Source organism: Lissotriton vulgaris, chromosome 4_1 (assembly GCF_964263255.1).
Source record: "Lissotriton vulgaris chromosome 4_1, aLisVul1.2, whole genome shotgun sequence".
Taxonomy (NCBI): Eukaryota; Metazoa; Chordata; class Amphibia; order Caudata; family Salamandridae; genus Lissotriton; species Lissotriton vulgaris.
Window position 1 is genome coordinate 454,310,160 of NC_141691.1, and position 72,089 is coordinate 454,382,248.

Sequence of the window (72,089 nt, forward strand, 5' to 3'; positions counted from 1 at the left end):
GGCCTTTTCAGGACTTTCAGACAGTTGGGGTTTAACTGTATAATTCTACTAATCCTTGTATATTAATAAGTCATTGTTCATCCGATATTGATTCAATGTCTGGATCAGGTCTGTAGTTGGCTAAAGCTAGCCATGTTGCTCCTGGTCTACCTAGTGGACCAAGCCTGGTAATGTGATTTATATTTTTTAGGGCACCTTTAAACCAGAGCGCATGCTCCTGGTAAGTTAGTGGAATTTCAATATATTTGAAAGGAATGTATTCCACTGGTGGTTCATCCTCTTTGTAGAAGTGAAACACATGTGTTCTTGGATCTGCTTCAGGGAAGACTATCCACAAATGGAATACCTCTGTCTGGTGATATCCATGTGCCTCTATCACAATAACTGCCCTACCACCTCTTGCTGATAGGCCATATGTTGGAATTGGCCCTTTTGGCAGGTTCACCTTGAAACTTTTTGCATTTGCCTAGCCTGTTTCTGTAACCTGGTGTTGGTGATTTTAGGCCTCTGCGCACTTTTTCACTGTGGTCCAATGTAAAGTGCGTATGCTCTCATTGTATGTGTGGTGAGAGTGCCTGCCCTTCCATAGGAATGCATAGGGAATATGTGTGACCATGGTAGTTCCTGATGTGTGGGGAGTGCAGGGCCGAGTTTGGTATGTACAAATATGTGTGATTAAATGCGCGCGATGATGTGCGCAGACTTATTGTGTCTAGTGTGGAAGTGCCACTTCTAGAAGTTGATATGTCTGTGCAGTGAATGTGAATTGAGTCTCTGGCTTGTGATTGGCTGGGGTTGGCTGGTGTGCCTGGCTCCAGGAGTCAGGATGGATCTGCCCTGGTGGTGAGTGGAGAGATCTGTTTGTTGATAGGAGGGAGGAGTGCACCTGGGACCTGAATAGGGCTAGGCCTACCCTCCACAATGCTGGCTCTACCCCCTGTGGTGTGTCTGATGTCCCTGGCCTGTCCTTTGAATAGGGAGAGGAGCTGAGCTAAACAAAGTGCTCAAGAACCAGTTGCATCTGGTTCGCCCATTGCCTACACCTTTGGAAACAAAGGATTTCCCTGTATAAAAGAGGGGCTGTGACCCCATGAAAATATTCTTGTTTCCTGACTTCAATCTACCAGGGGCGTGCTGCTGCTGGGGCCCAGGGGAAGGCTTGCCTCCCTGGGCCTTGCCCAGCCCCTGGATTGCTGGAGGACTTCTTTCTAGGACCCTCCTGCCCTCTTCACCTGTGAGGACTTGATTGCTGGGTCCTTTCTTGCTGTAGGGGTCCTTATCTGGGGCCTCTGGTGGTTTCTGTGCCCCCCAGTGCCTCGTGAGCGCTTTATCTTGATTTATGGGCAGAGTGCTGTTGTTTTCCCTTGGGGGAAGCATTTCTGCCCTTTTGCTGCCAGCGCGGATGCCACCCCGCTTATTTAGGTATTTTCTTTTCGGGTGCCCACCCCGTTCATGCCGCGGATTCAATTATTTTTATTGCAGGTGCCCACCCCGCTTATTAGTGTCCTTAGCGAGTGCACACCCCCCATGCCAGCGGTATATTTCTTTTTGAGGGACCCCACCCCTTATTTTCCGCAAGGACAAACTCACCGCCGCCGGCCTGGGACCCTCGAAGACTCCCCCGTGACATCAGGCAGCGCCGCGCTGTGATTGGCGCTGGCGCCGCTCCTCAATTGGAGGGAGTCCCCGGCCGCCGAGAAGAGCTGCCTCGCGCCTCACTGGTCTCCCGAGCACCCACAAATGCGGAAAGAAGGCGAAGGGGGTTTGAGGTACACTGCCGGTGCCTGCCCCCGTCGCGTAGGCCACAGATCTTCCCCCGCCGCCGGTAAAGGAGAGAGCAGCCAGTAAGTGCAAAGGGCTAGGAGGAGCTCCGGGCATGTTGTGGAGTCTTATGAAGCCCCGTGCAGTGTCCCAGCCTATTTTCCCGAGCGGCCCGCCTGATAGAGGGTCACTCAAACGAAGGGGGCCCCAGTTGATTTCCAAGCTCGTGGGGGCTAGAGGGCTCTGTAGTGCCGGGTCCCAATCTCCCTCCTCAGCTGCCCCCCTGGCTAGAGAGCAGCTGCCACATTGTTGGGGCATAATCATTTAAGGAGCCACGGAGCTTCCACGAGGGCCTAATAGTTTAGGGCAAGTTCTCTCCATTCATGGTGCATCTTTGTTTAGAGCGCTAGTGCGCTCCCCAGTGCTAGGGGTCATATTTAATTTCTAGGGCCCGTGACTCTAACATTTAGCCCCTTTTGTCCTGGGGGCCATGGAGGCCCATGCCTGTTGAGGGTGGCATAATTACTTGTTTCCAGAGCCAAGAGGGCTCCAACCTTTGGCGCAGTTTATTCCTGAGGGCCAGTGAGAGCCCATGCCACAGTTTTGATTCTACAGCTGCCCAGCAAGTAGTGGGCAGCTGCACCATTTAGGTTTTCCTTTCAGGGGACTTGTTCTTTGCGAATCAGGAGTGAGACGCACTCCTTTGCCCTACCTTGGCCTTCCCCAGCTGCGCAGTACTTAGTGCCAGCTGCAGCGTTTTGGCCTCCTAGTTCTTGCTCTCAGCTGCCCAGCAAGTAGTGGGCAGCTGCAACGTTTAGGTTTGTGCAGGTGGTGCACCCCTGACTGGTGCTGCATTGGCAGCGCGCCCTGACATTCTGGACACAGGGCATTTTAGCCCCTTCTTGATGGCCAGTTGGCCAGGGGGGTTGGGTTATGGATAGGGCTCAAGGCCCTAAATGTGATTTATGTGCTCTAAATTTGGCGCAAAATGATTGCCTACTGTATTTATACTGGTTAGGCCTAATGTGATTTATGCGTAATGTGCAATGCAGTTATGCCTGTGATACCCCTAGATGTGCTTTCATGCTTAGCAGGTCGTTTTGCCTAATATAGTTTATACTTGTGAGGTTATGTGTCCCTGCGTGATCTATGCCTATGATGATTATTATTGCATAGTGGGTACCTACCTTTTACCAGTGGTTACTGGTTGTGTTCTATAATTGTTATTTAGTGCTACAGTTACTCTAAGTGCTGATCCTGACAGTGTCCCACGTGGCCCTGTCCAGTGTAAATAATCCCTTGTGAATATTGCCTGTGTCAATTGGCACAATGTATATTGTGTGATTACTATCTGATGTGTTTTAAGAATACAAAAGTTATTTTTATATAACCTTGTGTGGAGTTCCTTTTGTGATGTGCCTGGGATATTGTTGCTGTGTGCGTGCGCAAATGCTTTACACATTGCCTCCAGGATAAGCCTGTCTGCTCGTGCCAAGCTACCAAGGGGGTGAGCAGGGATTATCTTTGGCGTTTAACTCCTTTGCCCTGACTAGACTGGTGGTTTTTGCATGGCTTTGGCGCAAACCTTAGCCAACCAGAAATCCCATTTCTAACACCATGTTTTATAGTGATGACTTTCCTTAAATTTAGAGTTATGCTTATAGCATCATCGTCGGTTTCTTTTAAACCTGAAATGTTAAGTGCTGCTGGATCAGCCGCAGCTCCACCGACTTCGGTGTTGTTGTCACTATCCTGGATTTTGTGGACTGAAATTTGCATAGAAAGTTTCAAGGAAACAAAGATGCGGAGCACAATATTTTGGAACACTGTATCCTTCAACGTGGAACAAACCAAAAAGCTAATACATAGGATTTTTCGTCCTACTCAGCTATGGCGGATATTATCCTTTTACCCATTCCAGACGTCTATTGGAGTATTAAGGAAAAAGGGTCTCTGAGAAAAGCACAACTGAGTTACTTTAGTAACTAGCGTTAAATTAGTGCCTTACCAAATATTGGGCGCCATGTAGTGTAGTTCCTATATTCCCAATAGGCTCAGCGCATTGGAATACTATATCCTATGGATATGACGTAGGACTTAGGTCAGTAGGTCTCAATCAAATACTAAACTTAATTGTGAGTGCCAGCTAGCTCAAAGGTTATTAGAAACTTTCTCCAATTCACAAGAAGGGATTAGTTTCTGGCAACCGTATAAACATGACAACTTTGTTTCCATTGGACTGGAAAATATCTTCAGAGTCGTGGAAACAATAGATAAGTATTTCACTCAGTCAATCGTGCATGCTTCGTTTCTACAGAGGGTGTACCGAAATAGAGAGATGGGTGTTTCAATAAAAGGTTTATTGAACAGTGTTCTTTCTCATGCAAGAGAGGTGAACTGCTACAATCATTAGACAGAATGCAAAGTATAATGCATTCAGCGAGAATAGTATTATAAAATAATACTGTAATAGCATTGTATGGTTTCTAAGCCATATGAAAATACATACATAAATAACACAGGCTAAAATACTCAACTGGTGCTTCTAAAATACGCCTACCCAATGTACCTAACCTAGCTATAGTACGAGGGAAGAAGTAAGAATTGTTTGGCATAAGTTTTAGTTCTGCCAAGAGTTGCCAAAGGTTTCTCTAAGTTCTAATTAGCTCCATATCTTAGAATGAAGGAGGTCTGGTATCTTTGTCTCAGGACTCGAATTTCCAACACCATGCAAGGGGAGCCAGAAACACTGGAGCTGGATTTCTCGGCAGAGGAGGGCAGTTTCCTGATCAGTGCGTCAGCTTGGAGAGTCGGCTTCCTTCACCATTTGCTGTAGCGAGCTGCGTTGGGCAAGTAGGTCATCAAACTGCACTGAAACACCGTACTTTGCTATAGCAAGTGAAGGTATATTATACCTTGAAGGTGTTTAGGAATGCCAGGTTTGACGTAAAGTCGGGCATATGACTGTCATGAATAAACCCCTAGGGAATAGTTGTTCATTGTAAAGTAACTCAGTCAATATTCAAGCAAGGGGAAGTCCCTAACGGCTTAAGCTGGTTTTCCAAGAAATCGTTGTGACGTTTGGTGAACGGATGGAAGTAGCCATGCCTGTATTTGGGTAGCATGGGCTATGCCTAAATAAGGGCTTGATTTCTATGCCTATATAAAGGCAACACAAATTGTACCTATAAAAGGGCATGAATCGGGAAAATTAATTCGGAATGTAAAACGCCAAACAACAAACTGAGTGTCAGACCAAAGTATTTAGGTGCATCTAGATTTCTCAATATACATTTCAGTTCTTCATGACAGCGATACCAATACTCATTGGTGCCAGGTTGACATCCATCCAATTAATCACTTTGTTCTTCACCCTTCCCATTTATTTTGTCAATCAATTCATTGCAGACAGATTTTGAGGATTAACTCCTATCTTCAGTATGTGGTCAACAGCATATGAAAGTTCAAACAAGTCACTCTCACACAGAATATGGAACATGTAGAGAATACGCTGTTGAAATCTTGGATCTTCTAAGTATAATCTGGTTGACCAGTTTTCAGCTGCTGTACATATCAGCCATCAAGGGGGTCATCATCTTCAGTGGAAAACAGCAAGAATACCTGTGTTGTGTTCCTCTACACCTCCACATACCAATTCCTAGCTTTCCCAAGACTCCTGTTCAGAACCAAAGAAAGTAAATTAAACATCTTCACACACTTTTTTTTACCTCTGCTACTGTACTATGAAAATAGCTCTATTCATTTCTCCTAAAAATAGGGCAGGGATTTTCACATAGTAAAGTTTCCAACAGCTAACATTCTGAAGTGGTGAAATCTGCTTTGGCACACTTTCTTTGGCAGACATGCCAGTGAATGTGCCTGTAAATGTGTATACTTCCTTTTCTTCTCATAGAAGTAAGCCTTGCAAAATGCCAATTTCCTGTTTCAGCCTTTTGCATGGAAAGATAATTAGGAAATTTCTCAATATATAAATTCATTCTTGCCAAACACTGCAAATAATGCCACAGTTTAATTTGTACACAGTAAGCCTTCTACACCTTTCTTGTACCTCCTCAACTATTACTTCTTCTACATTCCTTGAATAATCTCCTGTTTTGGAATGGGTACCACCCTTGAACTCATAACATCGACAAGTTGTTTCAACTGCATGCACAAATGTGCTCTCTTGAAAGTAGCTTTCTTCATAAAAGAAAGGCTCAGTACTGGAAGTATGCTTCCATTTACCACTGAATATTTTACACAAAGGTCTTCTAGTAACCAGTCATTTTTCTGGCTTTTCCTCTTCATAGAGAACACTGTTTTCTACAGTGTTATCATTCTATTTACTAGTAAATTAAATTGGGCAACCTGTATCAGTCTTGGGAATACCAGTTACCTAATTACAATATTTTTATGTATGGTGATTAGGTAATCCCTGTTCCTAATGTCTGAAACTCCAACAGTTTCATTTAGCGATTCCTAGGGAAGTCACAAATCCACCTACCTCATTAATATTAATGAGATAGGTCTCAATTTGCAACCTTCTAGGAATCACTAAAATCACAGGGATGGTAAACTGGTAGCTTCAGCAGACCAACATGTCCATGATTGCTTTTCAATAAAGCAATGTTTTTTTTTCAATTCTTCCTGTAGAACCACTGCCTACTCTTAAAAAAAAATGTATGCCTCCATTCCCAAAGCGTAAAAGGTCCCTTGGGAACCCCTTCCAATTTGTGAATGGGTTACCACCAACTTCAAGTTGGTAGTAAAATGCAAACAATTTGCGACCACATTCATGGTCACAAAACATTCCTACATACCGCTGCGATTCAGTATTTGGAAGGGCCTCCTAAACACTCACCTTCCAAATACTGAATTGCAAACCCCCTTTCCCATTTGTGAATGGGTTACCACCAACTTCGAGTTGGTAGTAAAATACAAATGATTTGCAAACACATTCATGGTCACAAAACATTCATATATACCACTGCGATTCGGAATTTGGAAGGGCCCGCTAAACACTCCTCTTACAAATACTGAATCTCAAACCCATTTTGCAAATTGATAACTGGTTACTGAATCGCAAATTAGTGTTTGATACTTAGGAAAAGCTGCTGTATATTTCTTCCCAAATTTTGTTTTACCCTACTTCTAATCATTCTTCTATTTATGTCTGTATTGTTTCTGACTTATTGTCAGATGTGCTTTAGAATTTGTTTCACTTTTTATTTCTGAGATATTGTTAAAACTTCATTTATATTCAGATCAGTTTTCACAATTTTCATTCTCTTTAACACTGTTTTAATAAACTCCTGAGTTCTCTTACAAACTGAACCCATGCATTCAGTAAGACACATTTAATCACTCACTTACACAGTCAGTCACGCACCTACTAAATCATCCATTCAGGCACTTATACACCCACTCATTCTTCAATACACCTTGGCTTATATATATATAAAACATATTTAAACTTTACAGAAATACACAGTCACTGGATGATGTCATCAGTGATGTCATTTGAGATGTCATCAGTGAAATGTCCAACTAACTATAATGTCCATGAAACCTGTGTTTTTTTCAGTGTATCTCTAAGGTTTTTTAAATGCAAATTTTTAACTATAACGTCCCTGAAACCTATGGTTTTTTAAGTGAATTTAAAATGTTTTTTAAATGCTAATTTCTAATTATAACGTCCCTTGAACCTGTGTTTTTTTCAGTGCATTTCAAAAGTTTTTTTAAATGCTAATTTCTAACTATGCCTACAGAGGAAGGACATGTGAAGAAAGAGGAAGAAAGGTGCAGAAAGAAGCAAGAGAAATGCAAACAGAGGCAACAGAAATCCAGAAAGGCGAAGAAAGGTAAAGAAAGAGGTAAGATACGTGCATAAAGAACCAACAGAGGAACAGAAAGAGGAATTGTTGCAAAGTCATCCTGTGCCAGGCCCAGAACCATTGCTATGCTGAAAGACACTTAAATACAATGAAAACACCTACATATACTAGGGTACACTATGGATTGGGATAGCCCTATGATTGGCATGACCTCCCCTGTATGGCCCTAGTACATAATAGGAAAGGGGGATTAAAACTACCTGTAACTAAGAGGTGCAGAAGGAGGCAAGAGAAGTGCAGAAAAGGCAATAGAGGTGCCGAAAAAGGCAAGAAAGGTGCAGAAAAAAGCAAGTGAAGTGATGAAAGAGGTAAGTGAGGTACATAAAGAGACAATCAATCAATCAATCAATCAAATAGTTTGTAAAGCGCACTACATACCTGCAACAGTTTCAAGGCACTGCAAGGAGGGGAGGAGGGGGTGCTGTTGCTATTGGTCGAACAGCCAGGTCTTGAGTTGTCTCCTGAAGGTTAGAAGGTCTTCGGTTTGTCGTAGGGTGAGGGGGAGGGTGTTCCAGGTCTTGGCGGCACAGTGGGAGAAGGATTTGCCTCCGGCTGTGGTTTTACGGATGCGTGGGACGGTAGCCAGGGAGAGGTCTGCGGAGCGGAGTTTTTTGTTGGGTACGTAGAAGAAGAGTCGGCTGTTGAGATAGGCTGGGCTGGTCTTGTGGACTGCCTTGTGTGCGTGGATCAGGAGCTTGAAGGAGATTCTTTTGTCGACAGGGAGCTAGTTCAGGTTCCTCTGGGGGGGGTTGATGTGGTTGTGGCGTGGGACGTCGGAGATCAGGCGTGCAGAGGCATTCTGGATTCTTTGCCGTCTGTTGATGAGCTTGGTTGGGGCTTCGGTGTAGAGGGCGTTTCCGTAGTTGAGTCTGCTGCTGACTAGGGCCTGGGTGACTGTTTTCCTTGTGTCTGTCGGGATCCACCTGTAGATCTTGCAGAAAATACGGAGGGTGTTCAAACAAGTGGAGGAGACAGTGTTGACTTGTTTCGTCATGGTGAGTTTCGAGTTGAGGATAACACCCAACATTGCATGCGTGGGTGGTGGGTGCGGGGGATGTCCCCAGTGACGCGGGCCATTAGGAGTCATCCCATGCTGAGGGGTTGGGCCTGAGGATGAGGATCTCCGCTTTGTCTGGGTTCAGTTTGAGGCGGCTATGCTCCATCCATTCGGTGACGGTCTTCATTCCCTGGTGGAAGTTGGATTTGGTGGTGAGGGAGTCCTTGGTGAGGGAGAGGTTTAGTTGCACGTCGTCGGCGTATGAGATTATGTTGAGGTCTTGCTGTCGGGCGATGCGTGCGAGAGGCACCATTTAGATGTTGAAAAGTGTCGGGCGGGACGCCACAGATGATTTCGGAGGCTTCGGATCGGAACAGGGGGAGGTGGACTCTCTGGCTTCTGCCGGAGAGGAAGGAGGAGGTCCAGTCCAGAGCCTTGTCTCAGATCCCTGCGTCGTGGAGTTGTGTGGGTAGTGTGCTCTGGCAGACGGTGTTGAAGGCAGCGGAAAGGTCCAGAAGGATGAGGGCCGCCTTTGTCCAACAGGATCCTGATGTCGTCTGTGTTGGCGATGAGGGCGGTCTCAGTGCTGTGGTTGCTGTGGAAACCTGACTGGGAGGGGTCCAGGATGCTGTTGTCTTCGAGGTAGTGGGTGAGCTCGATGTTGACTATCTTCTCTTTGACCATAGCTGGGAACGGGAGCAGGGAGATGGGCTGGAAGTTTTTTAGTTCGCTCGGGTCAACCTTGGGTTTATTCAGTAGGGCGTTGATCTCAGCGTGTTGTTGCGATGATGTTGCGTAGGTGAGGGGCGATGGAGCTGCCAGCTTTCTTGAAGATGTGGTGTGGAAAAGGGTCAGTTGGCGAGCCGGAGTGGATTGTGCCCATGGTCTTGATTGTGTCTTCGATGCTCATGTTGGCCCGGGTTGTCAGGGGGTTGTATTCGGTGGTTTGTGGTGGTTCCTGCATGTTGTGGCCTGTAGGGGTCGTCCGGGGGTTGAAGCTGTGTGAATGTCCGCGATCTTGTGGTGGAAGAAGGTGGCGAGGGAGTCGCACAGGGCTTGCGACAGCGGGATGTCGTTGGTGTTGGAGCTGGAGCTGGGGTTGGAGAGTTCCGTCACAACGTTGAAGAGGTCCTTGCTTTTGTGTGCATTGTTGTTGAGGTGGCCTTTGAAGGTGGTCCTCTTGGAGGTCCTGATGAGTTGGTGGTGGTTGTGGATGGCGTCTTTGTGGTCTGTGCGGCTGCTGAGCAACTTCTTGCTGTGCCATATGTTCTCCAGTTTCCGGCAGGTACGCTTAGAGGCTAGGAGTTCTGGGGTGAACCAGTTTGCTCTCTTGCTGGTTTCTTTGTTTTTTCAGTGGGGCTAAGGTGTTGGCGCAGTCGTCCATCCATCGTCTGAGGGTGCGCGTGCCATCGTCGGGGTTGGTCGGTGGATTCAGTGCGAGGTTTGTCTGTAGTTCTACGGTGATTTTGCTCCAGCAGCGACAGGGGATCTGTAGAGTGGGGTGATGTGCGACTGGTTTCTGGAAGGTGAAGTGGATGCAGTGGGGTTCGGTCCAGGTGGGTTTGGAGATGTGGCTGAAGGAGACGTGTGGGCTTGAGGAGAAGATGGCGTCGAGTGTGTGTCCGGCAATGTGGGTCGGCGTCGTGACGAGCTGTTCCAGTCTGAGGTTGGCGAGGTTGTCTATCAGGGTGGAGGAGTTGCTTTCGTTGTTGTTCAGGTCTCCAAGGAGGATGTAGTTGGTGGAGATCAGTGCGTGCGTGCTGAGGAAGTCAGCGATGGTGTCACAGAATTGTGGTCGGGGTCCGGGTGGTCTGTAGACATGAGTGCCTCTTAGGGTGGTCTTGGGGTCCGTGTGGATCTGGAAGTGCATGTGTTTGGCGGTGCTGAGAGTGTCATCGATGTTCGTTGAGACCCTGATGGTCTTCTTGTGGACGATGGCGATTCCTCCTCCGACTCTGTTGGTGGGGTCTCTGTGGGTGATCTTGTATCCGTCGGGGATGGCTATTAAGATGTCTGGGGAGGAGGCTTTGTTCATACAGGTCTCGGTCAGGAAGGCGACGTCTGGAGATGGGGTGTCGAGTAGGTCCCAGAGCTCGACGGCGTGTTTGCATGCGGAGCGGGTGTTAATCAGGATGCAACGGAGCCAGTTGTGTTTTGTCATGGCGGGTGTCATGCTTCTTTGATGCAGGAGAAGCTGCAGTTCTGGCAGGCAAAGGGACCGTGGTTGTGCTTCGTGATGGCCCTGCAGCAGGTGGGGGTTCGTCTTGGATTGAGAGCGATGAGGCTGCTGGCATTGTCTCGGAGGTGGTCATCATGGCTGGTGCAGGGGCCAGGGGTTCTGGCACTGGGAGCAGTCCAGGCACAGACGGGCGCAGACGGGCTTGCCTTAGGCACGCCTTTGGTGCGCCAGCGGTGTGGCTGCGCAGCGGCTGCCATTTTATGGGGAGGTGGGAGGGAGGAGCAGCTGGGAGGCGGGAGACGGGTGGCAGGGGTGAGTGAATGGGTGCGGGGGTGGGGCCGAAGGGGCAGCAGCAGCGGGAACTGCGGCGGGAGCGAGGAACAGGGGGAAAATGGGCACCAAGGAGAAAGCTGAGGTAACTGGGCACAGGTGCACTCAAGCGCTGGCGGAGCTACAACGGCGGAGCGACCTACCTGGCAAGATCAAGGGTCGCTTTCCTCACCGCGCCGCTGCCGTCATTTTATTGGGAGGTGGGAAGGAGCAGCAGCTGGGAGGTGGGTGGCAGGGGCGAGTGAATGGGCGCGAGGGGCCTCAGGGGCAGCAGCAGCGGGAACTGTGGCGGCGAGCGAGGAACAGGAGGAAAATGGGCACCAAGGAGTAAGCTGAGGCAACCAGGCACATGGGCACTCAAGCGCTGGTGGAGCTGCAACAGGGATGCAGAAAGAAGCAAGGCAGGTGCCGAAAGAAGTATGGGAAGTACAACATGAAGCAATGGGGGTGTAGAAAGAGGCATAAGAACTGCAGAAAAAGGCAAGAAAAGTGCAGAAAGAGGCAAAAGAGGTACATGAAGAGACAACAGGGGTGCAGAAAGAAGCCAGGCAGGTGCAGAAAGAAGCATGGAAAATGCAGAATGAAGCACCAGGGGTGCAGAAAGAGGCAAGACGAGTGTAGAAAGGATCAAGTGAGGTAAAGAAAGAGCCAACAGAGGTGCAAATAGAGGCAAGAGAGGTGCGGAAACAGGCAAGAGAAGTGCACAAAGAGGCAAGAGAATTGCTGAAAGAAGCAACACAGGTATAGAAAAAAGCAAGAAAAGTGCAAACAGAAGCAAGTGAGATGCAAAAAACAGACAGGAAAGGTACAGAAAGTACAGAAGAGACAACAGGGGTTCATAAAAGAAACAAATCAGGCGCAGAAAGAGGCAACAGATGGGCAGAAAAAGGGGGGAAGAGAGGTGCAGAAAAAGGCAAGAAAAGTGCAGGAGGAGACAAAAGAGGTACATAAAGAGACAACAGGGTTGCAGAAAGAATCAAGACAGGTGAAGAAAGAAGCATGGGCAGTGCAGAATAAAGCAACAGGGGTGCAGAAAGAGGCAAGAGAAGTGTAGAAAGGAGTAAGTGAGGAGCAGAAAGAGCCAACAGAGGTGCAAAAAGAGGTAAGAGAGTGGCAGAAACAGGCAAGAGAAGTGCCCAAAGAGGCAATAGAATTGCTGAAAGAAGCAACAGAGGCATAGAAATAAGCAAGAAAAGTGCAGAAAGTGGCAAGTGAGATGCAAAAACAGGCAGGAAAGGTTCAGAAAGAGGGAAGACGAGTGCAGAAAGAGACAACAGGGTTGCAGAAAGAAGCAAATAAGGATGTGCAGAAAGAGGCAACAGACATGCAGGAAGAGTGAAGAGAGGTGCAGAAAAAGGCAAGAAAAATGCAGAAAGAGGCAAAAGAGGTAGATAATGAGACTACAGGGGTGCAGAAAGAATCAAGACTAGTAGTCGCGTTGGCAAAATGGTGGAGAAAGGGGGGCATGCCCCACGAAGACGTTTAAGCAATCCCACTGTGCGGGACTTACTGGAGGTAACAAGAGGGGTAGTTGGCTTTCAAGGACATCCTTGGGGCCAACTACCCCTCCTATTACCTCCAGTAAGTCCCACACAGCAGCATTGCTGAGTTCGAAGAGCAGGACACGCCCCTTTTGACCACCACTCTACAAACATGCTCCCTGGCGTGCTCTTGGATGGGGATTAAAATCCCCTTCGCTGCTGGGGGTCCTTTAGGGGCCAACTAGCCTACCTCTTTCCTCCAGTAAGCCCCGCACAGTGGGATTGCTGAGAGGTGAACAAAGGCCACACCCCCTTTCTCCACCACTCTCCAAATGCACTCCCTGGCACATTCTAAATTGGGTGATTATCCTCCTGAATACTGAGGGTCCCAGGGGGCCAAAAAGCCCACCAGGTACCTCCAGTAAGTGTCACACAGCTGGATTGCCGAGAGGTGATCGAGGCCAAGCTCCTTTTTACACTACTCTGCAAACACTGCTTCTGGCGCACTGCTGCTTGGGGGATGAAGTCCACTTGTGTCCTGAGGTCCTCAGGACAGAAATGGACTTCATCCTCCGATCAGCAGCGTGCCACCAGCTGTGTTTGCAGAGTGGTATAAAAACGGGTATGGCCTCGGACCACCTGTCTGCAACACAGCTCTGTGGCGCATTCTGGAGATACCTGGTGGGTTAGTTGGTCCCCAGGGACCCTCACGATTGAAGGGGACTTAATCCCCAATTTACAACCCAGCAGGGTGTGTTTGCACACTTGTTATATCAGGCACCACCGCCTCCCTGCACCACTGTGTAAACGCGCCCCCTGGCACATTGTATGTTGGGGGATTAAGTCAACTTGAATCCTGAGGGTTCCTGGGGGCCAACTAGCCAACCAGGTACCTTCAGTAAGTGCCACAAAGCTGAGTTGCAGAGAGGTGTAAAGAGGGGCGTGGCCTCGGACCACCTCTCCTCACCGCAGCTCTGTGGCCCATACTGGGGGCTCCTGGTAGGCTAGTCGGCCCCCAGTGACCCTCAGTATTCATTGGGACTTAATTTACCAACTTACAACGCGCACGAAGCAGCCAAACAGGGGGCGTGCCTCGTTGCACTTTAAGAAGAGGGAGTGATCGGAGTGTGCTTACTTTCACCACATCCCATGAAGAAGAGTATTGAACTCAAAACGTGTCGGCAGAAGTGGTGCAAGATGTGGAAGCAGCAGGCTGACGTATTCCATGCCGTTTAATAAAGAGCTTTTGCTTGGAGATCTTTGGTGATGTGCGAGTGCTTTTCAAGACTGACAACACCGATCCTGAGCAAGATTTAAAGGCGGCGGTTGTGCCGCCGAAAAACACCACCCAGAGAACCTGGCGCCCCTGAAGTCAGTATTTGCCGGCTTCTCCATTGGGAACACCATCATAGGAATTGAGGACTGCGCCCGTCTGCCGAGGCTCATTTGGGGGCCTTGTAATCAGCAGGACATTGCACCTTTATTCAAACCAGCACTGCAATTCCCAGAATGCCAGCTTATCATGCACGGAGCAGACAAACACGGGGCGAAGCCTCGTTCCGCTTTAAGAAGAGGGAGTGATCGGAGTGTGCTTACTTTCACTACATACCATTAAGAAGAGTATTGAACTCAAAACACGTCGGCAGAAGTGGTGTAAGCTGTGGAAGCAGCAGGCTGACGTATTCCTTGCCGTTTAATAAAGAGCTTTTGCTTGGAGCTCTATGTATGAGTGACTATATAGAACTATTGATGAATGAGTGGATGTGTATATAGATGGTGATAATACTGAATTGGTTGTAACTGGTATGGATATCTCTTTTTTTCTGAAAATTTTAGTTTCTTTTTTGATTATGTGTTTCAAGGGTTACATTACACTGAAAGGAGGTCTGTTACTCTGTCACAAGGATTGTGTCATCAGTGATGTCATGAGTGATGTCACTGACCATGTCATGAATGATGTAATATGTGATGTCATCAGCAGTGCATTACACGCGCAAGTTATAGTGAGTCCAACTAACTATAATGTGAGAATTTCAATGGTTTTATGACAGTAAAATTTGCAGCTAACTATAACTGGTGTGAAACCTATGGTTTTTTCAGTGAATTTAATAGGTTTATTTAATGCTAATTCCTAACTATAACTGGTGTGAAACCTATGGTTTTTTCAGTGAATTTCAAAGGTTTTTTAAATGCTAATTCCTAACTATAACTGGTGTGAAACCTATGTTTTTTTCAGTGAATTTCAAAGGTTTTTTAATAGCAAATGTCTATAGCTAAGAATGGTATTTTTTTCTAAAAATGAATCCTATATTGTATATTAATCTAATATTTTTTTGAAAAAATATTTTCATTTTTTTTTTACCTTTCACCCTGGAGCGCTCCCGGTGCACATACCGGGGTGCGTCCCGTTAGCGCACCAAAAAAAAGAATGTGAGCATGAGAAAAGGGGACAGAGAGAGTGGTGGAAAGAGAAAGAGAGCTAGAGGGAGGTACACAGAGGGACTGTGTAATATATAGTAAAAGAGAGAAAAGGTATAAGAGGAAGTAACTGAGAAAAGGAAAATGAATAAGGGATCAAATGAAGAGAAGAAAGAGGAAGAAGACTAAAGCAGAGGTTCTGGGAGAATGTGAATGGGTGATGAAAGTAAAAGGAAGGAGAGTAAAGGATGGGGAATGACGGGTAGTGACAGAACCAGAGAAAAGGAACAGCGGTGACGGAGGGAAAGAAAATAGCAGTGAGTGTAAGAAAAGAGGAGTGAAAGAGGGTGGATAAAAGTGAATAAGAGTATGACATGGGGAGTGATAGAGAGAAAGAACAGAGAGAGTAAAGGAAGGAGTGTCAGAAAGGGACTAAGTGAACCAGAAAAAATAGGTAAGTGAGGGAGTATGGATGAGCAGGGACACTGAAAGAAGTTGAATGTGGTAGGAAAGTAAGGAAAAGAGAAGTAAACATGGAGGATAAGAATAAGTGAGGGAAGCACAGTAAGGAAACAGGGGTGAGGTAGGGTGAGAGAAAAGTAGTGAGGTTAAAGCAAAGGGTGATGACAAACTACTTTTTTAAATCACACTTACCATATAAATATTGAAATCTTCAGTGCATGTTAAAACTACACTTTCTATCTGTGAAAGACAAAAGAAAAAAAAAGGTATAATTAGTAAAACATATATTTTAAAATAGAAGAAACAGGTCAAGAGGAAAAAAATCAAAAAAAAAGTACTAAGAAATAAAGCAAGAGTGAAGGATACAGAAACAGAAATAAAGTAATGTAGAAAGACAAAAAAGAGGAAAAAAGAAATAGAAGGAGAACAAATTAGTGAAGATAAGTAAGATACTAAAAGAATGTGAGATACCAAAACGAAATCAGGAAAGAGAAGCAAGTAAAAGGAAAATGAGGGAAAGGGAAAGGAGTCTAAAGGATGATCCATTAATAAGAAACAGGAATGGAAGATGACTGAGAGAGAGTGAAGGGGAGTCACAGAGTGAAGGGATGAAAGGAATGAGGTTAATATAGAATGATAGAGGAAAAAGAAGTGAGAAAGTAAGTACACAGAAAGACAAAGGGAAAGACTAAGTGAACTGCAGTACAATGAGTGAAGATTGGAAAAAGAGTAAAAGAGCAAAAGAAGGAAGTAAAGGGGAAGAGAACTAAAGTAGTGGTACTGAGAGAATGTGAGAAAGCTGAAAAGTGGTGCAAGGGAGAGAGGAAATGCAGACAGTTGAAATTGGATTGAGGAGTTGTGAAAGAAGTGGAGTAAAGGAACAGCGATCAAACAAAGTGAAAAAAAGAAAGTGTAAGTGAGTAAAGAGAGCTGAATAAGGGTGCAAAAAGGAAAATGAGTGTGAGACAATGGGAATACAATATAAATTACACAATGCAAACATTGTTTTTTTTGCTGTTCTCAGAATATATTGAATTTCACTTAAAACAGTGAGTTCAAACTCTTCATCATATAACAGCAGGGAAAAAAACACAATCTAAAAGATTGTGTTTAAAAAAACATCTAAATTTACAAATCATATATGTACACTAATCTTTGATTCACTTACTTTTCCTTGAGGCCAAATAGTTGATAGTGAAGGTCCTTTTGGTAGGAAAAAAGTCTGCTGTTCTCTAAAACTTCCATTTCATCGACTTCCTCTGAAAAAAGATCTAAGAACATGTGAAATAATTCTCAACGTTTTTATTTTCCTCCTTGTGTTATGTTCTGATTTATTACTCATACCTTGACCTTTCCTTACGGCCAAATAGTGTCAAATATATGAGTATATTTTGAATTTTCTCCAATTAAACTCTGAAATTACTGCTTACCCGAAGTTTTCAAAGAAAAGCTCATATGACATTTTCCCAAAGTTTAAAAATTAATTTTCCCTTTTTTGATCACTCATGCTCATTATTTCTAATAAAACTGATATCACTTATTAAGAGATCTGCTTACAGTACCTGTTTGAAATTAATAATTTTAAACATTAGACTAACTAACTAACTAACTTTTATTAACAACTCCCGTCTTCAAAGGCCAATTACCTTTACTAAAACTTTGGTTTTAAAAACACTAGGTAAGAATTTTTAGAGTCATAAGGCAAACGTTGTTTATAAGTCAAATTAGTATCATTGCAGTAACTCCAACCTTTTTCACATTTTAAATAGCATGTATAATGTCCTGATGTTGTCGAAGGACCATCATGATAAATAATAGCTACAGTTGAAAAGGTTCTTCCTGAAATTGATAACTGAGAAGCCACAACATTTTTGATACAAGTTGACAATTTAGTTCCATCAGGTCTACATCGTTGGAAAACTAAAATGATATACTGACCATAACTTTGTATAAATAATGTGGACAGCATTGGACACTTACATTGGGTACACACCATATTATGATCTGCTGCTTTAACTAGATTATTAAATGACACTGATTTACAGTCTGGTAAAGTCAAATATATAAATCTTTCAGTGTCTATTCTAGTTGTACTTAATAAACTACAGTTGTGGCAGTCATGCTGCCATTGATAAAAAAGGTTAAGATTCTCTACATCTACACCTTCATCTTCCAAAACACCAAACATATACATTAAAAATTCCTGACAATCCTGCTGAATGTTCTGTGAAAATTTATCTTGACCAGAACACATGTCTAAAATATTTCGAATTTCTGTTACACTTTCTATTTTTGCTCGATCACTGCTACATTTCTCAAACACAGAATTCAATAAACCACACAATCTTTGATCCCGATTTTCAACAATCTGTTCTTGTAAAGTTTGAAGAAAAAAAACAACATTAACCACTACATTAGCATAGCAGTTGACACCAGAACTGTTTTCAAACTGAAATCCAACAACATCTTCAACAGAATCCTTTTTCTTTCTGCTTACAATTACAGTTTCATCTACTTTTTGTCTTTTTGCTACTACCTCACTGCAATTATTCTCATTTCTTTTTTTTCGGCCTACCAAACGTTTTTCAAACAGAGGATATTGAGGCAAATGTGGAGCATACTCCCTTCATATCCTATTGTATTCTTTAACACAATCTAGATCTGCACAAATCTTTGTCTCATCACACTCAATCAAGTACAAACCTGATAAAGTTCTCACTCGTGATAATGCCACATATGCCATACCCTCTTTAAACACAGATCTTCCAATGTTCACCAAAGCACAATCTACACTTAAACCTTGAGATTTATGAATTGTCACTGCATATGCCAAACAAACAGGAAACTGTTTTTGGAGAACATATAAGTCTTTTACCAGCAAAAATCTAGCAGAACAATGACTGATTTGTTGTACTTGCTCAATGCCATCAAATTTTATTTTTAAAAATTCAATTCCATCTCTATTTCTATAATTCACAAAATCAGCAACATAACCCATTGCTCCATTTACCAGACCTCTTTCAACATTTAAATTCCTTCTCAAAATGATACGACAATTTAAACACACATTCAGAGTCTTTTCAAAACCAGCTGTTTTAGAAATACTTTTCTCTAATGAATCCAATTTTGTTTTCAAATTTTCTGACAAAACAATTGTTGCACCCATATGCTCTATTTTATCTATTGCTTCCAGTTTCAGAATTTCTTCATTTTCTAAGTTCAACATTTTGTTGTTGAAGATAGAACATTCTTGCAGAGTTGGCATCAAACATATCCCAGATTTCTTCTCAGTCATTTTTTAAAAAATATTCTCTGGAAGAATGTTTTCATTTGGATACAAATTTGAAATTAACCCCTTCCATGCTGATGACGAACCCCAGCCGTCATGCGCTACGGTGCTCGTGTGCTGATGACGGCTGGGGTTCGTCACGGCCCGCCGCTGTTCGTGTTGTTTACAGCACACCAGGGGAATCGCGGCCGCATGGAAGGGGTTAATCGACCATGTAAAGCTTCTTTCCCAAGCTCACTTACTTTTCTGATTCTTATATCTTGTAGAATATTTTTATAATCTTCATCCTTAGCCTGTTGCATATTTTGAAGCAGTTCAGCATATTTAAAATTTAACCATATATTAACGTTTCCAATGCTTCCAAGGGACTTCCAGGTATCTTCATGTGTAAGCATTTTAAACACTGGTTGTCCTTTTACTGGAGTCAACTGCAGTAGATCTCCAAAAACAATAATGTGTTTTCCTCCAAATAACACATCATACTCAGTTCTAAGAATTTCTTGCATTCTCAAATGCACAAAAGCAAGCATTAGATTTGAGACCATGCTTACTTCATCAATGATAAGAAGTTTCATTTTCTTCAAAACTCTGTAAACTTCAGAACACGCATCTCCAGATAACTTGTTGTAATGCAATTTATTATCATGCTCCACTGGCAGCATCAGTAAACGATGTAGAGTAATCCCTTTAATGTTATGTGCTGCCAGTCCAGTTGGAGCTGTTACAACACAAGACAGCGGTGATTCAATCCTTTTCAGCAAATAAGTTGCAATGGCTTTAATCAGAAAACTTTTTCCTGTTCCCGCTTCTCCACTTACATACAGTTGAACAGGCTTAAATGATGTACATGAGCACACTTTTTTCTCATGTCTGAATCCATGTTCAATCTGATCTGTGACTTCGTCATATATCTTTTTCTGCTCAATGTTTAGTTGCTCCACCAAATCTTCTAAGTTAACTACATTCTCTTGAGCTTGTTTGGTCCTCCTAGTGGATCCTGACTCAATGAAGTAGAACTCTGACTGTCTTGAGAACTGTCTATAGCAATCTCTTCAGCAATTATGGTTTCTTGCTCTATTTCTTCGTTCAACATTTGCAGATAATTTTGAAAAACAGGACATTCTATGGTATCCTTGGTTGCATTAAAAGAGTCTTCATAACAGAGAAAATCTCCAAGTAGTTCCTCTTCTGTACGCCATGGCTTAAACAGTTGCAAAAGAGCTAAATAGTAAAATTCTCTTTTGTCTGGAGCTTTGCAACTCAATTTTCGGTGATTAATCAAATGGCCTTTTCTCTGCTTCACTAGACATCCTTCATTCCCAATGACAGCATATTTTCCATTATTGATATCTTCTGTAATGTTCCTCCTATAACTGTAGTTTTGCAGAACTTCATACAAACAAGTGTTCTCAAGGTGAGAACTTCTATTTGGATAGTATGTATCCAACATGTTTGTCTTCAAAATATCTTTACTATTTGGTTCTTTCTCTGCCAAATATTCAATTTCTTGTACAGATTTCAAAACTTGGTTTCGTGTTGCAGCAAGACCTAGACTCACCCAAATGATTGTTCTTGATTTGGCATAAAGACTTGCTGATGATAACCGATCAGAACATTCATATGCTCCAATTTCTCGATGCGACAACATCTTCAGACTGAAACTGTATAATTTCTTGCTTAGACTCTTTTCATGTGAAATGTCCTCCCACATTTCCTTTAGTTCTGTGTTTTCTTTTTTTGTGATGTAAGATGTCACACATCGAGCCACAGCAATAGAGTTGTCAGCAACGAACTGAATATCCATGTTAGCATTCCACATGGACAAAATCACTGGGTTGTAGTCGTTGATGTACTTGGACTCTTCGTTTCTTTTTAAATTGTATGTATTTTTTGGTGATTTTCTCGTCACAGTATGTCGTAAAGATGACATCAAATTATTTACTCTTCCCTTAGAAATCACTGGTCGTGGAAACGCAAAACGACATTTCGTGTAGAATTTCTCCTTGTTTTTAAATTTTCGATGACAGTACTTTCCACAACGATGAGATTGAAAACGTAAAACTTGTTGCTTTAAACTGTTTTCTTCAGTAGTTTTCGGAACAGCACATGTTGAATATTCTTAAATGAAACTCATCACTGTGTCATCCGAGTCAGTTCCAAATTTGGGTGCATCTTTAATCCATAACAACATATGTATATGAGGAGCACCTCTTGCTTGATATTCCTTCCTGCAAAAGAAATCCAAAACCTCTCCAAGGGGAGGATTTTTTTTGTTGGTAATAAAAGACATCATAGCTTCAAATCTATGATTAAAATATCTGCAAACATTCACTGGATCCAAAGAACACAGTTCTCCAGGTGTTTTCAATTCTATATTTTGTATGTTTCCATTTGCCTCTCGTAGAAATTGAAGTAAGTCGTCCCATGCATACTCAGCACAGCTAAGAGTAAGGAACCATGTAGGAGTTCCTACGTTTCTTAGCATACATTTCAATTCCCCATGACAACGGAACCAATACTCATTTGTTCCATGCTGACATGCCATGAGATTGATTAGCTGAGATTCCAAAATGCTGTCTTGCAGATTGACTTTCTCCATAAAGTCCCTTGCCGAAACATTTTGCAGATGAGCTCCTTTTTTCAGTATATGATTAACTGCATAAGAAAGCCCAGACAAATCACTTTCAGACAGTAGATGAAACAAATACGGAATGCATTGACAAAACCTTGGATCTTCAGCATATAATCTTAAAGACCGGTATTCAGCTGCAGGAATTTGAACTGGTCGATCGTCATATCGTCCACCTCGACCTGTTGGAAATACCTGTGGAAAACAACGAGCTTCCAAACTTTCTTCCCATACACTAATAGGACTTCCTTTTGCTGCTTTCATTTGAAACAAGTCAATTGCATTCCCCACTACTTCTTTGGAATGCAAAGGATGGACAGTATAATGCTCATATATTTCTCCACTTCTAGACACATCAACTTTTTCAATTTGGCCAACTGAAGAATCACTGTCTTCTTCTGTAGCTATTTCCTCTGCTCCAACACTTATATCTTTATAGTACTCATTATTTTTGACCAAATACAACGTTGCCTTTTTGACTTTCCTAACATCCACTAAATCTTGCCAGATTTTCTTACTCTTTGTTGGAACCCCATTAACTAGAATAACCAGAGGATCCTCTTCTACTCTTTCTACACCAATTTTATCAATATTTTTCTTGGCATCTAGAGGCAAATAAACAACTCTTCCCTTTAATCCTCTTTGCAAATCTGTAGGAGGCAATTTCCCTATCTTAGGCTCCATGCGAACAATAGCTTGAAAAGGATGGACACATTGAATCAAAATTGTTTCATAAGTATTTAAATCCATCAATTCAGAAGGAATATCTATCAACTGAAGATTATTATGAACAGCTCTAGCAGGCATTTTATTTTCCTTTAATTTTTTCAAACAATAATTACAAATACACTGATCAAAATTCAAATCAAAAAAATTCTCCACCATCAAATAACTTACAAAATCCTTCCGTTCACTATTATTTTCCAATTCACATTTTGCATATAAATCAACTAACCTAGTCTGAATCTTATAATGAGTCCGTCGACAACACACACAAGTTAAATTAGGCCTTTCACTTGATTTCACCTTAAACTTGGTAATTTCCTCATCAAATGTTTCTGTACTTGAAATCTGTACATTGTCTTCTACATTACCATCCATTACTATATCCATTTCTACACTGTCCTCTTTATTTCCAAAACAACAAAACTCAATTTCTTCACAAATAGTGTTCACATCTACTTCAGATCCATGCAAAAGAACACTGTTTAACTGTTTAAGCTTAAGTGCTGGACTTTTTGCATAATACAACCTTCTCACTAATTTCCTCACCTTATTATGATGCACTGCTAACATCCTAAATTGATGAAAAACACTCTGACATACTTTTCTAGAAAGACAAGCCAGTGAATGCCCATGCAAACCTTTGTTTTCTCTCACTCTGCAAGGATCTAACTCTTGCAAGATCTTCACTTTCTGTTTTACACTTTTCTTACTAAATGTACGTAAGAAATTTCGAAGCAAATCAATTGAATCCTGTCGCACACTACAAATACTACTGCACTTCCATGTGTACACTGGACCCTTAGTACGTCTCCCTAAAACTTCATCAGCTAACACCTCTTCTGCATCTCTAGACACAAGTTTCTCTTTTTCCATCAGACAACGATCTTTCACCTCATATGCTCGTCCACTGGTGTCAACTGCATGAACCAAATCATTTTCCTGCAAGTAACTCTCCTCATTAAAAAATGGCTCAGAACTTGAACTATGCATCCATTCTCCAGAAAATACTTCACAAAAATTGGTCCGATTAATAATTCTTTTCCATCTACTGTTCAATTTGAAAACATCAATTGCCTTATTAAGTATCCTAATTCTATTGATTACTAAAATAAATAATTTTTTCTTAACTTCAAAAGTCTGATCAACAATCTTCTCTACACTTTTCTTTTTCTTATAAAAAGCAGTTCTCTGTTTACCTTTCTTTTCATTTTTTAGCAAATTTAAAACTACCCTATTACGAAACATTCGTCTACGAATGTCCCTAAATTGATTTAACCTTCTATTGCTATCCATACTCTTCTCTCCTGCTCCAATCGAGACATTTTTTGAGGGCCTCTCCTTCCTTTTTAGATTTGCTCTCTCCTTCTGGATCTTCACATTACCATTAACATTTCTTTTTGTACGACATATGTTGCGAAGAAAAGACTTAATTGTCTTACCAGGAGCTTTTCAGGTGTTTTTGAAGTACTGGTTGTAGAGGATTCCATAAATTCCGTTGCTGATGTTCTCCTTTTACGAATGGTATTTTTTCTACTCCTTTGCCTTGACGGCATTTTTGCTTGCTTTTAAAATAATGATTTCAATCTGTGGTAAAGAAAAAAATAACACATTATAGACCACTATTAGCAAACAACAAAGTAATGACAAAAAGCAAACGATATAAACACTAAATTGCAACATATTAAAGTTTATACAACAGCAACTCAGGGCCTTATTTATGAAGGCCTAGCGCCACCAGTGCATCCCATGTTAAAAGAGACGCACCGGTGCCACAAGGCAATCATAAATAAGGGCCAAATGTTAATACCATTGATTTTCCCCAAAAATCGTTTTTTGAATAACATTTAAAAAACACAGCGCAGAACCTATGCACAAGCACTCAATTTCACTTTGAAACCTCACTGTTTCCCAAAAAACAAATCCTCTATCTTGCAAATGTTGATATCAAGCATTATCAAAAAGCAAAACACAAACCAACAGCAAAGAAACTCAAGGCCTTATTTATGAAGGCCTTGCGCCACCAGTGCGTCACTTTCTTCCCATGTTAAAAGTGACATACCGGCGCCACAAGAAAATCATAAATAAGAGCCAAATGTAAATACCATTGATTTGCCCCCAAAATCGTTTTTTGTATAACATTTAAAAAACACAGCGCAGAACCTATGTACAAGCACTCAATTTCACTTTTGAAACCTCACTGTTTTCCAAAATACAAATCCTCGATCTTGCAAATGTTGATATCAAGCATTATCAAAAAGCAAAACACAAACCAACAGCAAAGAAACTCAAGGCCTTATTTATGAAGGCCTTGCGCCACCAGTGCGTCACTTTCTTCCCATGTTAAAAGTGACATACCGGCGCCACAAGACAATCATAAATAAGAGCCAAATGTGAATACCATTGATTTGCCCCAAAAATCGTTTTTTGAAAAACATTTAAAAAACACAGCGCAGAACCTATGTACAAGCACTCAATTTTACTTTTGAAACCTCACTGTTTCCCAAAACACAAATCCTCTATCTTGCAAATGTTGATATCAAGCATTATCAAAAAGCAAAACACAAACCAACAGCAAAGAAACTCAAGGCTTTATTTATGAAGGCCTTGCGCCACCAGTGCGCCACTTTCTTCCCACGTTAAAAGTGACATACCGGCGCCACAAGACAATCATAAATAAGAACCAAATGTAAATACCATTGATTTGCACCAAAAATCGTTTTTTGAATAACATTTAAAAAACACAGCGCAGAACCTATGTACAAGCACTCAATTTTACTTTTGAAACCTCACTGTTTCCCAAAATACAAATCCTCTATCTTGCAAATGTTGATATCAAGCATTATCAAAAAGCAAAACACAAACCAACAGCAAAGAAACTCAAGGCCTTATTTATGAAGGCCGTGCGCCACCAGTGCGTCACTTTTTTCCCATGTTTAAAATAATGCACCGACAGCACAAGGCAATCATAAATAAGGGTCAAATGTAAATACAATTGGTTTGCCCCCAAAATCGTGTTTTGAATAACATTTTAGAAACACAGAGCAGATCCTATGTACAAGCATTCAATTTCACTACTCAAACCCATTGATTTTCCCTAAAATCGTTTTTTAATTAACATTTTAGGAACAGAGCACAGATTCTATGTACAAGCATTCCATTTGACTACTCAAACCCATTGTTTTACCCTCAAATCGTTTTTTAATTAACATTTTATTAACAGAGCACAGGTCCTATGTACAAGCATTAATTTTCACTACTCAAACCCATTGCATTTTCAAAAAGCATCACACAAACCAAAAGCAAAGAAAAGCAATGTGCTTCTTAATCTGTACTCTCTATCTATATCAAATGAATCATAACTCACCTTTACAAATGCTTTGAGAGATTGAGAACAGTGTCAGATACACACACCAATATTTCTTTAGCAGAGCAAAAGGTATGTTCTCCAGGCACTGCAACCATTAATGGAACTGAAAACCTCTAATTCTATCCACATATGCCTCTTTTCAACCAATCAAAACTCTTCCCTCACTATTTTCAAACCAACACCCTTCCCCCTCTCAGACCTTTCTATCTGTTACCATAGCAACTCACTCCTAACTGAACTCTCAGGTTCAAAAGTTTATTCTACTATGTTGCAAATTAAGTCAGCAAGGATGTTTGACCTCTCAATACACCAGCTTATCCAGGGCATTATTGCTTGTAGTGACTTTTTCTTACCCATTCAAATTGCTTCTTACACACAACACAACCATGCACCCTGACTTTCTGTTTTCAACTAAATGAATCCACCAATCATTGCTTGTAAATCAACAGCAGGGGAACTCCACAATTATTTTTTTATAAACTCCTACTGTTCCAACTGCCATTTCATTCCCACACTTCATCTGACTGCACCAGAACCTTCTCTCATCATGTATTCTGTATGGATTATTGGACATAGATACATCCACTGGGCTCAAAGGTATGCAGCTATTAGAAATTTTCACAACCTTGATTTACCAAATGTGGAAATAAAGTGGATTGGCCACAGAGGATTGAGATGTCACCAATTGATACCATTGGTGAAAACCTTTTTGCATCTGCCAAACCCTGACCTCTTAATAGTGCACTGTGGTGGAAATTACTTGGGCACTATGACTGGGGTTGGTCTGGAAATGCTTTTAAAGGACACAGTTGATCAATTGATGACACTTTTTCCACAAACTGCCTTGGTATATTCCAATATATGCCAAAGACAGAAATGGAACTGGTCCAACCAATTTTGTCCACAATTTGAGAAAGCACGGAAACATGTGAATAAATCAGTTTCTGCTTACATGAGAGACTGTGGAATGGGTTCAATATACAACTTGCGTTACAACATGCAAGACATCTACAGAGGAGATGGTGTGCACTTCTCAGATGAGGGGAATAGAATATTCCTCCTGAATTTAAGACTGTGCATTGGAACCTACTTGTAGGTACTTTAATCAGCCACAGAACTCAAAAGCTCTTTTCAGAGCTACCCTACCTCTGATCACTCATATTGATTATCTTTTTCTAACTTTTTTCACCAAAGTACGTTCCCCGGTATGCTTCCCGGTGCGCGTACCGGGTGCTCCCCCGAGAAAATTTAAAAATATATTTTTTTTTTAACCTATATAGGCCTCCTAAGACCCCCTCAGGAAACGTAGGGGGTCAGGGGGTGTCTACCATGCCCCCTTATACCCATTCCCAACGTTGTTTGTCCACCCTTTTCGGTCTCAAATCTACCGAAACACAAAATGGAGGACTCCCGGTGCGCGTACCGGTGCGCGCACCGGTAAGCGCTCACAAAAAAAGGTGGGAAAGTAATTTACAGAAAAACCACTGGAGACACTTTCATCAAATATAGAATAGGCCCTACTACATAGCAGTCCCTACCATTTACCCAAATTTGATGGAATTCCATTGAGACATTTATGCTGTAGTCCTGTCTAAATATCCTGAGGTAAATTACATGACAAAAACACATATGAAGTGTTAGAATTGACAACCAATTGAAATGTTACTTTCATTTTCCACTATTATTTCATGACATTTGATTGGTTATGTACCTGAATATATATATAAAGAAAGAGAGAGAAACACAGCCATTTTGACTACTACTTCCTGAAGTACATTTCAAGAGCATTTTCACTGACAACTTAAACTTATTTTTGAAAGGTAAGATGTTATTTTGAAAACTGAAGTATGTTGTGCACTTTAAGTTAATTTGGAAAACATTTTCTGATAGTTATATGCTATCCCTCTGTAATAGTTATAGAATGAGATAGACTTCTCTGTTATAGTTATGGATGGAGTTAGGCTTGTCTTGTATAATTATGCATTTACTTAGGCTTTATCACATACACTTTTTTATATTTCTACTTCCAGTCTGATACCATACACTGCCCAAAGATAAAATCACTGTTAAAAAATCCAAAGTACCTGTCTGAACTTAAACCCAACAGTGCCCCATCTCTACTGATATATTTTTTTTAAATGCAAATTACAGCACAAAAATGGAAGGAGAGCAAAAAATGTCCTTCGAAATTGTTCTGGAGAGCAACAATTAAAAAGTTATTGAACCCAATGATAACTCAGAATTCATGGATGAATCACGGGACTATGAACTACTTCAATGTGTACAATCAGTAGATTTCCTGATTCAAAATGAGGACATTTCCGACAATCAAATATTAGAAGTTCTGTTAAATTTGGAAAAAGAGTCTGAAAAATAAATTTATATTTAATAATTCCAAAATTGTTTGAGACATTATTCATTTTTATATGTATTTCTTAAACTAGTACCAAATTGATTATAATGTAAAGTCAGACTTATAGTTTACTGTGCAACTTTTTTGTGTTACATAGTAAGTTTGCTCATAGTTACTTCTTTTCTCCCACTATATTATCTCCAATGTGTATTTAACATCTCTTTATCATCTTCTGCCTCCATGTTGTTTCTGCTTTCCTGACAGACTATGGTATGAATTCCATATACCACAATAACTTCTGTAACAACATACAAGATATCTACAAAGGAGACGGTGTATATTACATTTTAGACTCTGCATTGGTACCTACATGTTGGTACTTAAATAAAAAAAAACAAGCATTGGAAATGCAATAGGTCTCGCACCATTAGAGTTAGTGCTTTTAGAATTGTTTATGGTTTTTTTTTGTAAATGTTTAGCATTTTTGTTTCCTGTAGCCTATGCTAAAGAATTACAAAAAAAAAGCCATAAACTTTTCTAAAAGCTCTAACTGAAATGGTCTGAGACCTATTGCACTGTGTGAGGGTGAGGGGTTGAGGGTGAGTGAGGGTGAGGGTGAGGGTGGGTGAGGGTGAGTGAGGGTGAGGGGTTGAGGGTGAGTGAGGGTGAGGGGTTGAGGGTGAGTGAGAGTGAGGGTGGGTGAGGGTGAGTGTGGGTGAGTGAGGGTGAGGGTGAGTGAGGGTGAGGGGTTGAGGTTGAGGGTGAGGTGTTGAGGGTGAGGGTGAGTGTGAGTGAGGGTGAGTGAGGGGTTGAGGGTGAGTGAGGGTGAGGGTGAGTTAGGGTGAGGCGTTCAGGGTGAGTGAGGGTGAGGTGTTGAGGGTGAGTGAGGATGAGTGAGGGTGAGGGTGAGTGAGGGGTTGAGGTTGAGTGAGGGTGAGTGAGGGTTGAGGGTGAGTGAGGTGTTGAGGGTGAGTGAGGGTGAGTGAGGTGTTGAGGTTGAGTGAGGGTGAGGGTGAGTTAGGGTGAGGGGTTGAGGGTGAGTGAGGGTGAGGGTGAGTGAGGTGTTGAGGTTGAGTGAGGGTGAGTGAGGGTGAGGGTGAGTGAGGGTGAGGGTGAGTGAGGGTGAGGGGTTGAGGGTGGTGAGGGTGAGGGTGAGTGAGGGTGAGGTGTTGAGGGTGAGTGAGGGTGAGGAGTTGAGGGTGAGTGAGGGTGAGTGAGGGGTTGAGTGAGGGTGAGGGTGAGTTAGGGTGAGGTGTTGAGCGTGAGTGAGTGTGAGGGTGAGGGGTTGAGGGTGAGTGAGGATGAGTGAGAGTGAGGGTGAGTGAGGGTGAGTGGTTGAGGGTGAGTGAGGGTGAGTGTGGGTGAGGGTGAGGGTGAGGGTAAGTGAGGGTGAGGGGTTGAGGGTGGGTGAGGGTGAGTGAGTGTGAGGGGTTAAGGGTGAGTGAGGGTGAGGGTGAGTGAGGGTGAGACCTAAAAACGACTTGAAAAAACAAGATCACACAGAAAACCAGCTTCTACTTCAAGTTATTTGTTGGAGCCCTCACACCTCTCAGAAAGTAGGCACTCTGAACTTTTTTTAAATGTATTTTCTTTTCTTTAATGGTACACATTCGCAACTCAAAAGTGTAAAGGAGTTGATAAACCAAAGGAACAGTGAATTATATTTAATTTCGATAATTTTATGGAGATTTCATCGACCTCTGCAGCAACAGCATGTCTGTCTGCATGCGTTTGTGTCTGGGAGAGAAATAAAACGTGTCTTGCAAATCACCTGTGTACCAGGTATGCTGGAGTCTCCGAAATACGATTTATTATTAATGTTAATACATGACAACATACACAAGAAGCACCTTCTCTACATGCTACCACGCGAGAATGAGCATGTTAAACTCTGCAGAGCACACTTTGGCATGAAGCACCCGGCTGCGGTGCGGTGTACAGTCTGTCTGCAAATAACTCGGCGCTGGCGGGCAATTAGTGTGCATGAACAAGTGAAGTTTTTATCGCACCGACCACGCGCGCTGAGCTCTGAGGAACATTCCCTAAATGTGCTGATATTTTGTGAAACGGGCACATGCCAAATGCGTGATGTGTGGCGCTGCTCAGTGAGACAACACCACAACTTAAAAACAGTGTTCACAACAAGTTCTCACTTCCACTCTCTTGACAAACAACAGGCATGTCTAATTCGATATCAGCACGTTGTTATTGTTCACGTGCTCCTGAAAAGTAAAGTTATTTTCACATGCTGTGTTAGCTTTTCATGTAGCGCGGTACTTGTTAAAGCATATAGCACACCTTTGTTTGCGGAACTTGAATTTCAACACACAGCATTTACTGTTCGTAATACATGCAGTTCTGATTATGTAAACATCATAAAAATGCTGTGTTGCACCTTTCAGTTATCTGAAAGAAAACGCATCGAGAAATCATTTAAATACAAAGTACCCTAAATGTTTTTCGACTGGGTTAATTACTTGGTTTGATTTGAATTCACCTGCGCCTAGCACCGCAATGCCATCCAAACAGCTACATTAGAACAACTACTTCACTTTACAGACACTTCTGTGCGAAAGTTTAAGTTTGAGACCAACAAGAAGTAACCATACCGAACATGAAAAGAGTATGGGGCTATACAAATAAAAATAAACACGCAATTCCTTTCCCGCATTAAAACACCGCCCAGCCGAGAAGAAAGTCACAAACACCCAACTCCAATGACATTCCAACTTCAAAGGAGCCAACAGAAACACAGGAAACGAAAGAAAACTGCTGCAGAGAAGCTCTTCCAACTGCACAAAAGCCAGACACCTACCTAGGAGCGAGGAAACTCTGCATCCACCGGCGTCAAGGCGAAGGAAAAGTTAATCACTAGTGAAAAAAAAAAGCGAAAGAGAAAGCAGGGTAATCTGACCCAGGAGGGGGGAGGAGGGAGGAGAAATGCGTCTCGGCCGGAGCAGGGGGCGGAGCAGGGAGAGCGGGCTTTGAAATGCACTTCACACGGCCGGCCGGTCGTGAAACTGAAAGCATGGCCGGCCGGCCGTGAAAGCCTTTGATGCCGCAGGGGGTGGAGCGGCACCAGCTGGGAGAGTAGGCAAGGCAGGCGGCTGGGGGCATGTGCACGCGCTTTTAAGCTCAATGCGCATGCGCATTGAGCTTTAAAGTCACGGGCACTGCAAGGAATCGCCACGATTCCTTGCAAGTTGGACAAAGAGTGGATAAGCCCCCATAGTCTCGCTTGCTCGATGCGCATGCGCATCGACAGGCGAGAACTAAAAAATTAAAAAAAGAACAATTAATAAACATACAATTTTTGAAAAGTCTGTCATTCTTTTTTCCCCTTGGTACGCTCCCCGGTGCGCGTACCGGGCGCTCCCCCCGCAAAAATCGAATTTTTTAAAAAAAAATGTTTACCCCGCGGGGCCCTTTTATAGCCCCACACATCAAACCTAGGGGTTCAGGGGGGGTCTACTCTGCCCCCTTATAGTCATTTCCCCTTTTGTTTTTGCCACCTCTTGTGTCTCGATCCTACCGAGACACAAGATGGCGGCCGCTCCGGACTGTTTAGAATGTTTACAGACACCTGTGAGCCAATCAGCTTTCCGCGCGCAAGTCGCGTGTCGCGCCCGATGAGCTCCCCCGGTGCGGGTACCGGGGCGCGCTTACAGATATATATATTTTTTTTAACCTAAATTACTCAAAATCCACTGGAGCACATATATTGAGACATAGCAAAGGCACATCGGGCTACCAGTCCCTACAATTTTTCCAAGTTTGGTGGAAATCCATTCAGCCGTATGAGCTAAAAGTGAGGTCGACCGCCCTATGGAAATTAACATGGGGAAAACACGTTTTGGGACCCCCCTTTTATCTCGGCCCCCGCTTGACGAATCCCCCCCAAACTTTCAAGGAAGGACCGGAGCGCCACAAGACCATTTTGAGGACATTTTCAGGCAGATTTGTCAACCGGCGCCAAAGTTATTCCAAATAGAATTTTGAGATTTAACATTGAAAAAAATCCTAACTATAACTACCTACTGGCGACCGCCAGTAGGTAATATATATTCCACAGCAAACTGCTCCTGCTGACAACCCCTCGTCTTTTCCTGGGGTGGCTCGATCCGGCGGAGCAACCGGCAACAATATCCTTATACCAACGGCGTTTCTTAACGAGTACTCGGGCGTCATTTGTACAAAACCACAATCCACGTACAGGTCCAACAAAGTTGAATTTATTGCTCAATAAATCAACGTGACGCTTTTCGCACTCCACAGAGCGCATGATCACACAAGTTGCTGTTGCCATTACAAACATTTTTATGTTTACATGTTTGTCGGAATAGAAAGCAGACTGCATGTACGGGTGTGGCCCTGTTGAAATGTATGGGTGCCGCCATGTTGGAAGGGGCTCAACATCAGAAGAGAAAATATTCATGGATGACATACAGGTAAATAAAACTATAATTAACCTGTCGGAGAGACCAATAAGTCAGAAAGACAAAAGAACCCTATGTTTAGGCTGATCATTTTGCCCCACGGTACCCATGAACTAAGTAGAAGAAAAGATTGACATTTTTAAATTCTGTAGAAAATTAAAATTGAAAAAATGGCACAAATTGAAACCCAATAAGAACAAAAGATAATGGAATAAAGAATCAACTACAGAGAATGACAATATGATTATAGGAGACATTGACAATTTGGTTGCTATTGATGAATTAAACAATGAACAAGAAGAACTTAACCTCAGCAGTGATGCTATAAGGATTCTGGATGCGTTAGAAATCCAACATGATCAAGCGGCTGGTACAGCCTTTAAACCAAAATCGACTTTTACTCCCAAAATGAACCATGACAGCATAGATACCTTCTGGTTGTTCTGTTCATATATATATATATATATATATATATATATATATATATATATATATATATATATATATATATATATATATATACATACGTAAACAGAACATCCAGCTCCCACAAAGACGAACTCCATGGAAGAAGGCACAGGCACAAAGTGGTTTCAGGATTTGGCATCAATTTAATCAATCATGTCGCCAACCAATCCCAGGTACAAGAGACGCGTTTCGGCCTGCACAGAGGCCTTTGTCAATCTAGTTTGGCGCCATACAACAAACACATTTAAAAGCCCTTCCCCCTGGACCTCATCATAGACATAGAAGACACATTCATGTGTAACCATTCGATATATAGCTCTAATAATGCATGTGTGTGTATGAAAAGTACAGCCTAAAGTCTCCAATAAAGCAGGTCAAACATAACGTAAAAATTAATTTCACGAATTATGTAAAATCAACTGATGGGGAAACCCATTAAAGCAGACAGAGTAAATCACACACATGCCATGAATTACGTTACAGTGGGAATTCTATAGGCAAATAAAATCTGCAGCCAAACTTGTAGTCGTGTAACGTCTGTTTTAAATAATAAAATTAAAGTGTACTTAAAAATCCATGCTGCCGAACATAACTGTTATTTCACAAGGTCAGGCACCTTAGTCCCAGAAAGTTCCCTCAAGCCGATATTGTTTCTGTTCATCGCGTCCTTTGCCCTCAGCTGCACAAATTAAAGCTTGTTGAACAGATTGCCTGTCATGCTGCCAATATAGTTAGTGACGAGATCGGATGATAAAGATCTCACCTCGGGGTCACATTACCAACATCGAATGTATTTAAAACTCAATGTCAATGTTTAAGCCAGTGCAATACACCCCTCGGGACTACCGGTCCCATAATGCCCCAGAGATGGGCGGTTACTGGGAACAGGCACAAGTCAACAATTGTTATTTTTGCTGGGTCGGACTTTTGAATAGATGGATGACGCTGGGGCAGAGGCAAATACCAGGCAGCATGGATGTAATTCCAATATATATATATACACAAGATACACATATCTCTCTCCAACGTGCGACAGGCCACACCAACAGTGCTTGTTACTTTCCTTTATTCAAGGCAGAATATGCATAACATGTTTCAACTCCAACGAGTCTTAATCATATACAGGCTTTCAAACGGTGGGTTCGCAAGTTTTTCAAGTATGTGACTTTAAACATTGAAAAAGGACTTGTGCTGTCAAGTCAGATTTAAAGCGTCAGTTAATGTTCTATTTTCCACACACTTTCTTTGCTCAGAGATGAAAAGTACATTGCCATTGTTGTTATTCAGGTAAGGTTTAGTGCCTTGAAAATATAGCATTCATAATCTATGTCATCCATCTCTGCAGATTTCATTCTTTCATCTTTTTGTGTAGTCGCCTACAATGTCCATAATGTATTATTCTTGCCGCTTTTTAAGCCGCTTGATAGTTCAATGCAGATTTAGGCAGAATAAAAAATGTGTTTATTCGTATGCACCCAATGTATATGTTACACCTTTAGAGGAACAGTTCCATATTGTGGTCATATCACAAGGGCACATCTTTAAAAGCAGTTCATTCCACCACAGAATTTCATCCAGTATTTTACTTGCCTTCAAACACAGATGCTCTAGCACGAAGTGCGCAGGGAACTCCCTTTCGCCAACCCTGGCTGGTATGATGTTCATCTCCAAGTTGGGGCGGGCCTCTCAGGGGGCCCTTCCATCCATCCTGTTTCTGACGCTCAGTATTTCCAGCCGGTGGGCTCTCCAATATGGATCCGATATATATATATTATTTTTTTTCACTGAAAAACACCATAGGTTTCATGAGTTTTATAGTTAGCTGGACATTTCACTCGTACAAAACCATAGAAATTCCTCCGTTATACTTAGTTGGGCTATCTATAACTTGCGCACCCCCAATGCACTGATGTCACATATTACATCATTCATGACATGGTCAGTGACATCACTGATGACATTACCTTGCAATTATAGTTCTTTTTTTAAACCAGATAAGGTAGTTCTGAACTTTTTTTCTTCTGTTTTTTGTTTTCTATTTGTTTTGTAGTTTTTTAACAATTGTGTACTTTTTATTGGATATATAACTGTCTTGATGGAGGATTTAGTAGCTGTCTGACTGTTTGTTTAAGTTATGCTATGTTATGTTAATATGATTTTTAAAGCGCACAAATACCCGAAGGTGTCTTGCTCTGGATTTAAGTAGCCATGACGTAAGAAGAAAAAAAGAGCATAGATTCAAAAGACTTCGTTAAACAACCAGGTTTTCAGACTTTTTCCAAAGGTAATGAGGGAGTTGGCAGCGCGTATATCAACTGTGAGAGTGTTCCAGAGTTTAGCTGTACAATAGCTTATACTTCGGCCTCCCCAAATTGCTGTACAAATTTTAGGTACCAGCATCAACCTGGCGTTAGTAGACCTTAAACATCTACCTGGATGGTACCATGCGAACAGACTTTTTAGTGGCTCTGGCCCAATATTGTTCAGTGCCTTGTAAGCAAGGCAAAATACTTTAAACTTGATGCGCTGAGTTACTGGTAACCAGTGGAGTTTCGGCATGTCATCTGAAACAAATTAATATTTTGGTACATCCAGCAAGAGCCTAACAGCGGCATTCTGTACCATTTGCTGTTTATTCAAATGTTGCTTCTGTAACCCAGGATAAAGGCCATTGCAGTAATCAAATTTTGATAGCACTAACAATGTTACCACCATCCTCCTAAGGTCTGAAGGGATGAAGGGTATAATTTTCCTCAGTTTTCTTATCAGGTAGAAAGCAGCTGACACTGTTGCATTAGTTTGCTGAGAAAAGGTAAGTTTGTTATCGATTAACAACCTAGAGGTCCTTCGCCTTTTCTACTGGCTTCAGGAGTTCTCCGATTTCCACCGCCCACCATAAGTCATCCGATGTGGCTCGGAGGTTGCCGAAGATAACTACCTCGGTTTTATCCTAGTTCAAATTAAGGCAATGCCCACCCATCCAATGACTAACTTCCCTCATACAATTCTGTAATTGTGAAGCAGGTGGAGCTTGATCTTTATGCACCTCTACTACAATCTGAATGTCATCGGCGTATGATGTCAGATTAAAGCCAAATTTTTCGACCAAAGGGGCCAATTCAGACACATAAATGTTAAACAAAGATGTGCTTAACAATGACCCCTGAGGAAACCCACAGGGGAGTACGTAAGGGGCAGCTTGAAACTGATCTAGTGTCACAGTCTGGTTCCTATTTTTTTAAATGATGCTATTAAAGAGAGAGCTGAGTTCTCTACTCGTATTTTTCACAGACGCTGGAGCAGTGTGTCATGGTGCACAGTATCGAAGGCAGCTGACAAATCGAGGAGAATCAGAACAGCCGCACCTCCCTGGTCCATTGCTGCTCTAATCTCCTCGGTAGCTTTGATTAGTGCCGTTTCCGTACAATGCCCTGAACGGAATCCGAATTGAGAGGGGTCAAGTAGTTCCTTTTCTTGAATGAACAGTGTAAGTGAGTAATTAAATGTGCCTCACAAAATATATGGGTTAGTAACCAAATTATGTGAATGTGTGTCTCACTGTCTCTGTTGTTGTATAATTGGACACTAACTACATGAGTGTTTATATTAGTTATTGATTAGTTGGCTGAGTATTTGTAAGGGAGACTGAGTGTATCTGTGGTTGTGTGGAGGAGTTGTAACTCTATGCATAGATGTGTGAGTGGTTGATTGTCTAGGCATATGGGTTTAGTAGTGTTCATGGAAACAGTTGTTTGGGTGTCTTACAGTGTTTTTTTTTGTGTGTTGGTAAGTGAATATATGTTTCAGTGGTACATCTCCAATAAAGTAGAAAAATAAAAGGCATTGTATATGAGAGTTGGTGTATATAAATAAATACACGTAAGAGTCAGTGATTGTGAGAGTAACTGTATGAATGAGTGTTTAATTGTAATAGTGATTTTTTAACATAGTAACTATGATTTCCTATGCGTATGTATAAATCAGGTGTTGTGTGTATAACTGTGTAGGTGAGTAAGTGCGATTGATTCTTTTCATGTGTGACTAGCATCACTGTATAACCAACTAGGATGACTACTGTTGTGTTAATGTCTATATAGGTGTATGAGTACATTTAATAGTGTTACTATTGATCAGTGACTGCATGTATAAGTGATTCTGTTGGTGAATGGACAGTTGTGTGTGTAGACTTAGGAATCAGTGGGTGCGTATGTAGTAACTGGTATGTGTGTGTGTCAATGCTTTCAAATGTGGTAGTCTGTATTTTACAGTAAGTGATCTTAGGTTATACTAGTGTGTGATGAGGTGTATCAGACTGTCACGTGGATGATGTCATCAGTGAGGTCATCAGTGATGTCATTGGAGATGTCATCAGTGATGTCATCAGTGATGTCACTGACCATGTCATGAATGATGTAATATGTGACATCATCAGCAGTGCATTGTGGGCGTGCGAGTTATAGTTAGCACAACTAACTATAACGGAGGAATTTCTATGATTTTGTATGAGTGAAATGTCCAGCTAACTATAATAGTCAGGAAACCTATCTTTTTTCCAGTGAATTTCAAAGGTTTTTTAAATGCTAATTCCTAACTATAACGTGTCTGAAACTTATGTTTTTTTCAGTGAATTTCAAAGATTTTTTTAAATGCTAATTTCTAACTATAAAGTCTCTGAAACCTATGGTTTTTCAGTGAATTTCAAAGGTTTTTTAAATGCAAATTTGTAAGAGCCATAGTAGTTATACCTATTTTTCTGTACTGAATTTATACAGTTTTTTAACTGTTCATTTAAATTTTTTTTATTTATTAAACAACATTATATATTTTTCTGAAAAATTGCACACAAAAAAATGTAAAACTGAAATATTTTTATTATTTTGGGTTTTTTGTATTTTAATTAATTTATTTTCAATTTTTTTTACGGAGTTGCACACCCAAAGCGTACCTACTGCAGCAGCTCTGCATATTCTAGCTGCCTTTTTAGAAAAGTCGTGAAGGAAAGGTGAAATGTTTCCATATCACTGATTCAGGCCTCTGCTTGGGTGAAACTTCCTCTAAGATATCTTCATATAAAGAATGATGAGGAGCTTGGGAACCAGATGCCATTTCTCCAATGCAATTTTTTAAAAACACCAATAAAATTCCAAAACCAGCTCTGGAAGAAGAAGAGATGTCTCTCATCAACGGCTCCAAACAGAATAATTAAGATGGGTGGGGTTCTTCAATAGTTACAGTGGGAAATGTTATGAACCAACCACATTTTTTTTTTGAGGTCACATGGGATCCGTGCACTGTGCGCTCAAGAAGCGTGCATCCGACCCGACTTCGCGAAAATATATTTAAAAATAATATACGTTTATTACAAGTAAAAATATATTATTTTTATGAATACCTTAGATAATATTTTGCCCTAATATGCACATTAAAGACACGTACATAATATTTAAGAACATAAAATATTTCACAGGAGTCGCTCACGCAGCATGCTCCAGCACGTATATGACGTCAGGTGGGGTCAGCCACCGCGCAAGCGTTGTGTACCGTAATACGCATGTTTCGTGAATGCGCAGGAGCAGGAGAAGCGGACCGGTCGCATACCAGTCACGCACACCATGTAACATTGTATGTATATGAGGTAACTGAAAAAAACACGCACAGACTCACAGTGTGATTCCAGACAAGCATGAATATTAACTGGACTTTTGCAGGACTGACTCAGTAGTCTGCAAGGGTTTAAGGGACGCATACATTGTGCATCTTTGACTGTAACACTGCTTGTATCAATGCCTGATTCATTCTACAAGTGCATTGACAGTGAATATGTTCCTAGACTGCTAGTAGTTGACTGCAGGATAAGTTTATAAGGACTAATATTTAAGTGAATAGATAAGGACATACTTCTGTCAGGATGATTGTAGGAGTGAACACAAACTCACAGTGTGATTCCAGACAAGCATGACTATTACCTGGACTTTTGCTGCAGGACTTACTTAGTAGTCTGCAAGGGGTTAAGGTACCGCATATATTGTGCACATTTGACTGTACTACTGCTTGTCTCAATGCCTGTGTCATTCTGCAAGTGCATAGACAGTGAAAATGTTCCTAGAGTGCTAGTAGTTGACAGCAGGATACGTTTATATGTGCTTATGTTGTAGCAGAGTGATTAGATAAGGACATGTTCTATCAGGATGATTGTAGGAGTTCACACAGACTCATAGTGTGATTCCAGGCAAGCATGAGTATTACCTGGACTTTTGCAGGACTGACTCAGTAGTCCGTAAGGGGTTAAAGGACCGCATACATTGTGCACATTTGACTGTACCACTGCTTGTCTCAATGCCTGAGTGATTCTGCAAATGCATATACAGTCACTAGGTTCCTAGAGTGAGAGTAGTTGACACCAGGATAAGTTTCTAAGCGCTTATGTTTTAGCAGAGTGATTAGATAAGGATATATTTCTGTCAGGATGAATGCAGGAGTGGACACTGACTCACAGTGTGATTCAAGACAAGCATGACTGTTACCTGGACTTTTGCAGGACTGATTCAGTAGTCTGCAAGGAGTTAAGGGACCACATACATTGTGCACATTTGACTGTACCACTGCTTGTCTCAATGCCTTAGTCATTCTGCAACTGCATAGACAGTGACTGGGTTCCTAGAGTGGTAGTAGTTGACAGCAAGATAAGTTTATAAGCACTTATGTTTCAGTTGAGAGATTAGATAAGGACATGCTTCTGTCAGGATGATTGTAGGAGTGGAGACAGTCTCACAGTGTGATTCCAGACAAGCATGACTATTACCTGGGCTTTTGCAGGACTGACTCAGTAGTCTGCAAGGGGTTAAGGGACGCATACATTGTACACTTTTCACTGTGCCGCTGCTTGTCTCAATGCCTGAGTCATTCTGCAAGGGCATAGACAGTGAATGGGTTCCTAGAGTGCTAGTAGTTGACAGCACAATAAGTTTATAAGTGCCTATGTTTCAGCAGAGTGATTACATAAGAACATGCTTCTGATGGGATGATTGTAGGAGTGGACACAGACTCACAAGGTGTTTCCAGACAAGCATGACTATTACCTGGACTTTTGCAGGACTGACTCATTAGTCTGCAAGGGGTTAAGGGACCACATACAGTGTGCACATTTGACTGTACAACTGCTTGTCTCAATGATTGAGTTATTCTGCAAGTGCTTAGACTGTGACTAGGTAACTAGAGTGCTCGTAGTTGACAGCAGGATAACTTTATAAGCACATATGTGTCAGTAGAGTTATTAGATAAGGTCATGCTGTCTACTTATTTTTTCTTCATTGGTTCTCTTTATCTGCACATATTCTTGACATCTCTTCCATTTCATTCACTTCTTCTATTTCTCTTCTTTTCTCTCCATTGTACTTTTATGCATTATTAAGCATGTTGCCTCTATTGAATTTTTATGCAGTATTAAGCATGTTATTTATAACAGTTTTCTAATCTGTTTCATTCCGGGTAACGACATGGAACGTTAAAGGTTTAAATAACCCCATTAAAAGACAGAGGGTTCTCTCACAATTAGCAAGACTTAAAACTGATGTTGCCCTCCTTCAAGAAACTCATCTGTCTGAACCGGAGGCTTTGAAACTTAAACGTTGCTGGGTGGGTCATGTTCTTTGTTCTCCTACTACTTCTAGGAAAAATGGAGTTGTACTCTTGTTACACAAAAAGTTAAATGTTTCTTCCATTACTCATGAATGTGATGTTGACGGCCGATGGCTTATTGTTACTCTGCTTATTGATAACATTCCTCTCACCCTTTTTAATGTCTACGCTCCTACTGCAATTGATAAGTCCTTCTGGCCTACTATTTCTACCAAATTGTCTTCCCTTACTGGAGAATATATTCTCCTCGCTGGTGATTGCAATCAGATTGTAGATCCTTTCCTTGATAGACACTCCAAAGTTAAATTCACCCCCTCTAGAATGCATACACAATTTCCTAACTCATTTAATAATAATGCCCTTGTGGATATCTGGAGACTTTGTAACCCCGACCTCCGTGAATATAGTTTCTTTTCCCCTCCTCACCAATCCCAATCTCGTATTGATCATATATTTCTCAGTAAACCCCTATCCCAGCACGCTATCCGTTCAGAGATTGGCTCCATTCTACTTTCCGATCACGCCCCTGTTTTTGTGGACCTAGACTTACTTCCATTTTCTCCTCACTCTGGCAGGTGGCGTTTTAATAATGCTTTACTTACAGATCCCACTTTTAATACTGAATTTACTGCTTTCGCTAAGGAATTTTTTCTTTTAAATCAAACCCCCGACTCTTCCTTTGTTATAGTTTGGGATTCATTTAAAGCAGCTGCTAGGGGTTTTATTATTAATTTTGTGTCCCGACGGAAAAAATTGCATGCGGCCAGATCGGAGAAAATTCTCGCCGACATTAAGATCTTAGAACAAACCTATTTCTCTTCTAAATCTGACTCTTCCCTTAAAGATCCTATTGATACCAAAATCTCTTTTAACAAATTCACTACAGAAGCCGCTTCCAATATTCTTCTCAAATGTAATTCTAGGTATAATGGAGGTAAGAATAAAATGGGGAAACTCCTGGCTAACTATTTAAAGATTCGTAAGGAACGCACAAAAATCCAATCTATTAAAACCTCTTCTGGTGAAACTACATTTAAAGATAAAGAGATTCTTGCGGAATTCGCTCAATTCTATAATGCCCTTTATACTCCTGAACAAATTCCCACTCCTGATGATCTTCTTGCTTATTTTCAATCCATACCTTCTCCCTCCACTTCACATGTTGATTTTCATACTTTAGAACGTGACATCTCTCTTTCTGAAATCTCCCATGCTGTTTCCAAACTTCATCATGGTAAATCCCCGGGCCCCGATGGTTTTACAATTGAGTTTTATAGTCACTTCGCTTCTATTCTTCTCCCCAAACTCCTACTTTTATTTAAATCTTTCTCCGAATCTGGCTCCTCTAGTGGCACCTTCCAACAAGCATTGATTTGCTTAATTCCAAAAGAGGATAAAGATCATTCCCTATGCAAAAACTACAGACCAATATCTTTGGTTAATACGGATTATAAAATCATGGCAAAAATATTGGCCCTGCGTATGGATTCTCTTTTACCGGACATAGTTGGACCTGAACAATCTGGCTTTGTAAAAGGACGTCTTTCCTCCGACAATTCTCGAGTTTTTCTTAACATACTTGGTAAATCTTCTTCACTTACTCTTCCTTTTGCTGCTATCTCCCTCGATGCGGAAAAAGCTTTTGATCGCATTGGTTGGGATTTTATGTTTCAGGCTTTACGCTGGATTGGCATCCCTTCTAAATTCATTTCTGTTATCTCGTTGCTCTATTCTAATCCTCAAGCTTCTATTTTTGTTAATGGCATGTCATCGGATTACTTTTCCCTTCATAGAGGAGTTAGACAAGGCTGCCCACTATCTCCCTTACTTTTTATTTTGGCTCTAGAACCATTTCTTACAAAAATTCGCTTAGATGACACTATTTCTGGTTTTCCCTTTGGTTCCCAGCAAGTCAAGCTCTCGGTCTATGCCGACGACATTCTTTTTTACTGCTATGACCCTATTACTTCCATTCCCCCTTTTCTTAATCAAGTCTCCTCATTTTCTGCAGTATCCGGTTATCGTTTGAATGCTGATAAGTGTGAGATACTACCTTTAAATCCTCTCTGTCAGAAGCACTTTTTCTCTTCCACAGGAAATTCATGGCAACCCTCTAAAATTAAGTATTTAGGGGTTTGGTTTGCCCCCTTATTATCTGATACTCTCAAGCTTAATTTTGATTATGTATATAAAAAGATGGATCCAGCTATCACTCGTTGGCATCCACTTTTTTTGTCTTGGTGGGGTTGCCTCAATTCTATAAAAATGATGTTATCTCCCCTACTCATTTATACTATTTCCATGCTTCCTTTACATATTCCTCTCTCTTTCTTTGAAAAAATTGATTCCCTGCTACTAAAATTCCTCTGGAATGGTAAAAAATCCCGAATAGCCCTAGCTTTCTTACGTGAAGACAAAATTAACTCTGGTGTCCGCTTTCCTGATTTCAAACTTTATCATCGCGCTTTTTCTTTGAAACAAACTGCCCGCTGGTTATCATCTGATCAGCCTCATTATCCCCCTGTTTGGTTGAGCATGGAATCCTCTTTCATTTCTCCCTTCACCTTTCAAGAATTCTTATCTTTTACATCCTCCTTAACTCGCCTTCGTTCTCCTATCCTTTCGTATTCTCGTACTCTCCTTTCTCCTTATATCTCGTCCTCTTATTCATCTCTTCTTTCTCTTCATGAACAACCAATTTGGAATAATACTCTTCTTAAAATAAAAAATCGTACCATATATTGGAAAACTTGGCATTCTCGAGGCCTTTCCTGGATATCTCAATTACTATCTCCAGGCAAACCTATTTCATTTCAACACCTTCGATCTCTTTTTTCTTTACCCGTTTCTGCCCAGGCTCATTACGACGCCCTTTACCCAGTCTTACTTTCATATCTTCAAGCTCTTCCTTCCTCTAATGAAATTCCGGCAACCTGCAAACCCACTTCCCTCCTATTAGATATGTCTCCTTCTGCTTCAGCCTTATACAATTCTCTTCGTCTTACCAAAGATAGATTGAAATCTCCTACTGAACTCGCTTGGGAACTGGACTTTCCTCAGACATGGCCGGTTCCTCTTTGGGACAAAATTTGGACTAAACTCCATAAGACCTCTAGAGCTGCTAACACTACCCAAACTTTATTTTTTATTTATCATAGAATTTTATTTACCCCACTCGCCTTATCCCGTTTCACATCAGACACTCCCCCCTCCGGTTGGTCATGTTCATCCCCCTCTGCTGATCTCAAACACATGCTGTTCGAATGCCCCCCTATTTCCAAGTTCTGGCAGTTGGTCTGGAAGCAAATTCAAAAGATTTTTCGATTCCAGATACCCTTTTCACCTCTACTAGTTTTTCTAGGTTCCCTCTCACCAGAACTTTCCCATTCCCCCAGTCATTACTCTTTACTCGACCTTTTCCTTGCTGTGGCTTTTCAAGCTACGAATGTTACCTTTCAATCCTGGTGGAATGCAATTTGTTTTAATCACCGCTTAGACACCAATTACGTATCCCCCATATCCTTAGCTATTAAACGGGACATACTTTGGCTCCCTTTGGTAACATATCTTTCTTCTTCTGCTCCAGTTCCTCCCTCTCCTACTCCAGATATAGTTGAAGTTCGTAAACCCCCATGATTTCCTTATTACTTATGTCTTCACTTGTGTTTGATTGGTATTGCTATTGTATTCATATCCATTATACCTTCGCTTAAATACTCCTGTTTTTATGATATGTTCATGCTTGTTCATGCTTATACTGCTTATTTTATGATATTTTTTTATATGTATTGTTTATTTCTGCCATTTGCTTATTGTAACTCTTCTTTTCCTCCCCTCCCTTTCCCTTCATCTCCCCCTTTTTATCCCTAAATAAATCAAATTTAAAAAAAAGATAAGGTCATGCTTCTGTCAGGATGATTGTAGGAGTGGACAGAGCTGCTCTAGAGCCACAGAACATGCCAGCAGAGCTGCTTTAGAGCCAGAGAACCAGGTCAGAAGAGCTGTTGTAGAGCCAGAGACCCAGGTCAGCAGAGCTGCTGTAGAGCCAGAGAACCCGGTTAGCAGAGCTGCTTTAGAGCCATAGAAGCAGGTCATCAGAGCTGCTGTAAAGCCAGAGAAACCAGGTCAGCAGAGCTGTTTTAGAGCCAGAGAACCTGGTCAGCAGAGCCGTAGTAGAGCCAGAGAACCAGGTCAGCAGACCTGCTCTAAAGCCTAAGAAGCAAGTCAGCAGAGCTGCTCTAGAGGGAGAGAACCAGGTCAGCAGAGCTGCTTTAGACCCAGAGAACCAGGTCAGTAGAGTTGCTCTAGAGCTAGAGAACCAGGTTAGCAGAGCTGCTTTAGAGGCAGAGAACCAGATCAGCAGAGCTGATTTAGAGGGAGAGACCCAGGTCAGTAGAGCTGGTTTAAAACCAAAGAACCAGGTCAGCAGAGCTGCTCTAAAGACTAAGAGCAGGTCAGCAGAGCTGCTTTAGAGGGAGAGAACCAGGTCAGCAGAGCTGCTTTAGAGCCAGAGAACTAGGTCAGAAGAGCTGCTCTAGAGCCAGAGAACCAGATTAGTAGAGCGGCTTTAGAGCCATAAAACCAGATCAGCAGAGCTGATGTAAAGGGAGATACCCAGGTCAGCAGAGCTGGTTTAAAACCAGAGAACCAGGTCAGCAGAGCTTCTCTAGAGCCAGAGAACCAGGTCAGCAGATCTGCTTTAGAGCCATAGAACCAGGGCAGCAGGGCTGCTTTAGAGTCACATAACCAGGTCAGCAGAATTGCTCTAGAGCCTAAGAACCAGGTCAGCAGAGCTGCTCTAGAGCCAGAGAACCAGGTTAGCAGAGCTGCTGTAGAGTCAGAGAAACCAGGTCAGTAGAGCTGCTTTAGAACGAAAGAACCAGGCCAGCAGAGCTGCTTTAGAGGGAGAAAACCTGGTCAGCAGAGCTGCTTTAGAGCCAGAGACCAGATCAGCAGAGCTGCTCTAGAGCCAGAGAACCATGTCAGCAGAACTGCTTTAGAGCCATAGAACTCGGTCAGCTAAGCTGCTTTAGAGCCAGAGAACCAGGTCAGCAGAGCTGTTTTAGAGCAAGAAAACCAGATCAGCAGAGCTGCTCTATAGCCTTAGAACTAGGTCAGCAGAAATGCTCTAGAGCCAGAGAACCAGGTCAGCAGACCTGCTGTAGAGACAGAGAAACTAGGTCAGCAGAGCTGCTTTGGAGCCAGAGAACCAGGTCAGCAGAGCTGCGTTAGAGCCAGAGAACTAGGTCAGCAGAGCTACTTTAGAGCCAGAGAACCAGGTCAGCGGAGCTGCTCTAACTGACACTGACTGATTCACACTGACTGACACTGATTGACTGACACTGACTGACTGACACTGACTGACACTGACTGACACTGATTTACTGACAATGACTGACTGACAATGACTGACACTGTTTGACTGACAGTGACTGCCTGACACTGACTTACTGACTGACACTGATTGACTGACACTGACTGACTGACACTGACACTGATTGACTGATATTGACTGACTGACTGACACTGACTGACATTGACTGACTGACACTGACTGCCTACTCTCTACTACTCTACTATTCACTCTCTACGACTCCCTTTTACTCTCTCTCTACTACTCACTCTCTACTACTCACTCTCTACTACTCTCTACTACTCACTCTGTACTACTCTACGTATCTCTACTAATCACTATCTTCTACTCACTCTACTTCTCTACTACTCTCTACTATTTTACTCTCTACTACCACTCTCTACTACTATCTCTCTACTACTCACTCTACTACTCTCTACTATTCACTCTCTACTACTCACACTCTACTACTCTCTCTCTACTACTCACTCTACTACTCTCTACTACTCATTACCCCTCACTTTCTACTACTCTACTACTCACTCTCTACTGCTCTTTACTACTCTCTCTCTATTACTCACTCTCTACTACTCACTCTCTACTATTCACTCTCTACTACTCACTCTCTACTACTCTCCTCTCTAATACTCACTCTCTCCTACTCTCTACTACTCACTCTCCACTACTCTCTAGTACTCACTCTCTACTACTCACTCTACGACTCACTCTACGACTCACTCTCTACTACTCACTCTCTACTACTCTCTACTACTCTCGCTCTACTACTCTCTACTACTCACTATACTACTCACTCTCTACTACTCTCTACTACTCTCCCTCTCTCTGCTACTCACTCTCTACTACTCACTCTCTACTACTCACGCTCTACTACTCACTCTCCTACTCACTCTCTACTACTCTCAACTACTCACTCTCTACTACTCTCTACTACTCACTCTCCACTACTCACTCTACTACTCACTCTCTGCTACTCTCTCTACTACTCTCTACTATCTATTGCTCATTCTCTACTCTCTACCTCTCAACCTCTCTCTACCTCTCTCTCTACTACTCTCTACGTTTCTACCTCTCTACCTCTACCTCTCTACCTCTCTACCTCTACCTCTACACCTCTAACCTCTCTACCTCTCTCTACATGCACATATATGCACATATATATATATATATATATATATATATCCAAAAAATACCGTCATTAGTCGTTCGTGTGACAGAGAGTCGAGGCCCCGTTCAGCTTTGTTTAAGTGATTTTATTCGGCAACAACACTCAACGCGTTTCGCAGCCTTCGCCGCTTTCCCTCGTGAGAAAGCGACGAAGGCTGCGAAACGCGTTGAGTGTTGTTGCCGAATAAAATCACTTAAACAAAGCTGAACGGGGCCTCGACTCTCTGTCACACGAACGACTAATGACGGTATTTTTTGGATTTAACGGGGCAAGGCGAAACCCCGTCGAGGCCCGCCATTAACCAAGAGGCGCAGGCATGAACTTCGTCAGTCTTCTGGAAAAATATATATATATATATATATATATATATCCATATATATGCATTTACATATATAAACATATATTATCTGCATATCTATATAAATACAAAAATAAATGCAAGCATACATATACATATACATATATGCATGCATATGCATGTTATATACATGAAAGTTTGAAAAACACTAACAAAAGCAAAGCTAAAAAGCCAACAAATTACAAACAGAATTGCTTTACCTTAACCGAGGGCGAGAACTATTGCATTTTCAATGCTTGTTTACTTTGTTTCCATCAAGAGGGCATTCAGATGTGTCAGACATTTGCCATAAATTCTGAATGTTAGCGCTCTAGTTGCTCATTAGATCACTGTAGTAAAGCTACTGCTCACCAGGGAAGCCTGTTGCTGGTATTCAAAGTGCATGTTTCAGTCTTCATGTTAGAATTTTATAATGAAATAGAAGAGGATTTGAGAAGTCAAAATGTGCCCTCATTTTTCTTTCTGCAGCACTAATCATACTTTCTATGTCAAAATGAACCCCCTCATTTTGTTCCTTTTTAAATTAAGGGGCAGATTTATGAAGGGCTTGCGCCACGTTTATGCCGCCGTTGCGTGACGCAACGGCGCGGAAACATGGCGCATCCCTGCGCCCTATTTACAACGTGACGCATCTAGGAGATGTGCCACTTTGTACAGCACTGCGCCATGAGGAGGCGTTCCTGCGCAGGGGGGGCGTTCCTGCGCAGGAACGCCTCCTGAAAGTGGCTGAGTGAAATCTATGAGATTTCACTCAGTCACTTTCAGGGCAATGCCGCGTCAAAACCCTGCGCCTGCTTGAAGCAGGCGTAAGGCTTGAAGCAGCATTGAAAGAATAGGCCCCCCCAGAGCATTGCTGGAGCTGCGTCGCGCTTGCGACGCAACTCCAGCAATGCGTCACTTTTACGGCACAGATGCGTGACGCATCTGTGCCGTTTTTGCCCCATGGTGCGCCGCATCATAAATGCGGCGCACCATGGGTGGCGTAGCTGTGGCGCACTGTGGCGCATGTTAACTGGCGCATCCCTCGGGATGCGCCAGTTAACATAAATCTGCCCCTAAATGTTTTAAGAGTTACCACTTTATTCCAAGCAAGATGGCTTCAGGTGTGCTACTCTTTTGTCATACGTAAGGCTGTTAGCACTCTAGTTGTTCTTTAGAACACTCTGGGAAGCTGCAGTAGAACACAAAGGAATCAACTGCCAGTCTCTGGCCTTGTTTGATGTATATTTTTTTCTGAGAATGACAGACTTCATTCTCACATGACTTAGAAAGATAATGTGAATTTACATAAAATATGCTCTCAGATTAGCTTATAGATCACCTTCCAAACCTCTGTGGGAAAAGCATGAGAAAATAGTTTTCTCTCAATCATGATTCATGATGTCCTAGTAGAATGCTTTTTCACATGATAAAATCACCTTACAACACACCACAATTCCTAAAATTAGTATGGAACCATCAACAAATGATTTATAATGTAACTAAAGTCTTAAAACCTTCTATTACCGGCAATGCTTTTTTAATGAGGTGCTATCATGTATATTAGTCCCAAGATGGCTGCCAAGACTTCTTGGATGAAGTGCTGACAACCAATCAGATTTCACGATGAGGTATGTTGTTAGGCTTCACCCAGATATATATGTATTTTTTTCCTTTATTATCTAAAAAAACTACTGAACAGGTTTACACCATTTAACGAAAAGGTACAAGTGTGAACCAAGGACTACCTCTTTGCAAAATTTGATGTAATTCCTTTCAGCAGTTCGGACTGTAGCTGCGATTAAAGGTTACTATGGAAAATTGCATGGGGAAAACATGTTTTGGGTCTCCCCTTTTTTCTCAGCCCCCGCTTGATGAATTACCCCCAACCTTTCTGAATGAGAGCGACCTGGAGCACCCCACAAGTTTTAAAAATGTAGTGAAGATTCATCAACTGGCGCCAAAGTTATAGCAAATAGATTGTTGTGGATTTCTTATGGAAAATAGGTCCTAACTATAACTACCTACTGGTGACCGCCAGTAGGTATTGTAATGTAATATAATATATGCAATTAAGGCTCCACGGAGCCGAAACGTTCTGGTGACTGAATCTGCAAGGATTTGAATAAATTTGCACTTACCTGAAGGTCCGTGTCCGAGGTTTTTGTCCAAGCAAGGCGGAAATCGTTGGTTGCTGACGCTGACACGGCGAACCGGATATATATATATATATATATATATATATATATATATATATATATATATATATATATATATATATATATATATATATATATATATATATATATATATATATATATATATATATATATATATATATATATATATATATATATATATATATATATATATATATATATATTACCTACTGGCGATAGCCAGTAGGTATGTATAGTTAGGATTTTTTCTCTATGGAACTTTTGAAAATTCTATGTCTAATAACTTTGGCGTTTGTGGACGGAATCGGCTGAAATGTTCGGGAAAATGGCATATTTTGTTTCTGAGCAGCTCCTGAAAATTTGGGGGGGTTCCGTCAAGGGGGGGCCGAGAAAAAAGGGGAGTCCCAAAACGCGTTTTTCCCATTCATTTTTCCATAGGGCCTTTGGCCTCACTTTTAGCTCGAACGGCTGAATGGATTTACACGAAACTTGGCAAAATTATAGGACTGTTAGCCCGATGTGCCTTTGCTGGGTCTCAATATATGTGCTCCAGTGGATTTTGAGAAATTAATGTTTAAAAAACAGATATATCTGTGACAGCGTACCAGATAGCGCACCAGATCGCGTACTTTTTGCGTAACGGAGCTTTGCGTAGCGAAGCTGATTGGCTCTCCGGTGTCTGTCAACATTCTAAACAGTCCGGTGTGGCCGCCATCTTGTCTCTCGGTAGGATCGAGAGACAAGAGGAGGAGAAAAACGAAGGGGGAATTTAATGAAAGGGGGCAAGGTAGACCCCTCTTGACCCCCTAGGAATGATGTTGGGGTTATTAAAGGGTCCCGTGGGGCAAATAATAAAAATTAGATTTTTCGCGGTAGAAGCGCTTCTCGGTTCGCGAACCGGGTCGCAAACTGGTAGCGAAATGTGAATTCGCCATTTTGTGTTTCGATTTAATTAAATTACTAGGTATAAGGGGGTACCTGAGACGTATCCTGACCCCTTATGTTTTCTGAGGGTGGCTGAGGAGCCTCATATATGTTGATACATGTCTTCCAGCGGCTGTGGGTGAGCGTTTTTTTTTTTTTGCTGCGTGACGTCTGTTAACGTTCGATTCGATGGAAATCAGGAACTGTTGACCGCCTTTTTGTCACTGCGAGTAAATATTTTGTTAAAAATAATTGTTATAAATTAATCCTTATTGATAAACATTGTCTGGGCCATCTTGCCATTTTTGCAATGCCACACTTTTGTTGAGCACGGCAGCCATTTTAGATGCCTTGACCAGACCCACTCTCTGCACGCCACCGATCCTCAGCATGGCTCCCCACCCTCGCAAGCATCTCCCCCACGCACTGGTCACCCCCGCTCTCTCTCTCATGCATGGGCCAGAAACCTCCTCCCATCTGCGCTGTTCGTGAGCGTTTTTTTTTTTGCTGCGTGACGTCTGTTAACGTTCGATTCGATGGAAATCAGGAACTGTTGACCGCCATTTTGTCACTGCGAGTAAATATTTTGTTAAAAATAATTGTTATAAATTAATCCTTATTGATAAACATTGTCTGCGCCATCTTGCCTTTTTTGCAATGCCACACTTTTGTTGAGCACGGCAGCCAATTTAGATGCCTTGACCAGACCCACTCTCTGCACGCCACCGATCCTCAGCATGGCTCCCAAACCCTCGCAAGCATCTCCCCCACGCACTGGTCACCCCCGCTCTCTCTCTCATGCATGGGCCAGAAACCTCCTCCCATCTGCGCTGTTCTTCTCTGAGAATCACACCCTGTGCCCGCCCGACACCTCCCTTTCACCCTATTCACTACTGCACCCTCTGACACTCCTCTTCCTCTGTGTCCGATTGTCCAGGCCGGTCCCAGGCTATCACCTAGCACTGCAGATGTAGTTTATGGCCCCAGCTGTAGAGAATCACCCCTCTTCAAAGGAGTCACAGTAGATCAAGGCCCCCACCCGATGAGATCCGTCACACCACACGCGTTCCTACTATCTGATAACCATCCTGTATTGTGCTTGGGGAGGGGATTCTCACTGTGAGGGTGTGTGGGTCCGAGCCTGAAGCGGAAGATTCCAGGGATGCTTCTTTGTACATCAAAGTTTTTACAATTATGTGTCACATTAAAAATATATAGCACTCCAACAAAGTAGTAGGATTATAACACTTTAATAACTTATAAATATATACAACGCAACAAAAACAGTTAAATACATTTAAACATTTTTTTGAAAAAAGAAGCAACAATGGTCAGTAGCTGTGTTTTGTGCGAATAGTCCCAAGGCAGCACAACGTGCTGAGTTCTGGACGGCACCCAGGTGATGTTACCTGGGTGCCGCACTGGTTTTTGGTATCCTACAATGCAGCTCCGAAAAACGGCGTGGGGGCGTCCCGGGGGGTGCGGGGGGAGGCCTCGTCAGTAGCAGTCTGTTGTACGAATAGTCCTAAGGCAGCAGAACGCGCTGAGATGTGGATGGCATCCAGGTGATGTCCAGTAAGTTGCCGCACGGGTTTTGGCATCCTACAATGCTGCTCCGAAAAACGGCGTGGGGCGCCCGGGGGGGTGAGGGGGGGGAGGCGGCGTGAACGGGCATCCCCAGGTGGAGGCTCGTCTGCTGTACTGCGGCACCCCTTTACCGTTTCAGTTGCCATTCCGCCCGCTTTTGCTACACTGTGCCTCATCCTCCATTCAGCTGTTTATCGCCCGCTCTTGCGGCTACAGTGTCTCGCTCACCATGTAGTCGAGTTGCGCCCACTCTTGCGGTGCAGCGATAGGCGGCTGCCACAGGACTCTTAAAATGGCGGACGGCTCTTCGGATTTGGGCCTGGTCCACTAAAATGGCCCTGGGACACCTTGGAACTCGGACGTCCCCTGAGCCTTGAAGATTTTACAAAAGTCCTGGGGGCCCCCGACTCCTGCAGGCTTCCGGTGGGGAGCGGCTGCCATGATTGCTCGCGGAATGACCACGACGGAGCCACGAGATGGTGGTGCTCTCATGCTGACGCCAGCTTCAGTCTGAAACATCCAGAAACAAGGTGGGGCTTTCATCGTTTGGGAAAAAATACAGTTTTAATCCAATGAAAAGTGTTATTTTTAGGTCATATGATCAAGCCTTTCCTCATTAGGAAACCAAAAGTAAAATGAACCAATGAAAAGTTTTATAAACAAGTCACATGACCTGTTATGCTTACGTTACGCGCTGCTATAAAAAGCGTAGAAAATCCGTTGGCACGTGAGGCGGCGTCAGTAGCGGACCGATGTGCGAATAGGCCGAAGGCAGCACAACGCGCCAAGATCCGGATGGCACCGAGGTGGTGTTCAGCAAGTTGCCGCACTGGTGTGGCCATCCTACAATGCTGCGCCGAAAGTCGGTGTGTGGCGCCCCATTGGCCTGTGAGGTCGTGTCAGTCAGTGGGGGCTGTTTGAGGATCTGACTGCATTGGAAAGCAATGTGATGCTGTGCGTCGCCCCCAAGATGGAGGCTCCTGGGCTGCAGTGGGGCGCCCCTTGGTGTTTCACTCGCTATCCAGCTGAGTTGCATCCGCACTTGCGGCTACAGTAGGCCGAAGGCAGCACAACGCGCCGAGATCTGGATAGCACCAAGGTGGTGTCTAGCAAGTTGCTGCACTGGTGTGGCCATCCTACAATGCTGCGCCGAAAGTCGGCGTGGGGTGCCCCGTTGGCCTATGAGGTGGTGTCAGTAGCAGACCGATGTGTGAATAGGCCGGAACCAGCACAAGGCGCCAAGATCCGGATGGCACGGAGGTGGTGTCATAGTTGAGAGTTCTGAGCAGCGCTTGTAACACTGTCTGAAGATTATTTGCACCTGCTGCAGCTTCACTATTGCCCTGGTGTGGCCAAAGATCGCCCATGACATAGGCGGCCGGCTCCCGGGGTCAGGCGGAACTTTTTTCCATTTCCTTTCTGCATCTTGTCCCACAATCTGTTTGACCTGAAGACACGACCAGATCCCTGAATGTGTGCAGGGGGACGCTATTGATTGAATCAAAATGGCAGCTTCACACAAAGCTGACTCAAGCGTTGCTGCTGATGCTATACAGACAAAAACTGGTTTTCAGTTTGTACATTCTTCAGGATTTTTCCATCCAAGGCTGGTTGAGAGTTTGTAGAACAATGGCTTCAGATCTTGCCCTCCCCTCTTTTGACTGATGGTTCTTGTTGCATATCTCTTCTGTTGTCATTTAACTGAACCTTTTTTGACTGCCGAAAGGGGTTCTGGTCGGACCGCTGGTTGGTGGAGACAACTTGACTATATCCTGGACCTGCCCGGCCTCGCCCAAAATGGCGCCGGTATAAATGGGACTCGTAACTCCTTGTTGTGTACTGGTTGCTCAACCTTGATATCACGAGATACGTATGCAGTTTTGAAGCACATGGCGGGCGGGGACGAGAATTGATTGAATATTTCAACATCCTTATTGATATTAAGTTCTGATGTGTTATTGATTACTGTACTATTGAAAGTTCGAATTAACGTCACCCATGGTACTTGCCCGCAAATGTATATCTAGAAAATTTTATTGTAAGTGGCCCTGTCGTATTTTAATTACAAAATGTACGTCCACCGATTCCGCAACTGTTAGATACCTTAGTTCTTGGAACCTAATGGCCCGCTCGTTACGTTCCTCTACAGTGTAAATGTCTCCTCATCATATACGATTCCAGTTTGCTCCGTGGCCGGCCCACGTGGTTATAGGCCCGTATTTGTATACTGACATTTTCACAATAAAGGTTTTTAAAACAGAACATGGTAGTAGTATTTACATTGGTAAAGTTTTTAATTTTAGTCACTGTTTTCGAATCAGTAAAAGGCAAGTGAAATAAAGCAGTCCAATTACATGACGGATAAAAGGTATAATACGCAGGAACACAGTAAAGATAAATGGTCAAGGGCTGTTGTGTTTTCTACTCCTGCAACATAAAGTGATCGATAAGAATCTGATATTCAGGTGTATCGGCGACTAAGACAGCAGGCCGAGCATCTTTTGCTCAACGGCTCCGTCATGGGACGAAGAAACGCCCTTTTTCTAGAAAAAGGAATATATTTTACTTGCAGGACAGTTGTAAATTTTCCGGGAAAGTACATTAGCCTGGAACATTATAACATATATGTTTAAGAAAAAATAATGTTCGAAAGCAATAAAAAGCGTAATTTTTAGGTCATATGACCAAGCCTTTCATCATTAGAATAACAAAAGTAAAATGAACCAATGAAAAGTTTTATTAACAAGTCACATGACCTGTTATGCTTACGTTACGTGCTGCGCGCCATGCCCCGGATCGCTTCCGGGAAGCTGCGCTTCGCGCACCGGAGCACTTCCGGGTGCGCTAACGCGGCGTGTCATATAACGCATTACGCAACAACGTAGTTCCAGAATATAGTCAAAATGTCTTCACCAACCAGCGGTCGGAACACAACCCCTTTCAGCAGTCTAAAAAGTTCTGTTAAATGACAACAGAAGGGACAGGCAACAAGAACCATCAATCAAAGAGAAGAGGGCAAGTTCTTCCCTACCGGGTCACGTTGGGGCGCTACCGGAACTGATCGAATTGGTAGTCTACAGTGTTTCTGGATGTTTCAGACTGAAGCTGGCGTCAGCATGTTGTAACTGTTATAATTGCTATTATGCACAGCATGAGAGCACCACCATCTCGTAGCTCAGTCGTGGCCATTCCACGAGCAATCATGGCAGCCGCTCCCCACCAGAAGCCTGCGGGAGTCGGGGGCCCCCAAGACTTTTGTAGAATCTTCAAGGCTCAGTGGACGCTTTCGAGAATGGGGCCCAAGCCCTAGCAGACAAGCGTCCGAGTTCCAAGGTGTCCCAGGGCCATTTTAGTGGACCACACCCAAATCTGAAGAGCAGGCCGCCATTTTGAGAGTCCTGTGGCAGCCGCCTATCGCTGCATCGCAAGAGCGGGAGCAACTCAACTACATGGTGAGCGAGACGCTGTAGTCGCAAGAGCGGGCGGTAAACAGCTGAATGGCGGAAGAGGCACAGTGTAGCAAAAGCGGGCGGAATGGCAACTGAAACGGTAAAGGGGCGCCCCACTACAGCGTGTCTTCAGGTCAAACGGATTGTGGGACAAGGTCCAGAATGGAAGAGTCATCAAAAGGCAAAAAGTTCCGCCGGACCCCGGGAGTCGGCCGCCTATGTCGGGGGCGATCTTAGGCCACACCAGGGCAACATGACTTGGGGAGGGGGCAGGAGCCAAGCACCCCCTCCCAGTCTGCGCCACCACACCGTATGTTGAAAATCTGAAGCCATCGTTCTACAAACTCTCAACCAGCCTTGGATGGAAAAATCTTGAAGAATGTACAAACTGAAAACCAGTTTTTGTCTGCATAGCATCAGCAGCAACGCTTGCTATCAGAGTGCATGAGTTTCATGCTCGATCGATTGAGCTAGCCGGATCAGGCAACAAAAAGTATAAAATAGTTATGTAAATAGTTATTTAATAAAATGTTTTACCCTGTTACTTTGCTGGTGTGTTGTATATATTTATAATATTTGCATAGAGTTTATCGTTATTTTGGGCGGGGTGGGTGGCGGAGCCGAGCTGTCTTGCAGCCATCATGGTGTGGAGCTCAGTTCATCTCACTAGTTTCGTATTTCTCATGAAGGGTTGTTCCTAATGTTTCTATTTTAGCGAGGTCAAAAAGAGATCCCATTAGTGGCCTACTGATTTTGCTCGATTACTTTTGTTTTTTTACACAATTTTTCACTATCTGCAAAGACTAAACAGAGTATTGCGACTTTGTGCTTGTTTGTAAATAGAGATTGAACCAAAGAGAATCAATTCTAAAACAGTAAATGCTTGGATAACAATCAGTCAAATGGAGAGACAAGCAGGCACGACGGATTACAACGGGGGCAAAGGCCTGCGTTAACTACCCTTCACTATCTGCAAAGAGAGAGTACTACTAAGAGAAAAGAGGGGGGGGGCAGCGTTCAAAGCACATCAGCGTGCATAAACACGAAAATGTTTTTACCTATCACGTACTTGACATTTGACAGCTTTTGATATTTGATATTAAAAAACCATTGAAATTCACTGAAAAAACCATAGGTTTTAGCCCATATATAGTTAGGGATTAGCATTTACAAAACCTTAATTTACTCGCACAAAACCATAGAAATTCGCATATATAGTTAGATGCAATAACTATATATCGCGCACCCGCAACCCACTGCTGATGATGTCACATATTACATCATTCATGACATGGTCAGTGACATCACTGATGACATCACTGATGACATCACTGATGACATCTCAAATGACATCACTGATGACATCTCAAATGACAACATCCAGTGACTGTATGTTTCTGTAAAGTTAAAATATGTCTTACATATTGAAGAATGAGTGGATGTATAAGTGTTTGGATGAAGGATTTAGTAGGTGCATGACTGACTGTATGAGAGAATGATTAAATGTGTCTCACTGAGTGCTTGGGTTAGTGACTAAACTGTCTTAATTTGTGCATCATTATTACTGTAGTTCTGTAAACTGCTGCATGTGTTGATCAGTAGCTATATGAGTAACTATATGGGTTATTGATTGGTTGCCCAAATATTTGTATGGGAGAGTGAGTGTGTGTGGGGGTGGCTGGGAGGTGTGTGACTCTGTGCATAGATGTGTGAGCAGTTGATTCAGTAGATGTATGGGTTCAAAAGTGCATGTGGAAACAGCTGTATGGGCGGTTGACTATCTGCATGAGTGCATTGGTGAGTAATTGGATTTCTCAGTGCTACATGTCAAAGTAAGTACATATGTAAAACACAGGAGGAAGAGGTACGACAGCAGCAAAAAAACCCTGTATATGGCTGCGGTCAAGTCTTATCACCGCGCGGTTTGTAGAACCCGGGCTGAATACTACGCTCTGGAGTTTCGCAATAGTGGGAATCCTGTTAAAACCATCTTTAAGGCCCTTAAAGACCTTGTGGCAAGGAAGCCGGCCGGTAACTCCATCAGCTCCAATATTCATTGTGAAGCGCTGGCGGCTTTCTTCCTGGAGAAGGTCCAGACCATATATAGGGCCTTCCCCTCCTCCACTGCTCAAACCAGTATGGGGCCTCCCATCCGGCTGGATCAGGTGGTGCTAGACTCTCTCCCCTCTCTCTCTTTGGAGTCTTACACGGCCTTGGCTCTCCGAGTTAAGTCGGGGTCGCCGGACGACCCGCTCAAGCCACCTATGTTCAGAGACCAGGTTTTTGCTCGCCCGGTTTGCGACTTAATCAACACGTCGCTAGCATCAGGCCAGGTGCCTTTGAAATGGAAGCATGCAGTAGTAATGCCCATTTTGAAAAAAACATCTCTCGACCCTACAAAATCGGAGAACTACCGCCTGATTTCGCTTCTCCCGTGGCCAGCCAAACTCGCGGAGGCGCATGTCAACACCGCCCTCACTGGTCATCTGTCGCGTGCCAACATTCTGGACGACACCCAGAATGGTTTTCGGGCTGGCCACAGTACGGAGACAGCACTGTTATCTATGGTCGAGCATCTTCGGGTAGTTCTGGATGCAGGTCAAACGGCGGCGCTTATTTTGTTAGACCTTAGCGCCGCCTTTGACACGGTCTCCCATGACATTCTCCTGCAACGTCTTGAGGAGATAGGGATGATCGGCACTGCACACCAGTGGTTCCGTTCGTTTCTCAGGGATCGTTCCTTCTGTGTGGCGTCCCTGCCCTACCAGTCCAAATGTCATCCTCTGTCTCTTGGGGTCCCACAGGGCTCCTCACTGAGCCCCACGTTGTTTAACATCTACATGAGGCCGCTGGCTGAGGTTGTGAAGCTCTGTGGTATGACCATGGTGTCGTACGCAGATGACACCCAGCTAGTGGTCACGATCAGCGGGGACTCTGGGGTGGATGCCCCAAGATTCAGAGAAGGACTCAGGGCAGGTGGCTGGTTGGATGACGTCCAACTGTCTCCAACTAAACACCAAAAAAACGGAGGTGATGATCTTTGGGAAGCGGACGGACCTATGGGGAGATACTTGGTGGCCCTCTGAGCTGGGGCCGACCCCCACTCCGGTTGCGGAGATCAAAAACCTTGGTGTTTGGCTGGACCCTTCCCTCAATTTCGTTGGCCACACCAAAAGGACGGCGGCTTGCTGCTTTGGCATCCTGCGCAATCTGCACCCTGCCCTTAAATACTTCGATGCCGCAACTCGCCAATTGGTGGTGCAAGCAACGGTTTTGGCGCGGTTGGACTATGCCAGCTCCCTTTTTATAGGATTAAACCAGGCTGAGTTAACTCGACTTCAAAGAGTGCAGAACGCTGCGGCCAGAGCGATCGTAGGTCTTCCTAGGTTTTGCTCGGCCGGTCCATCTTTGCGAGCCTTGCATTGGTTACCCGTTAGGCAGTGGATCCACTTTAAAGTTTTGTGCCTTTCCTTCAAAATTCTGAAGGGCCTATCACCTCCCTTACTGCACCAACTTTTGCGCCCTTACATCCCGGGCCGCACTCTGCGCTCGCTAGACCAAGAATTAGCGGTAGCCCCTCGGTTCAAACTCAGTCGGGTGGGGGGCCGCTCTTTTAAGGTGCGGGCAGCCGCACTCTGGAACGCTCTCCCTTTGAAACTCCGGACCTTTGGTGACCTGCTCTCCTTCCGCAAGGCCGCTAAAACTCATTTATTTTCTGAGCTTTGTTAAATCCTTCACTCCCCAATTTCTTATTTATTTATTTATTCATTTTTAGAGTTTTCTATAGCGCGAACTTGAACCGATTAGGTTATCAGAGCGCTTTACATAGCACCAGTTCCGTTACATGTTATCACAGTAGTTTACATAGAATCAGTTACGTTGCACATTTCAGGATCTTGAACCTATTAGGTTATCAAAGCGCTTTACATAAGACAGCATTCGATGTCCAGTGCCCTCCTCCGCCGTATAGCGGGGGACCACTTCCAGCCCTCCGAAGTTGTCGAGCTGTTGGGACTAGGCTCCTGGAATTTCAGCTGCCCCTTTGCAACTAATTAGTTTGAAGTCATGACAGAAATATCAGTCCCAGCATATCAATCGGTGCATTACAGGTAAAAACAGGATATAGGACCACTACGAAAGACCAAACGGAGTAAACTGTGGACACCCCGGAATATATGAGGAAGCAGTCGGTGCAATACAGGTAAGAAACAATTTCATAACAGGTTATAGGGCGAGTACATAGAGAAACATATTGTTGTACATTGTGAGGATCCGAGAATATATGTTGTAGCAGTCGGTGCATTATAGGTAAGGACAGTTGCAGAAACAAGTAAATGTAGAAAGGCTGCAAAAAAAAGGCAGACACTATCACAAGATACAGGCAGGTAAGGAGCGCGGTGGTAGAATTTAGACTATGTGTCTGGTCTCAGCTCTTGTTCCAAAAGTGAGATTGAACTAGTCCATGATGGCCGCCACTGCGACAGAACAGTCTAAGATGGCCGCCAAGAAGGGGAATCATAGTCCTCTGTTTGTTGTTATTGCTTTGGACCTGTGTGGAGGAGATATGCCGAGGAGCCTCGTGGGCCTCTGGAGGTACCGGCAGAGATTTATGGTTTCAGTTGGTGACCCCTGCCCTTGTGAGCAATGGCGGTTTAAAAATGTGAAATGAATGGAGTAAATAAAGTACCTTATGATTATTTTCAGCTCAGTGGCGCCTTAGAGCTTAGGATGTAGGATGTAGCCCTTGCAGCAGCATGAGAGGGGAGGGGGGGGCAACCGGGAGTCACGTCCGCCAGGGCTCCTAGGCTGTTCACGCAGCCCGTTGTTGTTGTTGGGGGAGGGGTCAGGTGTTCGTCTCGCCTTCGTTATCTGCTCCGACTGGGGGTGGGGGGAGGGGTCCGGTTTTCGTCTCGCCCTAGTCCCGGTGTCGGCCGTTGATGCCTCGGGGCAGCCACCACCACCGACCCGAGCCTCCCACAGCCCTCCACGCCGATGGGGCTCCCCTGCCGCAGTGCGGACCGGGCACCGCGCCGATCCGTGATCCGCAGCCCCTCTCCGCTCTCCGATGCCGCCGAGACTGCTCCGGGGCTTCCGCTGCAGTCACATCGGCTCGGGTGAGCAGCGCCTGCCCGCCCGACTCGCCCCCGGTCTCCGCTCCTCCTCCCTGCCGCTCTACAGCCCGAGCTGGCCCGAGCTCTTAATAATTATTTCTGTTCCCCAGTTGTGTTGTGTTCGCCACCTTGTCGGTGCGCCAGGACGCTCCTTCGCTGGAGCAGCCGTGCGCAATACAAATAGCACTAACATAACATAACATAACATAACAGTACATGTAAGAGTTGACATATATAAATAACTGTGCATAAGAGCCAGTGAATGTGTGAGTGGCTGTATGGATCATTGTGAACTTGTATCAGGGATTGTATAAGAGAGTAAATATATGTTAGTATATGTTTGATTAAGTAAGGTGTGTATAACTGTATAGTTGAGGAAATGGAGGTGTGATTGATTCTTTGCATGACTGACTAGGTGTGTGAGTAACTCCATGGATGAGTGACAGTCTGTGAGAGTCTGTTTACACTGATTGTATCTAAGGTTATATTAGAGTCTGAAAAGGTTGATCGTATTATCACATGAATGATATCATCAGTGATGTGATCAGTAATGACAAATAAGATGTTATCAGTGATTTTATCAGTGATGTCATCAGTGATGTCATTTGAGATGTCATCAGTGATGTAATTTGAGATGTCATCAGTGATGTCACTGACCATGTCATGAATGATGTAATATGTGACATCATCAGCAGTGGGTTGCGGGTGCGCGATATATAGTTATTGCATCTACTATATATGCGAATTTCTATGGTTTTGTGCGAGTAAATTAAGGTTTTGTAAATGCTAATCCCTAACTATATATGGGCTAAAACCTATGGTTTTTTCAGTGAATATATATATATATATATATATATATATATATATATATATATATATATATATATATATATATATATATATATATATATATATATATATATATATATATATATATATGTGATCAAGGGCAGTCCCTGCCCGAAACGCGTCATGCCTATCCTAACTGTCAATGGATAATAAACCTATGCTGTGAACACTCGAGGAGTTGTGTGGTGGTCCGTATTTTTCTGTGGTGGCAACCTTTGAAGCAGAGATTGACCCATATATGTATATATATATATATATATATATATATATATATATATATATATATATATATATATATATATATATATATATATATATATATATATATATATATATATATATATATATATATATATATATATATATATATATATATAATATATATATATATATATATATATATATATATATATATATATATATATATATATATAAATATATTCAATGAAAAAACCATTGGTTTTAGGCCATATATAGTTAGGGATTTGCATTTACAAAACCTTATTTTACTCGCATAAAACCATTGAAATTCCATATATAGTTATAAGCGCTAACTATATATCGCGCACCCGCAATCCACTGCTGATGATGTCACATATTACATCATTCATGACATGGTTAGTGACATCACTGATGACATCACTGATGACATCTCAAATGACATCACTGATGACATCACTGACATCTCATTTGACATTACTGATTACACCACTGATGATATCATTTATGTGATAATACATCTTCAGACTCTAATATAACCTTAGATACACTCAGTGTAAACAGCCACTCACAGACTGTCACACATCCATGGAGTTACTCACACACCTAGTCAGTCATGCAAAGAATCAATCACAACTCCATTTCCTCAACTATATAGTTATACACACTTTACTTATTCAAACATATAGTAACACATATTTACTCTCTTATACAATCCCTGATACAAGCTCACAGTGATTCATACAGCCACTCACACATTCACTGGCTCTTATCCACAGTTATTTATATATGTCAACTCTCACATGTATTGTGTTTTACATACATACTTACTTGCACATGTAGCACTAAGATATCCATTCACTCACCAACACACCCATGCACAGTCAACCGCCCATATAGCTGTTTCCACATGCACTCTTGAACTCATACACCTAGTGAATCAACTGCTTACACATCTATGCACAGAGTCACACACCTCCCAGACACCCACACACACACTCAGCCTCCCATTCAAATACTTGGGCAACCAATCAATAACCCATATAGCCACTCTTATAGCTACTGATCAACACATGCAGCAGCTTACACAACAACAGACATACTGATGCACAAATTAAGACAGTTTAGTCACTAACCCATGCACTCAGTGAGACACATTTAATCACTCACTCATACAGTCAGTCATGCACCTACTAAATCCTTCATCCAGACACTTATACATCCACTCATTCTTCAATATGTAAGACATATTTTAACTTTACAGAAACATACAGTCACTGGATGTTGTCATCAGTGATGTCATTTGAGATGTCATCAGTGATGTCATTTGAGATGTCATCAGTGATGTCATCAGTGATGTCACTAACCATGTCATGAATGATGTAATATGTGACATCATCAGCAGTGGATTGCGGGTGCGCGATATATAGTTAGCGCTTATAACTATATATGGAATTTCAATGGTTTTATGCGAGTAAAATAAGGTTTTGTAAATGCAAATCCCTAACTATATATGGCCTAAAACCAATGGTTTTTTCATTGAATTTTCAAGGTTTTGTAAATGCAGATTCCTAACTATATATCCACTATAACCTATGGTTTTTTCTGTGAATTTCATTGGTTTTTTAATAGCAAATATGAAAAGCTTTAAAATGTCAAGTACGTGATAGATAAAAACATTTTCGTATTTATGCACGCTGATGTGCTTTGAACGCTGCACCCCCCCTCCCCTCTTTTGTCTTAGTAGTACTCTCTCTTTGCAGATAGTGAACGGTAGTTAACGCAAGCCTTTGCCCCCGTTGTAATCCGTCGTGCCTGCTTGTCTCTCCATTTGATTGATTGTTGTCCAAGCATTTACTGTTTTAGAATTGGTTCTCTTTGGATCATTCTCTATTTACAAACAAGCACAAAGTCGCAATACTCTGTTTACTCTTTGCAGATAGTGAAAAATCGTGTAAAAAAATAAAAGTAATCGAGCAAAATCAGTAGGCCACTAATTGGATCTCTTTTTGACCTCGCTAAAATAGAAATATTAGGAACAACCCTTCATGAGAAATACGAAAATAGTGAGATGAACTGAGCTCCACACCATGAGGGCTGCAAGACAGCTCGGCTCCATCACCCATCCCACACAAAATAACGACAAACCCTATGCAAATATTAAAAATATAGACAACACACCAGCAAAGAAACAGGGTAAAACATTTTATTAAAAAACTATTTACATAACGTTGGTTTATAAGATGATGTCAGTAGTGGACCGATGTGTGAATAGGTCGAAAGCAGCACAAGGCTCCAAGATCCGGATGGCAAGCTCCTGGATGTTGGGTACCATAGTTCAGAGTTCTGAGTTTGAGCCTTTTTCAATGCCTGTGCTTTGTTGAATCAAAATGGCGGCTTGACACAAAGCTGACTCAAGCGTTGCTACTGATGCTATGCAGACCAAAACTGGTTTTCAGTTTGTACATTTTTCTAGATTTTTCAATCCAAGTTTGGTTGACTTTGTAGAACGATGGCTTCAAATTTTCAACATACGGTGTGGTGGCCGTGACTGGGAGGGAGCGCTTCGCTCCTGCCCCCTCCCCAAGTAAGATTTTCATACGTGAAAGTACGTTAATGGTTTTGGTCCCTGAGTTGCTTCGATGTCACTGCCATTCTCAAGTGGCATAAGTTCTGGATGTTGGGTGCCATAGTTAAGAGTTCTGAGCAGTGCTTGTAACACTGTCTGAAGCTTATTTCCACCTACTGCAGCTTCACTATTCTCAAAGTAAGTGAGTGTCGTTTGTGGACCTGACTGCATTAGAAAACAATGTGATATGTTACCTTCCTAAACATCTTGACGGAGGCCCCTGAGGGGCGGTGTGATGGCCATGGACTCGGAGAAGACGCTTGGCTCCGACACCCTCCCCAAGTCTTATAGCACTGGTGTAGCCTGAGATCGCCCCCGACATAGGCGGCCGGCTCCCGGGGTCCGGCGGAACTTTTTGCCTTTTGATGACTCTTCAATTCTGAACCTTGTCCCACAATCCGTTTGACCTGAAGACACGCTGTAGTGGGGCGCCCCTTTACCGTTTCAGTTGCCATTCCGCCCGCTTTTGCTACACTGTGCCTCTTCCGCCATTCAGCTGTTTACCGCCCGCTCTTGCGACTACAGCGTCTCGCTCATCATGTAGTTGAGTTGCTCCCGCTCTTGCGGTGCAGCGATAGGCGGCTGCCACAGGACTCTCAAAATGGCGGCCGGCTCTTCGGTTTTGGGCCTGGTCCACTAAAATGGCCCTGGGACACCTTTGAACTCGGACGCTTCCCTGATAGGGCTTGGGTCCCATTCTCGAAAAGCGTCCCCTCAGCCGTGAAGATTCTACAAAAGTCTTGGGGGCCTCCGACTCCCGCAGGCTTCTGGTGGGGAGCGGCTGCCATGATTGCTCGTGGAATGGCCACGACGGAGCTACGAGATGGTAGTGGTCTCATGCTGACGCCAGCTTTAGTCTGAAACATCCAGAAACACTGTAGACTACCAATTCGATCAGTTCCGGTAGCGCCCCAACATGACCCGGAAGAGAAGAACTTGCCCTCCCCTCTTTGACTGATGGTTCTTGTTGCCTGTCCCCTCTATTGTCATTTAACAGAACTTTTTGGACTGCTGAAAGGGGTTGTGTTCCGAACGCTGGTTGGTGGAGACATTTTGACTATATTCTTGACCTACGTTGTCGCGTAATGCGTTATATGACACGCCGCGTTAGCGCACCCGGAAGTGATCCGAGGCGCGGCGCGCAGCGCCTAACGTAAGCATAACAGGTCATGTGACTTGTTAATAAAACTTTTCATTGGTTCATTTTACTTTTGTTAATTTAATGATGAAAAGCTTGGTCATATGACCTAAAAAATACGCTTTTTATTGTTTTCGAACAATATTTTTTTTTCAAACATATGTTATAATATTCCAGGCTAATGTACTTTCCCGGAAAATTTACAACTGTCTTGCAAGTAAAATATATTCCTTTTTCGAGAAAAAGGGCGTTTCTTCCTTCCATGACGGAGCCGTTGAGTAAAAGAGATTCCGCCTGCTGTCTTAGTCGCCGATACGCCTGATTATCAGATTCTTATCGATCACTTTATGTTGCAGACATGAAAAACACAACTGCCCTTGACCATTTATCTTTACTGCGTTCCTACATATTATACCTTTTATCCGTCATGTAATTGGACTGCTTTATTTCACTTGCCTTTTACTGATTCGAAAACAGTGACTAAAAGTAAAAACTTTACCAATATAAATACTACTACCGTGTTTGATTTAAAAACCTTTATTGTGAAAATGTCAGTATACAAATACGGGCCTATAACCACGTGGGCCGGCCACGGAGCAAACAGAAATCGTATATGATGAGGAGACATTTACACTGTAGAAGAACGTAACGAGCGGGCCATTAGGTTGCAAGAACAAAGGTGTCTAACAGTTGCGGAATCGGTGGACGTACATTTTGTAATTAAAATAAGACAGGGCCACTTACAATAACATTTTCTAGATATACATTTGCGGGCAAGGAGTTACGAGTCCCATTTATACCGGCGCCATTTTGGGCGAGGCCGGGCAGGTCCAATATATAGTCAAAATGTCTCCACCAACCATCAGCCAGACAAGAACCCCTTTCGGCCTTTTATGCTACAAGATGGTGTCTTCCATTCAGAAAATATTGTTGGCAGCATTTTGAAAGGAAACAGAAACAGCCGTTCTCCTAGTGAGTTTCACATTGTTACATTTAGGAAGAATGTTGAAGAGTAGTATGTGGAAAATCTGAAGCCATTTTTCTACAAACTCTCAATCAGACTTGGATGGAAAAAAAAAACCTGAAGAATGTACAAACTGAAAACCAATTTTTGTCTGTATAGCATCAACAGTAACGCTTGAGTCAGCTTTGTGTCAAGCCGCCATTTTCATTCAATCAATAGCGTCCCCCTGCACACATTCAGGGACCTGGTCGTGTCTTCAGATGAAACGGATTGTAGGAAAAGAAGCAGAAAGGAAAAGGAAAAAAGTTCCGCCGGACCTCGGGAGCCGACCGCCTATGTCATGTGCGACCTTTGGCCACACCAGGGCAATAGTGAAGCTGCAGCAGGTGCAAATAAGCTTCAGACAGTCTTACAAGCACTGCTCAGAACTCTCAACTGAGGCACTCAACATCCAGGACTTGCCATTCGGATCTTGGCGCCTTGTGGTGGTTCCGACCTATTCACACATCGGTCCACTACTGACATCACCTCATAAGCCAACGGGGCACCCCACGCCGACTTTCGGCGCAGCATTGTAGGATGGCCACACCAGTGCGTCAAATTGCTGGACACCACCTCGGTGCCATCCGGATCTCGGCGCGTTTGAGTCACTGTGCCGGAAGAGTGACCGGAACTCAGCTGAACACGCCGTCTTTCGGCGCAGCATTGTAGGATGGCCACACCAGTGCGGCAATTTGCTGGACACCACCTCGGTGCCATCCGGATCTCGGCACGTTCGACTCACTGTACCGCAAGAGTGACCGGAACTCAGCTGGATACGCCGTCTTTCGGCGCAGCATTGTAGGATGGCCACACCAGTGCGGCAATTTGCTTGACACCACCTCGGTGCCATCCGGATCTCAGCGCGTTGTGCTGCCTTCGGCCTATTCGCACATCGGTCCGCTACTGACGCCGCCTCACGTGCCAACGGATTTTCTACGCTTTTTGTAGCCCTATGCCGCATAACAGGTCATGTGATTTGTTTATAAAACTTTTCATTGGTTCATTTTACTTTTGGTTTCCTAAAGATGGAAGGCTTGGTCATATGACCTAAAAATAACACTTTTCATTGGTTTAGAACATTTTTTTTTTCCCAAACGATGAAAGCCCCACCTTGTTTCTGGATCATTCAGACTGAAGCTGGCGTCAGCATGAGAGCACCACCATCTCGTGGCTCCGTCGTGGTCATTCCGCGAGCAATCATGGCAGCCGCTCCCCACCGGAAGCCTGCGGGAGTCGGGGGCCCCCAAGACTTTTGTAGAATCTTCACGGCTGAGGGGACGCTTTTCGAGAATGGAGCCCAAGCCCTAGCAGGCAAGCGTCCGAGTTCCAAGGTGTCCCAGGGCCATTTCAGTGGACCAGGCCCAAAACCGAGGAGCCGTCCGCCATTTTAAGAGTCATGTGGCAGCCGCCTATCGCTGCACTGCAAGAGTGGGAGCAACTCAACAACATGGTGAGCGAGACGCTGTAGCCGCAAGAGCGGGCGCAACTCAGCTGGATGGCCGCCACCTGGGGAGGCCCGTTCACGCCGCCTCCCGCCACGCCCCCCCCCCCCCCCCGGGCCGCCGCACGCCAATTTTCGGAGCAGCATTGTAGGATACCAAAACCAGTGCGGCAGTTTACTGGACATCACCTGGGTGCCTGTCGTACATGTTGTGTCAGCCATGGGACACTGGACACAGTGCCATCAACATCTCAACGTGTTCTGCTGCCTTGGGACTATTCGCACAACAGACCGCTACTGACGAGGCCTCCCCCCGCACCACCCGGGACGCCCCACGCTGTTTTTCTGTGCTGCATTGTAGGATCCCAAAACCAGTGCGGCACCCAGGCGACATCACCTGGGTGCCGTCCAGAACTCTGCACGTTGTGCTGCCTTGAGACTATTCGCACAAAAGACAGCTTCTAACCATTGTTGCTTTTTGGGTTGAAAAATGTTTAAATGTTTTTAGTTTTTGTTCCGTTCATTATAGTTAAAAGTTAATAAAGTTTTATAATCTTACTTTGTTGGAGTGTTATCTATTTTTTTAAAAACGGGTGAATGGGGCCTTGAATCGGGTTATTGTCATGTGTGGGCTTTGGAAGTGTGCTGCTGCAGGATCGGAGATTTCAAACTCAAATGCACGTTCTTTTTCTTACCTTTCCGAAGCATGGAGCGCAATAGCAGGCAGAGAAAGGGTGATGCACGTGTTGAACACTACCTGACCTGGCAAGTTGCTGGCAGTGCCCCCCCGCCCGCTCCTGAAAGAGAGCACACACACACCGCCGCCCCGAGTACTTCACAAATCTTTAAAAGACCATGCGCTTGTTCATGAGGCTTAAATGGTTTATCACCTCTTCTAGAACCCCTGCATCGACCCTCTGACGTTTCCTGGAAAAATTACCATGTAACACAATACCAAGCCCTGTCAGCTGAAACCCCCAAGGAATCGCGGGGCATATTATCAAGAGGGTTTATCTCCGCTTTTTTGGCTTTAAAAGCCATGAAAGCGGAGATAAAATTATCTCCCTATTACCAAGCTGTCGCTAACACCAGTTAGTGACAGCTAAAAGGAGATAGCGACCATCTTGGGCTCCGCTTTGCATGTCAGTGATACTTATCACTAATGACATGCAAAGTGGCGTGCGAGATGTTAGCGACTGGAAACAGTCCCTAACATCGCTATCTCCTATTACCAACTTTTGGAGATATTCGCGCTAAGCGCGAATATCTCCAAAATCTAACACCTGCCCTGAGCAGTTCTTAGCCTTGTTATCCAATGGGAGGTGGATAACATGGCTAAGAGCATTTTCTCGATAATACATGAATATCGCTGACTTTTCTGCGATAATAGCAAGGTTTATCTGCGATAAAAATCGCCGATGTGCGGCGATAATTTTTGTCTCTAAACAAGTTAGAGACAAAAATTATCGCTAGTTGTTCGTAATATGCCCCCGGGTTTTTGCTTGCAGAAATCGGGAGGCGGGAGACTAGCACTGAAATCAGTAGTCTCACGCCTGAATCGGGAGGGTTGGCATGTCTGAATTCTCTACAGCTGGGGCCATAAACTACATCCGCAGGGGTAGGTGATAGCCTGGGACCAGCCTGGCATCTAAAATGGCTGCCGTGCACGACAAAATTGTGGCATTGGAAAAAAGGCAAGATGGCGCAGCCGCTGGAAGAGATGTATCAACATATATCAGCCTCCTCAGCCACCCTCAGGAAACATAGGGGATTAGGATACGTCTCCCGCACCCCCTTATACCTAGTAATTTAATTAACGAAACACAAAATGGCGAATTCCCGTTTCGCTACCAGTTTGCGGCCCAGTTCGCGGCCCGTGAAGCGCTTCTACCGTGAAAAATCATTTTTTTTTTCTTTTCCCCACGGGACCCTTTAATAACCCCAACAACATTCCTAGGGGGTCAAGAAGGGGATACCTTGCCCCCTTTCATTAAATTCCCCCTTCGTTTTTCACCTCTTCTTCTCTCTCGATCCTACCGAGAGACAAGATGGCGGCCGCTCCGGACTGTCACGCAGCAAAAAAAAAAAAAGCTCACGCACAGCCGCTGGAAGAGATGTATCAACATATATCAGCCTCCTCAGCCACCCTCAGGAAACATAGGGGATTAGGATACGTCTCCCGCACCCCCTTATACCTAGTAATTTAATTAACGAAGCACAAAATGGCGAATTCCCGTTTCGCTACCAGTTTGCGGCCCAGTTCGCGGCCCGTGAAGCGCTTCTACCGTGAAAAATCATTTTTTTTTTATTTTCCCCACGGGACCCTTTAATAACCCCAACAACATTCCTAGGGGGTCAAGAGGGGTATACCTTGCCCCCTTTCAATAAATTCCCCCTTCGTTTTTCACCTCTTCTTCTCTCTCGATCCTACCGAGAGATAAGATGGCGGCCGCTCCGGACTGTTTAGAATGTTGACAGACACCGAAGAGCCAATCAGCTTTCTGTTATCCAATGGAAGGTGGATAACATGGCTAAGAGCATTTGCTGGATAATGCATGAATATCGCTGACTTTTCAGCGATATTCATGCATTGTGGCCAATGTGCGGCGATAATTTTTGTCTCTAAACAATTAAAAAAAAGCACAAAATGGCGAATTCCCGTTTTGCTACCAGTTTGCGGCCCAGTTCGCGGCCCGTGAAGCGCTTCTACTGTGAAAAATCATTTTTTTTTATTTTCCCCACGGGACCCTTTAATAACCCCAACAACAATCCTAGGGGGTCAAGAGGGGTATACCTTGCCCCCTTTCATTAAATTCCCCCTTCGTTTTTCACCTCTTCTTCTCTCTCGATCCTACCGAGAGATAAGATGGCGGCCGCTCCAGACTGTTTAGAATGTTGACAGACACCGGAGAGCCAATCAGCTTTCTGCGCGCAAAGTTCCATTTCGCGAAAAGTAAGCGGACCGGATCGCTGCCCGGAGCGCTGTTACAGATATATATCTTGTTTTGAACGTTAATTTCTCAAAAACTACTGGAGCACATATATTGAGACCTAGCAAAGGCACATCTGGCTAACAGTCCCTACAATTTTGCCAAGTTTCGTGAAAATCCATTCAGCCGTTCGGGCTAAAAGTGAGTCCAACCGCCCTATGGAAATTAACATGGGAAAAACGCGTTTTGGGACCCCCCTTTTTTCTCGGCCCCCCCTTGACGACCCCCCCCCAAATTTCCAGGAGCTGCTCAGAAACAAAATGTGCCATTTTCCTGAAAATTTCAACCGATTCCGTCCACAACCGCCAAAGTTATTAGACATAGAATTTTCAAAAATGCCATAGGGAAAAAATCCTAACTATATATACCTATATATTCACAGAAAAACACATAGGTTAGGTTATAGTGGATATATAGTTAGGAATTTGCATTTACAAACCTTGAAAATTCAATGACAAAACCATTGGTTTTAGGCCATATATAGTTAGGGATTTGCATTTACAAAACCTTATTTTACTCGCATAAAACCATTGAAATTCCATATATAGTTAGATGCGCTAACTATATATCGCGCACCCGCAATCCACTGCTGATGATGTCACATATTACATCATTCATGACATGGTCAGTGACATCACTGATGACATCACTGATCACAACATCCAGTGACTGTATGTTTCTGTAAAGTTAAAATATGTCTTACATATTGAAGAATGAGTGGATGTATAAATGTCTGGATGAAGGATTTAGTAGGTGCATGACTGATTGTATGAGGGAGTGATTAAATGTGTCTCACTGAGTGCATGGGTTAGTGATTAAACTGTATTAATTTGTGCATCATTATATCTGTTGTTCTATGAAGTGCTGCATGTGTTAATCAGTAGCTATATGAGTAACTATATGGGTTATTGATTGGTTGCCTAAGTATTTCAATGGGAGAGTAAGTGTGTGTGTGGGGGTGGCTGGGAGGTGTGTGACTCTGTGCATAGATGTGTGAGCAGTTGATTCACTAGATGTATGGTTTCAAAAGTGCATGTGGAAACAGCTGTATGGGCGGTTGACTGTGTGCATGAGTGTATTGGTGAGTGAATGGATATCTCAGTGCTACATGTCAAAGTAAGTACATATGTAAAACACACTCCATGTGAGAGTTGACATATATAAATAACTGTGCATTAGAGCCAGTGAATGTGTGAGTGGCTGTATGGATCATTGTGAACTTTTATTAGGGATTATATAAGAGAGTAAATATGTGTTAGAAT